Raw genomic sequence first — 72,089 nt, 5'->3', positions numbered from 1 at the left:
CATTTTTAACCATTTTGCTCTTCACCTGTATCCTTAATCTGTCCCAACCCAGCCACCAACCTACCGAGATCCTTTTCTCAATCAGGATATTATTATATAAGACACAAATGTCCTAGAAAATCTGACTGTCTCATAGTTTCAAATGTTAAAATTTACTCTGAATGTGACCATGTTTTTTTCCACAATTCATTTGTCATTTTTCTGTTTCTTTCTTTTTTTTTTAATTTTTTTTAAAATTTTTATTTTATTTAACTTTACAATATTGTATTGGTTTTGCCATATATCAAAATGAATCTGCCACAGGTATACATGTGTTCCCTATCCTGAACCCTCCTCCCTCCTCCCTCCCCATACCATCCTTCTGGGTCATCCCAGTGCACCAGCCCCAAGCATCCACTACTGTGCATTGAACCTGGACTGGTGACTCGTTTCATATATGATATTATACATATTTCAATGCCATTCTCCCAAATCATCCCACCCTCTCCCTCTCCCACAGAGTCCAAAAGACTGTTCTATACATCAGTGTCTCTTTTGCTGTCTCGTATATAGGGTTATTGTTACCATCTTTCTAAATTCCATATATATGTGTTAGTATACTGTATTGGTGTTTTGTTTCTTTCTTTTTTAAACTGAGAGTAATGTGGTTGATTTGACAAGGAACCATTTTTTTTTTTCCTTCTAAAATGCTACAAGGAATGTCCTAGTATAATTTCACTGAAATAACTTGTAAGCAACTTGACCTCACAGCTCCATCCTTGGCAAACTTAGATGGCATCACTATGGAGATAAATTCTCTCATAAAATTAAGCACTGATGGATATAGCAATGTTTCTGCATTTGAGTCAGAAGGTCGGGATTTAAATTTTGACTATGCTATTTCATAATTGTGTGATTTTAGGAAAATCACATAGCCACATTGAACCTCAATTTTCCCTTCTGTGAAATGGGGTGATTATCTCTCTATTCCCTTAGAGAATTACTGTCAGGATCAAATGAGATAAAGCACAAAAAAGCTGTTTTTTCTTTTTTTTTTTCTCTGCAAAATGTTGTTCAGATAACAAGGAGCGATTTACTCATCAGTGGCTGCTTTACTTTGGGGGTTCCCATGTACTTCCAAGCCCGAATGAGAAGCCTCATGCTGCACAGTGCATGCTCACCTAAATTTGAGGGGCCGGCCGACATTCTTGTTGACTACAGGGAGGCCATAATTGTCCTTTCATCCTGGTACAGCCTCTTTTCTCACTTGAAAGGCTAGTTTCAAAGGAGAGAAGGAAGTGGCCTCAGATGATAGATCTGCCTCCCTCCCCCACTCTCCCGTCTGAGCTGTAGATGGCCACAAGGGGCTTGTTCCTGCCCCTGGAAGCTCTTCCCTCGGCCACCATTGAGCCAACAGTGCTTATTTTAGCCTCTTTCTTGAATGCTCAGGGAAAGGGAAGGGCATAGCCTCCAGACCCTCCTCTCTGGTTGGATCTATTGTAGGCTTTTCTCCTACAACTCAGCATCTCTGTCTCAAGAACTAAGGGAACATCTATTTTCCTGAAACATACTAATATGTCAGCCACAGATGAAGATACTAGACAGCATACTAAAAAGCAGAGACATTACTTTGCCAACAAAGGTCTGTCTAATCAAAGCTATGATTTTTCCAGTAGTCATGTAGGGATGTGAGAGTTGGACTATAAAGAAAGCTGAGCACGGAAGAATTGAGGCTTTTGAACTGTGTTGTTAGGGAAACTGTTGAGAGTCCCTTGGACTGTAAGGAGATCCAACCACTCCATCCTAAAGGAGATCAGTCCTGGGTGTTCATTGGTAGGACTGATGCTAAAGCTTAAACTCCAGTACTTTGGCCACCTGATGCGCAGAGCTGACTCATTTGAAAAGACTCTGATGCTGGGAAAGATTGAAGGCAGGAAGAGAAGGGGACGACAGAGGATGAGATGGTTGGATGGCATCACCAATTTAATGGATGTGAGTTTGAATAAACTCTGGGAGTTGGTGATGGACAGGGAGGCCTGGCGTGCTTTGCAGTCCATGGGTTCACAAAGAATCGGACACAACTGAGCAACTGAACTGAACTGAACTGATGGAAGACAAGGGGGTAATGAACAGGAAAGGAAGGGGAAATGGCCATTGCAAGGGGCAGAAAGAACATTCCTTGGATCATGCATTTTCCTCCCACTTTCATGAGAAGGTCAACTGATGGAAGGCTGGCCAAGGTGGAGGGCCAAGGCCGGGAAAGCACAGTGGCACACATGGGAAACAGAGTAAGACAGCCTGACCTCTGCTCTCAGCCCTGCCACTTCTCAGCTGGGCGACTTCTCGGAATGTCAGGCTCCCAGGCCACACAGTGGGTGTGCTGCTGGTGGTGATGCGACTTTCCTAACATCACAGGTTGGTCAGACAATACCGTAATATAAGAGGTGTGGAAGCATCCTCCCATGCTTTTCTGTGCCACTATCATCCCATAACCCTGGACTGTATCTTAGTCCTTCCGTCAGAACTGACGGGCACTGAGGTGGATAAATCTGCCAGTGCAGACTCTTTTGTGAGTGATAGTTGCTCAGTCATGCCTGACTCTTTGCAACCCCATGGACTGTAACCTGACAAGCTCTTTTGTCCATGGAATTCTCCGGGCAAGATTACTGGAGTAGGTTGCCATTTCCATCTCCAGACTCTTTAGTATGTTGGTACAAATGGCTACTATTTCACAATTCTACTGAAACAAAGTTTTACATTTTCAACAACCTTGTGCTGTCTTGATACTTTCATTCCTAAACTAAAAGGAGGTTCTCCAGAATCCCTGCAAGACTGCATAGGATAATAGACAGGATACAGACCGAATGGGCTGACTCCCTGAATCTGACACCACAGGTCTAGAACAGACTGCAATGTTTTACATGTGGGATTTCAGAGCAAGAAGTGTGCTGAACAGAAAAAAAGATGCTACAAAAGGAAAAAAACAAAACAACAAAAACTAACATTTGAAAACTATGTTAGTAATGCAGTGGAAGTAAGGGAAGACCTCTCCAGAAATTTTTTCCAGAGCTGAGTATATCAAATATGAATGTGTTACAAGAAGACAGATGAGTGAGTGCATGTTTGAGACAGGGATGCATTCCAAACTGGAGGCAGGGAGACTCATGCGTTACTGAGGTGATCACGTGTTGCTCCCAGCATGCGCACTCTTCGCCTGGTCATGCGCTGCTCCCAGCACGCACGCTCTTCGCCTGGTCTCGCACTGCTCCCAGCATGCGCACTCTTCGCCTGGTCACGCGCTGCTCCCAGCACGCACGCTCTTCGCCTGGTCTCGCACTGCTCCTAGCACGCAGCGCTCTTCGCCTGGTCATGCGCTGCTCCCAGCACGCACGCTCTTCGCCTGGTCTCACACTGCTCCCAGCATGCGCACTCTTCGCCTGGTCACGCGCTGCTCCCAGCACGCACGCTCTTCGCCTGGTCTCGCACTGCTCCCAGCATGCGCACTCTTCGCCTGGTCACGCGCTGCTCCCAGCATGTGCACTCTTTGCCTGGTCATGCGCTGCTCCCAGCACGCACGCTCTTTGCCTGGTCATGCGCTGCTCCCAGCACGCACGCTCTTCGCCTGGTCTCGCACTGCTCCCAGCATGCAGTGCTCTTCGCCTGGTCACGCGCTGCTCCCAGCACGCGCACTCTTCGCCTGGTCACGCGCTGCTCCCAGCACGCACGCTCTTCGCCTGGTCACGCGCTGCTCCCAGCACGCACGCTCTTCGCCTGGTCACGCGCTGCTCCCAGCACGCACGCTCTTCGCCTGGTCACGCGCTGCTCCCAGCACGCACGCTCTTCGCCTGGTCACGCGCTGCTCCCAGCACGCACGCTCTTCGCCTGGTCACGCGCTGCTCCCAGCACGCACGCTCTTCGCCTGGTCTTGCGCTGCTCCCAGCACGCAGCGCTCTTCGCCTGGTCTCGCGCTGCTCCCAGCACGCAGCGCTCTTCGCCTGGTCAAGTGTTGCTCCCAGCAGGTGTGCTTTTCACCTGGTCACGTGCTGCTCCCAGCATGCCCGCTCTTCGCCTGGTCACTCCCTGCTCGCAGCATGCACGCACTCTTCGCCTGGTCACGTGCTGCTCCCGGCATGCCCATTCTTCGCCTGGTCACGTGTTGCTCCTAGCAGGTGTGCTTTTCGCCTGGTCACGTGCTGCTCCCAGCATGCCCGCTCTTCGCCTGGTCACGTGCTGCTCCCGGCATGCCCGCTCTTCGCCTGGTCACATGTTGCTCCCAGCACACGCACTCTTCGCCTGGTAACATGCTGCTCCCAGCATGCCCGCTCTTCGCCTGTTCCTCTGGCTCTTCCAGATGTCACTACTGCTGTCCTTTACACATGGGCTTCCAGCTCCCCGACAGGAGGTGATGGAAGGGAAATCTAAAGCACCAGCAGTTTCATTTCAGGCTGAAGGTTTCCTCCAGGAAAGCCCACTTTTCAGGTTTTCTCTTGTGAGAGCATCAGAGTATCCATGATTCCTTAGAAGACACAGGGGCCCGTCAACAATGCTATCCAGCTGGGTCAGAACACACCTTCACAGACGAGTTGTAGTAATAAAAATGGCAACCACAACAGTGGTGTGCTGGGACCTGTTCTAAGTACATAGAAGCATTTTCTCTTTTCCCACGTGCCTCTACAAGATAGATATCAGCACCTCTTTCTTATAAAGGAGAACAGTGAGGCTCAGAGCAGTTAAGTGTCTTGCCCAGAGTCAGAGAGCTGCTAAGTAGCACTGCTGACATTTGAGCTCAGTTTTTTTCTTTCTCTCCAAAAACTAAATTTTTATATTACACTAAGCTGATTTGCTCTGTAAATACCACCTTAGACCTTCAAACAACCTTGGGTGAACCCCTCTCTGGGAAAGGCAGTGTTACACAGATTTTAGATGATTGCATCTGTTCCCTCCAGGTATTTTCATTAATTCAAACAAGCACACGCATGCAGGAGTCCTTATATTTCTGTGATTCTGGTCAACATATTACAGATGATGTCTCCTTTGGCTCAGTCAATCAGAGACAGAAAAGGGGACAAGAAAGAAAGTGAATGCCTGAAGAAATGCATGGATTAGTGAGTGAGGAAGAAATTAAGTGAATGAGCGAGTGAATGAATGAATGAGGCATCCCACAAAACACTGAAATCCAGTTAAGTCAGTGAGTCATAAAGCTGCAGCTGGGATTTAGAACAGATATGAGATAATAATACAGAGTGGGAGGGAGCAGTTCTAGAAAGGAGGCATAGAAATTCTCATAGAAATATTTGCAAGCTAAGAACACAGGCCTGTATCACAGAACAGGGAGAGGACCACAGAGATCAGGCCTGGGGCTTCACTTGCAAGCGACAGATAAGCACACACAGGAAGGGCTTTCAGTGTTGCTAGAAAGAAGGAAGGAGGCGGGCAGCTCCAGCATCCTGCTTGGTGCCTTTGGCACAAGTCTGACTGCAGGCTTCGCTCCAACCTGTGTCTTCAGCAACAGGACTCAGGTGATGGGAGAACCACAGGTCCTGGGAAGATCAAAGACAGGGGCTTTTATGCCTCAATTAAGGTTCTGCTTGCAAACTTTCAAACAATGTAGCCTTTCTGTGCTGGGCTGGGCAGAGACACAAAGTAAGACAAGAGCTGCTCTTTTTGCAACAGGGAGCCCAGGAGCCTCTGTAATTAACAGTTCCTTGCTGCTAAAGGGAATACGCCCTTGGTACACAACGCAGCTTGTGTATGAGAACGGAAAGGTCTACTCACAGGAAACTGAGTGGGCTGTCTGCCCAGGACCGCCTGTCACAGCCTGATAAGGATTCAGGGCACACAAAGTTTGAGGTAAAGAATTAAGAGATAGAATTTCTCCCAGGAAAAGAGGGGAAGAGGACTAGGAATGAGGAAGCTGACAATCCGCTCTGTGTGGAAGGAGCATCACCGAGTCAGAAATCCTCCATTCCCCGTGTTCTGGCTTCTCCACTTTCTGTGTTGCCTTGGGAATTCATGGAGATCCTGAAATCCCACTTTCTTGTAAGAAGGGATTAACAAGACTGCTCTTGAGGACTGCTACATTCAATCTATATTCCTGTTCTGAGAAAGTTTATTTCAGTATGCTCTTCCAGGCTTATGCTGATTCGTTGATAAATTTCCTATGAAGCCCTGAGTAAAAAAATTGTTCTTCCAAACCAAGGAGTACTTAATTACATTTCCTTTTAACCCAGTAAGATGTCCTGAATGACTTTGGATGACCTAGAGGTGGAGTCATACTCCTAAAACCAAGAATTGGGTCTCATATTGACAGGGACGGTTTGGAACAAATAGATACAGTTTATAGATAGATAGAGTTTATAAGAATATTAAGCAGTTATACTAAGGAAAAATCCCATGAACAGAGGAGCCTGGTAGGCTACAGTCTATGGGGTCGCAAAGAGTCAGACACGACTGAGCATCTGAGTGTAGCATACCATGTAGTATACTAAGGAAGGATGTCACAGTAAGTGCTGGTGCAAAGGAAAGCCCTGGAGACCTTGTGCAGTTAAATTTCCAGCCTTTGTGCTGGAAAGAACCTGCACAAACAAGAGCGAGCAGAAGCTCAAGATGCAAAAGCAAAGGGCCAGTTTCTGGTGCTGAGGGAGAAGGCTGGACAGTTGCTATGTGTCACACATCTTCTCACAGTTAAGCCACTGCAGAAAAATTCAGACTCATCTGGAGAGTTGCAAAGCCTGCATTCTATCCACTGAATTCCCTACCCCTTCTCCCATAGTGTGGAAAGACTGCTCATTCAACTGGGGCCAGGAGACCAGGGTCAAAAGCAAGAAAAAAGGGGGTTGTGTGATAGCAACATCCTAACTCTACATGTATCTGCGTGTTTTCCCCCCGCCCCAATCAGATGCCTAGGTAAAAGAACATCACTGAGTTTGAGCAAAGAGAGACAGAGAGAATATGTAGGTATGTATGTATGTGTATATATATCCCAAAGAGAAATGTTCAATGCTCTCACTTCAAACAGCCCATTCATCCCCCCAGTGGCCAGTGAGAACTCCAGGAGTCCGAACGTTTCCTCTGTAAATAAAGGGATGGAAACCATGCACACGAACACCCGCCAGACAAAGTCTTCTTCCGTTTATTCTCGTGTGAACGAAGGCGAGCGCCGCAGAGGCAGGCACGTGTGAGTCGGTCCGGCCTCCCTGCAAAGCTGAGTTCCGTCCTCCAGTACAGAGCCAGGGGAGTCCAGCCTTTCAAAGCCCCGTTTTGAAAGCTACCGGCGACTTGAAAGGCGGCTCAGATGTAATCTGCTCGCCGTTGCCGGCTGCACAATCGACTCTGCGCCTGCCGGGCCGGGGGCCACCCCGACCCCGTGAGCTGGCTGCCCCCGCTGCCCTGCGCATCCCTACCGGGGCTCAAAGCCAGGGAGCCACGGTGTGGCCGGCCTGCGTGGCGGCGGTGAAACAGCCGGCACTAATGAGTTCCACCCAGAGTGGTTACTGCGGCAAGGTTGCCCATGGGACTTCCGGGCATCGGGCTGAGTTTTCAGTTCTTTAAAAAGCTCACTTACTTCAAAGTTTTACATTTGAAGCTGTTGAGAAAGCCTGATACATGCAAGGAAAGAAGGAACAGCAAGGTTTAAAAAAATAATAATTACACATACTCATACTCTGAAAAAATACTTCAAAAAGCGGGGGGGGGGAGTATTTTAAGCAACTGAGAAGAAAACCATGAAAGCATTAAGAGCAGCCCGAATCCACCCCCATACCTGACTCACTGCTTTATAGCTACAGTGAGAGAGGCTTAAGTGAAAGATGGAAGCTTTGGGCTCCCCAGGAATTGGTGGTGGTTCACTAGGAAGTGGTGTCGACTCTTGCAGGAATTGAGGCAAAGCCAATTCAGGGGAGCTAAGAGGGTGAAGTCACAGACAAGGATTACAGGGGCTTTTCGGCTTAATCCACGTCATTTCCCCCTTGCTAGTTCTGTAGCTCAGCAAGTAAATGTAAACATTTTCCATCCCCAAAGAAGTCTCTTCTGTTAAGTGCATTCCCTCTATGACTGTTTATTCATCAAACTTAGGTTTTATGTTTGGAGAAGGCATGGCACCCCACTCCAGTACTCTTGCCTGGAAAATCCCATGGACGGAGGAGCCTGGTAGGCTGCAGTCCATGGGATCGCGAAGAGTTGGACTCAACTGAGCGACTTCCCTTTCACTTTTCACTTTCATGCATTGGAGAAGGAGATGGCAACCCACTACAGTATTCTTGCCTGGAGAATCCCTGGGATGGGGGAGCCTGGTGGGCTGCCATCTATGGGGTCACACAGAGTCGGACACGACTGAAGTGACTTAGCAGCAGCAGCAGCAGGTTTTATGTTGCTTCCATCACAGACCAGGCAACAAAGCAAAAAAAGGTTAGGTTAACATGGCCTGGTGTGCCAGAGACCTGGATTCAAACACAGCCCCTGTGTTTTTCAACATGTTATTCTGACTGCAGATGTATAATTAAATATATAAATAAATAAACAAATGAAATAGAAGAAGAAACAGGTGCAAGTCGGCTGAAGTTTATTCCAGTCCAGTACTCTGAAACAGATGTCCTCAACTTCTGGGATCTGATAGCTGGTGATGTGAGGCGGAGCTAATCCAATCCAGTACTCTGAAACAGATGTCCTCAACTTCTGGGATCTGATAGCTGGTGATGTGAGGCGGAGCTGAGGTAATAATAATAGAACCAAAGTGCACAGTATATGAAACGCGCTGGAAGCATCCCCAAACCATCCTCTGCCCCTCACCTCCGATCCTTGGAAAACTGTCTTCCATGAACCCGCGTGTGTTATATGTGAACTTAGTCGCTCAGTCAAGTCCGCCTCTTTGCAACCCCATGGACTGTAGCCCGCCAGGCTCCTCTGTTCATGGGATTCTCCAGGCAAGAATACTGGAGTGGGTTGACATTTCTTTCTCCAGGAGATCTTCCCAACCTAGGGATTGAACCTGGGTCTTCCACATGGCAGACACATTTCTTTACTGTCTGCACCACTAGGGAAGCCCCATCTCATGTGTAACCTGGTGCCAAAAAGGTTGGGGACTGCTGCTCTAAAGAGATCGGGGCCTGAATGAAGGTATCTAACATGTAAACAATATCCGTCAGGTGCAAAGGCCATGCAAGACTCCATGGAAGGAGAAATAAGAAATCAAACAAAACCTCAGTCCCTTGGGCATTCGTTGTGCAGTAGAGTAGTATGTATGCCCGCATGTGGCAGAAGTAGCAACGAGAAGAAAAAACGGAAACAAAATTTGTACTGGAAGACGGGTGGGAATGATAGTAACACAGAGATGATGGTCAGTGCTTATGAAGCAGTAGCTAATAGGGATCAAGAACGTCAGCTCAGAATCCTTGTGCTGCTGTTTCCTCACTGTGTGACCTTGGGCACATCACTTAACCCCTCTGTTCCTTAGTATCATATTCAACAATAGAGTTATCATGACTCTTAAATGGTATGTGCAAAATGCATAGAACCGTGCTTGGTATATTTTAAGTGCTGAATAAATGTCCGCTGCTTTTTTTGTCAAGCCATGTTGTAGGCATTTTGCGTTTATAATCTCATTAAGTCTTCGCTGCAGTGCCATGAGGTGTGTAAACGTATCCCTGTTCTATCGACAAGGAAACTGGGGCTCTGAGCGTTTATGCCGCCTGTCCAGGGTTCACTCACCTCGGACACGAGGAACCAAGGTGTAGACTCTGCTCAGTCCAATTCAGGTTTTTCTCTTCAAAACTGTGTAATGTTGCCTCCCAGAACTCACACCAAAAATGCAAGTTTAAATTTGACGTAATAAAAAGCTTTTCAAACATGTCTCAAATATTCACTCTCTGCAGAGCATCTGCTAAGTATTGGGATGCAGAGAAAGCCAACCTAGTTCCAAGTTCCAAAGAGAGTATTAGTTCTATCCTATCCTTGTGCCAATTGAGGATTTAAAAAAAAAGTAGTCACCATTACCTGTCTCTGCTCTCCCCCTATCTACTCCTATGTTGTCTCTAAAATTGAAAACCTTGAAGTAAGTCAAAGGTGTTAGTAAAACAAGACCCTAAAGAAGGGTGACTACCTATCCAAGAGATTTTAGTTAACCTCCCATCCAATACAAAGATTGCCTTATAACATCCTCAGAGATTCTTGGAAACCTCCAGAGACAAGAGACTTGACTCTATTTGGGGGAATCCCTTTCCATGGGCACACAGTTCCAAGTCCCAAGAATTTCTTCTTCTATGAAATGGTAAATTTCACTCATAATTCCACTGGAACATAAAAAATAAGTCTTATCCATTTTATTTTATTTTATTTTTTTTAATTGCACCCATTCCTTCCCTCCACCTAAACTTTTTCTCTGAATTCAACATCTCTGTGAATTCTCTGATCCTTCCTCAGAGAATATGATTTTCAGGCATGTCAACATCCCAGTGACTCACTCAGTAAGGCTGAGTTTATCAGTATGCATCTTAAAGTAAAGATACCAGAGGGATAAGCCGGGGTCCTACCAGAGCCTTATAGCCAACCTTCTGTTTGGGCATTGAACTTTCACGAGCGCTGTCTGAGTTAGCTTTGGCTTTCCTCCACCTTCGTGAGAGAGGATTTGGTGCAGCAGCAATATTGTTAGTTCATCTGCATCTCTGCTGGGGACAGGAGAAGCAGGTAATTAATTGTTTCTCTTCGGCATTAGGCAGCAGGCTTTCTTTGGAAAAGTTGAGCATCCCTCAACCAGGAATGGCTTCTGCAATTAAAGCTATCCACCGCCAGGAGTTTGATTAATAGCTGGGAGGTTTCTCCTTTGCTGACAAATGAGAAAAAGAGGAATCAGATAGGGAGAAGCTGAATGCATTTGCTTAGCACATGGCTTGGCTAATGTTCTTTCCAAAGAAAGAACTGCAGCAATTTTCTAGGGACCAAAAGGGGGGAAAATCCCTTAAAAGTCTGCAAAGTAATGGATCCCAAAAGCAGCTGTGCCAGTTCCTTGGGCGGCAGAACAGAAAAGGCTGAAATTGGAGGTCTCTGGAGCTGGAGATGATTGCCGTTCACATGGCACAGGTGGGATAATAAGGCCCGGAGAAGGGGACCCAGGTTTCCCAAGGTCACACAACTTGCCGAGTACAGCAAGGCCAGCTGCTGCCAAACTTCACGTTTCCCAAAGTCATAGCGCTACTTCATTCCAGCAGAAGGGAAGATGAGAGAGTTGGGCCTTCCTATCGTGTAGAAAGCAACTGAAGACCTGAATCCAGAACCCGAAACCCCGGCCCAGTCCTCTCTCCCCTGTCACAGCTGCCTGTGGTGGGAGGTGTACTGAGCGACCTGGACTGAGATCTGTAAGAGAGACAACTGCCACTTCATGAATTCTCACTCTTCCTAGTTTTCCCCTCCAGGACTGTCCTAAGCAATTGAAATCTCCTGCCTCCTTGGAGATTAGAAGACAATGGCCCTCTGCTAGGAGCATGGAGCATTCTCTCCCTGCCCAGCATCCCGAATTCCCAGAACCTTTCCCTGAAGGGCCTGGAGGGGATGGGATGGTGAGTTGAGAAGAGCCAGCCAAGGAAGGAAATCTGAGGACTTTGGTGCTAAGCGATCAGCACCAAGACAGGCCAGCAAAGGCAGGGAAGAAGCAGAGGCTGGAAAAGCAGGTGGAGGGCACCCAGAAGTCTGAGGGCTGTTTCTGGGGCACAGCCAGAGCTGGGAGCTGGAAAAGGTACATATGGCATTATGTAGTCAAGGCAAGAGTTAATCACAAATTAGGACCATTGAGGGGTGGTCAGGAGGCTGAGCAGCTGGGGTCCACAAGGCCATTCCCAGTGAACTCTTGTGTGTACTGCATTGGGATGACTTTTGAAAGCCCCAGGCCTTGTTCTCACAGGTGTGCTTAAGATCGCTGACAGTAGGGTGTGTCAGAATCTGGTAGATGCAGAAACTGACCTCTCAATGGAAAGGAAAGCCATGCCATATCTCTAAGCTACAGGTAGACCCTGTGCCTGCATGTCTGCTCTTAAAACCGCATGACCTGGAGCAAGTCAATTGCTGAGCCTTATTTTCCTCATCTATAAAGTGTATTTTAGTGATGATTAAATCAGATGACCTACTTGCAGGACTTAATATAGTGCTTGACACACAATAAAAACCAAATAGTATTCATAGAACTTCATACTACATATAACAACAACAAACTAAAGCAGGTGAGAATGAGGAAATGCACTAGAATGCACTCCTATGCGGGAGAAGGCAATGGCACCCACTCCAGTGCTCTCACCTGGAGAATCCCATGGACGGAGGAGCCTGGCGGGCTGCTGTCTATGGGGTCGCATAGAGTCGGACACGACTGAAGCGACTTAGCAGCCGCAGCAGCAGCACTTCAATGCACCGGAATGCATTGTTTGTGGCATAGATTAAATGAGGAACTGCAGACTTTCAACTACAGGCCAAATCCAGCCTACCACCTATTTTGAGGAATCCGAGAACTAAGAATGGCTTTTAGTTTTGTTTTGTTTTCTTAATATTTATTTACTGTATATTTATTTACTAAGAGCTGTATCGGCTTTCAGTTGTGACACACGGGATCTTCGGCGCATTATGCGGGATATTTCGTTGGGGTGCGTAGGCTCCCCAGTTTTGGCGTGTAGGCTCAGTATTTGCACCACAGGCTTGATTGCTCCACAGCATGTGGGATCTTATTTCCCCCTACCAGGGATCGAACCCTGCATTGCAAGGCGGATTCTTATCCACTGGACCACCAGGGAGGTCCCTGGTCTTTACATTTTTAACTGAGGGGAAAAAAATCAAAAGAATAATACTGTTTCATGACACACTGAAAAGTCTTCAAAATTCAGATTTCTGTATCCATTAATAAAACCGTACTGCAATACACCTGTCCGTTCATGTGCATTGTGTCTGTAACTGCTTTTGAGCAGCAAAGGCAGCGCTGAAGAGTTGCAACCAAGATGATACAGCTCTTGAAGCCTAAAATATTTCCTGTTCAGTCCTTTACAGGGAAAAGTTTGCTGATCTCTGGATTAGATCCTCCACCCTTGCCTCTAGCCTGCCGTGTCTCTTGGGCTCCGTGCCGCCCTGGCTTCCAGGGTCTACAGGGAACTAGGATCCTACATGCCCTGAAGCCATCGAGCCCTGTGGTGGGGAAGAGGTGGGTGGGTGGCGGGTGCAAGCTGTGGATGTTTGCATGTGCTCTGTACCTCCCAGGCACAATGTCTGCGCCCTCTGACACAGTTTGGTGATAATTCTCCACGTGAATGTGGACTGATAGACGAGGGTCTTCAACTCCCCGCAGGGAGCTGAAATAACTGTTTTCCCCGGAGTGCTTCCCCCCATAACTCCCCTGTGCAGAAGCACGTGCTCTTTGCAAAGTCCTAACAATTCAAGTCATAATGGAAGGGAATCTCACCCATTTTATTGCCATAGTTACCGAGATTGCAAGTTTAGATGCTGTATTAGCAGTAAGTGCACGGTAATAATAGAAGTCAGGGAGGAGGGGACGAAAAGGATTCTGGCTCCTGTTTCTCCCTACAGCATCCTTCAGGGCAAATATACCAGAGACAGTTTGCATTAAATTGCAAAGTTGGCGATTTTCTTTAAAAAAAAAAAAAAAAATCCAAATAATTGCTTTAAAATCTCCTGTCTTCCCCTGACTGGTTAACCCTCACGCAGCTCACCTCATCCTGAAACAATGAAAAGGAGGTTAAAAGAAAACTAAGTGGCCAGGGTTACCATGGAAACCAAAGGGGAAGGCAAATGAAAGTCAATTTGAGGTTTAAACGCATATGAAGCAGATGTATGTGTGCAGACGTATTTGCATATAGATATCCATCTCCCCTCCTCTCTGCTCTCTGTAATGTGTTTTTCCTTCCGGGCCCACCTCATGGCCCTCTGTCTCCAGGGAGATTGTCCTGACAATTTCAAGCCCCAGTAATCTCTCTCTTCTGGAACTACATTTGAACCGTAGTCTAGACTCAGGAATCAACCTCTTCATATACAAAACCCTGGTCAGGAATTGTAAGAACCTTTGAGGTCGCTGAAGACTTCCTGCGGCCTCATCTCTGGGCCTCTCCTCTTGCTGTCCACGCCACCTGGAATGTCCTCGTCCACTCCTTTCACCTTATGAACATCTGTTATCCTCCCAGCCCCTGTGTAGATGGCAGTTGCTCCACCCTGCTCTTCTCTATCCCTTTGCCTCTTTTCAGTACCCCCCATACAAGGCTAGGGACCTTTTTTGGCCACACCTCTTGGCATGTGGGATCCTGGTTCCCCCGACCAGGGATCGAACCGTTGCCTGCTGCATTGGAAACCTGAAGTCTTAACCCCCACTGGATGGCCAGGGAAGCCCCTGGGACCTCTTTTCAGTGCTGGCATAGCCCCCATCAAGGCTCTAATTACATTTAGTTGTGATCACTACTTACTTGGTTACTGCCTTCATCCCACCCCTGCCCTCCAGACTGGGAAACACTGGAGGACAGTAACTGTGTTTTATTTTGTGTACTTTCCTTGCTCAATAGACATATATATGGTAAATGCATGAATAGTAGAATAAATCACATTGCACAACCCAGGTCAAAACATCCGTTTCCATATGCCAAGACCAGTTTCAGCTGTTATCATTGCTAATTGTGATTGTTATTTTTAAGTGCACACTGTACTCTCTCCCCCTGTTGATTCTAAGGGGAATCTTGACTCTTCAAGGAAGGTACAGAAAGACAAGATGGAGAGTTGAGATGGGAGAAACCATAGTGCATGAAAAGTGAGTAAAGGACCCTGGAACTTTAGCACAGATAAGAAGCTCAAAAGATGTAATTCACTGAGTTCAATTCTCAGAAGGGAGTCCTGGGACAGAACGTATTCCATGGGACTCCAGAGAGCAGATACAGGGTGGGCAACAAATAAAAGTTATGAAACAGAGTTTGCGTTTCATAGGAAAGAAAAGTTTTACAACTGCTCAAAAAAAAAAAAAAAAAAAGCTGTCATTTGAGGTAGTGCCTGGTAGTGCCTCCCAGCATGGGAGGCATCCAAGTGAACACTAATTACCTTATATATCAGAATATTAGGAAAAGAAAAATCCAGTGTATGGTCAATGAATTTAAAAAGAGAAAACTGGAGTGGTGGTGGCAAGAAGTGATGAGAAATACACAGAACTGAGTGGAAGAAGCTGAAAATGTAGCTGACAGGCCGAGCACAGAGGACTCAGTTGGGCATTGATGTTTGGCGTTAATTTTCCTACAAGAACAGGGAGCCATGCAGGGGTTCGATATGGAAAGTGACCTGATCATTCATAGGCTTTCTGAAGACCATTCTACCAGTTGTGAACAAGGCAGATGGAAGGGACAAGCTTTAAGGAAACCACACAGCTCTTGCAATAGCCCAGGAGATGGAGGCCTGGATGAAGGCAGGCGCGGCAGGGACAAGGAAGAGCAGGAACATGAGGGACACGCGTGAGAGCAGAAGAGACAGGCTGCATCAACCCGTCTGACTATAATTACACTTTTGGACTGGCTCTGCACTGGTTCCACTCACTCTCTGCCATCCCTACACCTGCCATCCTGGAAAAGAAACCTGCCTTCCTTGTTTGCAAAAGCAGGCTTGGACTGTCGACTGGGCTGCGAAGGTTGCAGTCACCTTGAGTGGATTCCCCACGCAGCTCAGCGAGAAGCAGAGCCTTCCCTCCGCTGCTCTGTCAGCTCCACTTTACATCAAAACTGCTTTGTATGTCACCACGTTATTAAAGTTGCGGATTGCAGTGCTGTGTCAGGCGATGTTGTGCTGAAACTGGGTCAGCGAGGGCTGCCTCTCTGGCAAGACGTGGGCTCCTGGAGTCCCCACCTGCCAGTCCTGGTGGCAATGGCTTCTTGGCTGCCTCTCCCTGGCCGGCTTTGAGACGAGGACGTAATAACCGCACAGCTTGGCCCTTCTATTCACAGCTCCAGTGATAAATAATTCCCAACACGGAGATTGAAGGGGCTCCTCTGTTCTCACGGCCATCGTTTGTGCTCCCGGGGATGGCGAGGTCCTGCTTTTTCAAGTCTCTTTTGAATCATTCTTTTTCAAGGCTAGAATAGCTATAAGAAGGGAAGAATCTGCTGTTTCAAAACCCAGGCATGCATGCTTCCCCTCTGCTGCTCCAGGCAGCTCAGGAACAAAAGGGGAAGAGAGGACCACAAAGAAACAGACAGTAGAAACCTGGTCAAGGAGAATGGGAGCACTTCAGGAAGAGACACAGAACTCCATGGTGGAGGAGTGGTCACACAGCATGGGGGACACAGGAATGAAGAGTAGGGGTCAGAGGCAGGAGGAAGTTCCCAATGGTACTGTCAAAAGACAGAGGGAGCTACTTCAATTCAATGTTTCCCAATTCAGCCCAGTGCAAATTTATCAAACACAAATTATGTAGCAGTTGTGGGATGAACAACACAGACAGAATAAAGCCCTGTTCTCACGGACTTTGTATTCTAGCAGGGGAAAAAGGGAAATACATGATAAATATAGTAAATAATTGTTGTTGTTTAGTTACTAAGTCTGGAGAAGGCAATGGCAACCCACTCCAGTACTCTTGCCTGGAAAATCCCATGGACAGAGGAGCCTGGTAGGCTGCTGTTCATGGGGTTGCAAGGAGTCGGACACGACTGAGTGACTTCACTTTCACTTTTCACTTTCATGCACTGGAGAAGGAAATGGCAACCCACTCCAGTGTTCTTGGCTGGAGAATCCCAGAGGGCTTCTGGTGGGCTGCCGTCTATGGGGTCACACAGAGTCGGACACGACTGAAGCCACTTAGCAGCAGCAGCAGCAGTCACTAAGTCATGTCCTACTCTGCGACCCCATGGACTGAATGTGCCAGACTCCTCTGTCCTTCATGATCTCCCAGTTTAGTTCAGTTCAGTTCAGTCACTCAGTTGTGTCTGACTCTTTGCAACCCTGTGGACTGTAGCACGCCAGGCCTCCCTGTCCATCACCAACTCCCAGAGCTTACTCAAACTCATGTCCATTGAGTCAGTGATGCCATCCAGCCATCTCATCCTCTGTCGTCCCCTTCTACTCCTGCCCTCAATCTTTCCCAGCATCAGGGTCTTTTCCAATGAGTCAGCTCTTTGTATCAGGTGGCCAAAGTATTGGAGCTTCAGCTTCGGCATCAGTCCTTCTAATGAATATCCAAGCTTGATTTCCTTTAAAATTGAGTGATTTCATCTCTTTTCAGTCCAAGGGACTCTGAAGAGTCTTCTCCAGCACCAAAATTCAAAAAAATCAATTCTTTAGCACTCAACCTTCTTTATGGTCAGACTCTCAAAACCATACATGACTATTGGAAAAACTGTATCTTTGACTATATAGACATTTGTTGGCAAAGTGATGTCTCTGCTTTTTAATACACTGTCTAGCTTTATCATAGCTTTCTTTCCAAGGAGCAAATGTCCTTTAATTTCATGGCTGCAGTCACTGTCTGTAGTGATTTTGGAGTCTAAGAAAAGGAAATCTAATAAATCATAAATAACTATCAAAATAATGCTTATTTTAATAATAAACAGTTTATTTAAAATAATAAATAATTAGGCAATATAAATTATATTGTATGTTAGAAGGTTTGAAATGAAGTGAAAGTGTCACTCAGTCATGTCTGACTCTTTGTGACCCTATGGGCTGTAACCTGCCAGGCTCCTCTGTCCATGGGATTCTCTAGGCAAGAATACTGGAGTGGGTTGCCATTTCCTACTCCCAGGGATCTTCACAGCTCAGGGATCTAACCAGTGTCTCCTGCATTGCAGGCAGACTCTTCACCGTCTGAGCTAGCAGGGAAGCATATGTATAATTACAGCGAGACAGGGGCAGAGAAGGGGGAAGAGGAATATCAAGGACCAAGGTTTGTAACTTTTAAAAGGGCACTTTAAGATAAGTGTCGTTGAGAAGGTGATATTTCAATGAAGAAATGAAGAGGATAAGAGAGCTGGCCAAGGGGACCATCTGGGGAAGCTGATCCCACACAGAGGGAAGAACCACCTCAAAAGCCCTCAGGCGGATACAGGACACAGCACAGAGGGCGCTGAAGCTGAAGCCACGTCCGGGACAAGAACAGTAGGAGACGAGGTTAGAGAAATTCTGTGGCAAGGGCAGAGAGAACCTTACAGGTCCATGTCAGGACTTTTTATCTTTCACCAAAAGTGATATGGAAAGGCACTGGCCAAGAAGACCGTGAGCTCTCAGCACAAGGTAGAACATCACCTAGAAAGAATATTCTAAAGCAGTGTTTCTCAGCCAGGAATCATTTTGCCTCCAAGGAGACCCTGGGCAACATTGGGGACATTTTTTGTTGCCACATTCAGGACAAGTCTACTACTAGCATAATGCTCAAACTACCGCACAATTGCTCTCATCTCACATGCTAGTAAAGTAATGCTTAAAATTCTCCAAGCCAGGCTTCAGCAATATGTGAACCGTGAACTTCCTGATGTTCAAGCTGGTTTTAGAAAAAGGCAGAGGAACCAGAGATCAAATTGCCAACATCCGCTGGATCATAGAAAAAGCAAGAGAGTTCCAGAAAAACATCTATTTCTGCTTTATTGACTATGCCAAAGCCTTTGATTGTGTGGATCACAATCAACTGTGGAAAATTCTGAAAGAGATGGGAATACCAGAACACCTGATCTGCCTCTTGAGAAATTTGTATGCAGGTCAGGAAGCAACAGTTAGAACTGGACATGAGACAACAGACTGGTTCCAAATAGGAAAAGGAGTTCATCAAGTCTGTATATTGTCACCCTGTTTATTATATGCAGAGTACATCATGAGAAATGCTGGACTGGAAGAAACACAAACTGGAATCAAAATTGTCAGGAGAAATATCAATAACCTCAGATATGCAGATGACACCACCCTTATGGCAGAAAGTGAAGAGGAACTCAAAAGCCTCTTGATGAAAGTGAAAGTGGAGAGTGAAAAATTTGGCTTAAAGCTCAACATTCAGAAAACGAAGATCATGGCATCTGGTCCCATCCCCTCATGGTAAATAGATGGGGAAACAGTGGAAACAGTGTCAGACTTTATTTTTCTGGGCTCCAACATCACTGCAGATGGTGACTGTAGCCATGAAATTAAAAGACGCTTACTCCTTGGAAGGAAAGTTATGTCCAACCTAGATAGCATATTGAAAAGCAGAGACATTACTTTGCCAACAAAGGTCCGTCTAGTCAGGGCTATGGTTTTTCCTGTGGTCATGTATGGATGTGAGAGTTGGACTGTGAAGAAGGCTGAGTGCCAAAGAATTGATGCTTTTGAATTGTGGTGTTGGAGAAGACTCTTGAGAGTCCCTTGGACTGCAAGGAGATACAACCAGTCCATTCTGAAGGAGATCAGCCCTGGGATTTCTTTGGAAAGAATGATTCGAAGCTGAAACTCCAGTACTTTGGCCACCTCATGCAAAGAGTTGACTCATTGGAAAAGACTCTGATGCTGGGAGGGATTGGGGGCAGGAGGAGAAGGGGACGACAGAGGATGAGATGGCTGGATGGCATCACTGACTCGATAGACGTGAGTCTGAGTGAACTCCAGGAGTTGGTGATGGACAGGGAGGCCTGGCGTGCTGCGATTCATGGGGTCACAAAGAGTCGGACATGACTGAGCGACTGATCTGATCTGATCTGAGCATCTAGCGGATAGAGGTCAGGATGCTCTTAAACATCCTACGATGCACGGCCCGCACCCCCTACAGCAAAGACTGCACGGTGCAAATGCCAAGAGTGCCAAATTTGAGGAGTTCTGCTCTGGAAGGGAGGTAAGATTCAACTGGCTGGCAGGCTCAATGTTCTCTAAGTAAAATGTGCCAGCACTTTTAGGAGAACTTAGCAGGGCCGGCTTCTCCATTAGACACATTAAGAGTAGCGCTTATGGTCCGGGATAATTTTTAGAGCACCTAAAAATTTTACTTAAAAGAAAAGAAGGTGATTTATCTTCAATTATACCCATGTTTGTATCAATACAGTCACAAAATAAGCTTTTTTTTTTTAATTGAAGAAGCGACCCTGATATGCCTAGGTCTCGGTGGTCATAATAGCCTCTTCTGACATTAGAATTAGAACATCTCTACCTTCCCAAATGTTCCATCTATCTGCTGTGTGTCTAGGCATAAAGAATGCAGTCTTGCTCTGTCTGTTTCCCACCCAGGTGGTTAGAGCTATAAACATAACATCATCAGGTTCAGTTATCTCAAGGAATCACAGAACGTTGTCAGAACTAGAAGGGTGTTTAGAACTCATCTGATCTGGCCACCCCATTTTACAAGGAAATTGAGGCAGACAGGGGAGATGAACTGACTATAATTACACAGATAATTTGTACCAGAGTCAGAACCTGGAGGATCATCTTTGAGTTCATATTATCAGTTTCCATTTGAGTCTCACATTTGGTTTACATCAGTTTCCTCAGATTAAAGCTCATATTCTTCACTGGGAAACAAACAAACAAGCAAAAAAATCAAACCCTTAATGCCATTCTTCGCAATTTCTTAACATTTTTTAGTTTTCAAGGCCCTTTAAAATACTATTTCACTTGATCTTTACAATAACTCTATGAGAAGCTGAGAGTTGTGTAGAGAGGAGGCAACTCTTATCATGCCTATTTTTGAGATGCAGAAACTGACTCAAGCGTCCATGTGGCATGTTCTGGATTAGACAGCCCACAAGGGAAGGAACCACAAGGGGTGGAACTTATATTCAAAGTTCTTGACCTCTTTTTCAAGACTGTCTTCTGAGTCATCAGTTGTTTTTTTTTTTAATTTTTTGATAGGTCACACGGGTGACTACATCTTACCTGGTAGTCTGTAAATACTTATTAAATGAAAAGCTGATCTGTTCTGTTTCATAGCTGAAATCATGCTTCCAGAAATATAACCTATGTAGTGAAGGTTTGATACATCATAGAAAGATAATGGTCTTATTCATAAAAGCTTCAGCATAGAATAGGAGGGGAGCTTCCCAGGTGACTCAGAGGTAAAGAACCAGCTTCCAAGGCAGGAGACATGGGTTTGATCACTGGGTTGCGGAGATCCCCTGGAGGAGGGAATGGCAAACCCACTCCAGTATTCATGGAAAATTCCATGAACGGAGGAGCCTGGTGGGCTGCAGTCCCTGAGATTGCAGAGTCAGACACCAACTGTCAGACACGAACTGAGCAATGAACACCAGCAAAATAGAGTGGAAGATGGGTAGCATTGTGATTTTAGTTCACTTTCATTTAAATAAATCCCATTATAGTTTAGTATTTTCCCCTGTGTCATTTTCATAAGTATAAGTGTGAAAAAATAAGTACAAGTATAAGGGAATAAAATGAAAGATGATAAGGTGTCAAAACTCCAAATTGTCTGGGAATTACTACTTCAAAGAGCCAAACAAACCAGATTACTCTGCTGACTTGTTTGTCTTCCTGCTCCGAATTGCTCTTATCTTCTAGGCTGGGGCCATTTAACCCTATTTCCAGGCTACAACCTACTGCACACTTGGGAATAAGCCTTGTGCCTGGCCTATAGAGACGAGAAAGGATACAGCCAGCAGTTCAGGGTCTTAGAAGTAAGGCAGCCAGCCTGTTGGGCAGTCTGACCTGGTCCTACACACTGGAGTTGAAGCCTTCACGTCCTTTGTATATAACCCTGCCTTATAGCCAATTCTAGACACTGGGTCTTTGTCTTCATTCATGTATTCATCACAAATGTAGAGTGAACACCTACCATCTGTCCATATCCATTCTCCCAGGTATTTACAAATACATATTGAGCACCTACTAGTTGGTAAGCATAGTGTCTGGTGGCTCAGACAGTAAAGAATCGGCCTGCAATGCAGGAGGCCCATGTTCAATCCCTGGGTCAAGAAGATATCCTGGAGAAGGAAGTGGCTACCCATTACAGTATTCTTGCCTGGAGAATCTCATGGATAGAAGAGCCTGGCAGGCTACAGTCCATGGAGTCTCAAAGAGTCAGACACAACTGAGTGACTAACACTTTCACTTTTTCACTTCTGGTGCTGAGAAACCAAGAAAAAAAGGCATAGTCTAGCTTTCTAGAATTTCAAAGTCTATAAAAATGTGTAAGAAGTATACCTATAAGTAAACTGACAGCTACAAAATAAGGTGATTAGAACTACAAACAGCATGAACAGAGTCCTCTGAGAATAGATGGTGGGGAATGACTGGGTCTATATAGCACAATGGGGTGCTTGGAGAAAGCTTTGCAAAAGACGCAAGGAAAAAAAAAAAGATGCACGGAAGACACTTTTTGGAGTGAAGTAAAAGAACATTCCAGGTGGAGGGAACAATAAAAGCCAAATCTGACACATGTAAGAGGCCATGTCACTTCTGAGAAAGGTAGAAGTGTTCTAATAACAATGAATCCCGGGGCTGAATGTTTATGATGGTAAAGACAATGGGTTGAGTATTTTATACACATGATTTTATTGAGTCCTCCCTTCAATTTTGAGATTTACCTGCTTCATAGATGAAGAGGTGCTTGTCAAAGTGGGTGACCTAAGACTGCATAGCTTGTAAGATGAACCAGTAATTGAGCATTGATATGTCAGTCTCCAAAGCTTCATTCTTAGACCCTGCGCTGTGCTGCTCCCCATTTTATCGATGGAGAGAAAGGGCCCTGGGGAGGTGAATGCCTTTTCTCAGAAGCACGATGGCTATGACAAGCTGAATTTACAGAACTGTCATTCTGTGCAGGAATTTATTAAAGATATCTCAATATAGAAACAGAAGTATTTCTCCCTACACGTTAGAGATGAGAACCCAACTACTCAGCCCGCAAAACCAGTGTTAGCCTTATGGCACAAACAGATACATCAATGCAGATTACCCCAAGTCCATTGCACTGTGTGAAGGGAAACCACCCACCCAGAAGAGTTTCAGGGAAAAATGAAAGGGAAAGGCAAATAATATGCTGATAGAACATGAATTTGAAGGTCTTTGGGGAAGAAATGGAGAAAATAAAGACAATGGATTTCAAGCTGAGGTAGTGGAAGCCCTTGAGAGTAGAAGGAAAATGTAGGCAGGAGTGAGATACAAAACAGAGAGCACAGGCGGGGCTGCTCCTGTGGAGAGAAGCGAACAGAACGTGCATCAGTCCAGGCGGCTTTGTGTGAAATCCACAGAGGAGAAATAGGGAGGGGTTTTGTGAGAAATTCATCGAGAAAAAGCAAAAAGTTGAGACCAAGCATCCCACGGCGATGGAGCGCACACCCCAGTAGAAGAAATGCACGACTTGAGGAAGTGACAGCCTGAGGGAAAAAAGGAGGAGCACAAAGGGGAAAAGCTAAGAGGCTTAGAAAGGAGACCTTGAAAATAGACTTGTACAGATACAGAGAAATCACAGCTCAGAGTAGGGGCCATGTAATACAAACAGGAAACAAGGCGCTCGGGCGCCGAGCAAAGAGCCGTGGAGATAAACTGAGCATAATAAAGGAGGCAACGTGGATTGAGAAAATATAAATGATTCATGAAAGGAGCGAGAGGCGGTAGCTAACATTTATGGATCATTTGTAATGTGCCCGGGATTTTGCATATGGTCTGTCACTTAATTCTCCTAACAGCCCTGTGTTGTCAGCATGGTTAGCGGTAGCGGTATAGTCCAGATCCAGCAGAGACTGCGTGTCTTGGCTGAGATCACACCTCTATTAGTACTACTGGTAGGACTGGAATTCTAGAACTGAGGTGTGTGTATGTCCAGAAACACCCTTTCTCCCATATTTCAACCTGCCTCCATCTGGATTGTTGGGTTAAAAACTGGTCAGTGGAGAAGAGCATCGCAAGCTTGGAAACTCTAGTTCACATAGTCTTTGATGTTAAAATACAACCAATGGTAATGTTAAGCTGTATCAAATGATTTACATACTCCCTGGAACACTGAGATCAGTCCATAAATATTGGTTTCTATGATTTTACTTGTGCTTCCAAGGTGATACTGGTGGTAAACAACCCACCTGCCAATGCAGGAGACATAAGAAATGTGGGTTCAATCCCTGGATTGGAAAGATCCCTTGGAGGAAGGCATGGCAACCCACTCCAGTATTCTTGCTTGAAGAATCCCATGGACAGAGGAGTCTGGTGTACAGTCCATGAGGTCTCAAAGAGTCAGACATGACTGAAGCAATTTAACACACACACATGATTTTACTCAGCCACAGCTGGTCCTGGCAAATTGATGTGATTTGTGTGTGTGCAAGAATAGTTAAGTATTTTAAAGTGTATAGAAAAAATGCTACCATTTCTGATCATTTGACTACTGAGAGCTGATTATAAGCGTCTCTACTCAATTACATGCTTAGTGACTTCATATTAGTATCTTGAAAACAGTCATGGTGGAAATATTTACACTGAAGAAATTGGCAATCACAGCATCAAGGCTTTCTCTTCCTCACCCCTGTCTCCAGAGAGCTGGTGGTTAAACTTTCATCAGCACACCAACGAATATTCTCCACCTGGGTGGGAAGAGGTGTTATCTCAGTTATACAATAGGAAAGGACAAACATATCGTTTTTATTTTTTTAAATGAATGCTGTCGTTGTTGTTTAGTAGCTCAGTAGAATGTCTGATTCTTTGTGACCCCATGAACTGCAGTACACCAGGCTCGAGTCCTTCACTATCTCCCAGAGTTGGCTCAAACTCATGTCCATTGTGTCGCTGATGCCATCCAACCATCTCATCCTCTGTCTCCTCATTATCCTCCTGCCCTCAATCTTTTTCAGCATCAGAGCCTTTTCCAGTGAATTGGCTAAGTGACATGCTAAATCACTTCAGTCATGTCTGATTCTGCAACCCCATTGATTGTCAGTCTCCAGGCTCTTCTGTCCATGGGATTCTCCAGACAAGAATATGGGAGTGGTTAGCCTTGCCCTCCTCCAGCTGATGTTCCCAACCCAGGGGTTGAACCCTTGTTTCTTATGTTTCCTGCATTGGCAGGCAGGTTCTTTACCCCTAGTGACACCTGTTGTTGTTGTTGTTCGGTTGCTCAGTTGTGTCCCACTCTTTGCGACCCCACGGACTGCCGCACACCAAGCTTCCCTATTCTTCACCATCTCCCCGAGCTTGCTCAAACTTATGTCCATTGAGTCAGCGATACCACCCAACCATCTCATCCTCTGTCTTCCTCTTTTCTTCCTGCCTTCAATCTTTCCCAGCATCAGGGTCTTAAGGGCCGGCTCTTCACATCACATGGCCAAATTATTGGAGCTTCAGCATCAGTCCTTCAGTGAATATTCCGGGTTGGTTTCCTTTAGGATTGACTTGTTTGGTCTCTTTGCAGTCCAAGGGACTCTTAAGAGTCTTCTCCAACACCACAGTTCAAAAGCATCAATTCGTTGGCACTCAGCCTTCTTCATGGTCCAACTCTCACATTCATACATGACTACTGGAAAAACCATAACTTTGACTAGATGGACCTTTGTTGGCAAAGTAATGTCTCTGCTTTTAAATATGCTGTCTAGTTTGGTCACAGTTTTCTTCCAAGAAGCAAGTGTCTTTTAATTTCATGGCTGCAGTCACCAACTGGAATGATTTTGGAGCCCAAGAATAAATAACGTCTGTCACTGTTTCTATTGTTTCCCATCTATGTGCTGTGAAGTAATGGGAATGGATGCCATGATTCATTGAATGTTGAGTTTTAAGCCAGCTTTTTCACTCTCCCCTTTCACTTTTATCAAGAGATTCTTTAGTTCCTCTTCGATTTCTTCCATAAGAGTGGTGTCGTCTGTTTATCTGAGGTTATTGATATTTCTCCCAGCAATGTTGATTTCAACTTATGATTCATCCAGCTTGGCATTTCTCATGATGTACTCTGCATATAAATTAAATAAGCAGGGTGACAATATACAGCCTGCTGTACTCCTTTCCCAATTTGGAACCAGCCCGTTTTTCTACTTCCGATTCTAACTGTTGCTTCTTGACCCACATACAGGTTTCTTAGGAGGCAAGTAAGGTGGTCTGGTATTCCCATATCTTTAATAATTTTCTACAGTTTATTGTGATCCACACAGTCAAAGGCTTTGGTGTAGTCAATAAAGCAAAAGTAGATATGTGGTCTCTGCTGAGTTTTCCAACTTTGCTGGCAAATTGAGTGCAGCACTTTAACAGCATCATCTTTTAGGATCTGAAATAGCTCAACTGGAATTCCATCACCTCCACTAGCTTTGTTTGTAGTGATGCTCTGTAGCACCACTGGGAAGCCCTTTAATGAATGTGCCTTTCCGCAAATCACACACACACAAATACACTTATAGAAACAAGGTGATTTTCTTGAAATAATAAAACAAAATTTGGAAGAAGATTTTTACTGTCTTAGGAAAAGTAAGGCATTGGAAGGTGGCTAGGTATGACATATGAAGTTGCATTTTAAAACTGGAATTGGACAACTGATATTCAGTGATATTTATGCTACTACCTTCTAGAATCGGAGAAGGCAATGGCACCCCACTCTAGTACTCTTGCCTGGAGAATCCCATGGATGGAGGAGCCTGGTAGGCTGCAGTCCATGGGGTCACACAGAGTCGGACATGACTGAGCGACTTCACTTTCACTTTTCAATTTCATGCATTGGAGAAGGAAATGGCAACCCACTCCAGTGTTCTTGCCTGGAGAATCCCAGGGATGGGGAAGCCTGGTGGGCTGCTGTCTATGGGGTCGCAGAGAGTCAGACACGACTGAAGTGACTTAGCAGCAACCTTCTGGAATAAACGCCTCAGGCTTTAAACTCTGGCTTGACCATTCACTAGCCATGGGATCCTAGGCCAGTTAATTAACTTCTGTGTTGCAATTTCATCTGTAAAGTGAGGATAGTGCTAATGCTTCTTGGAGGAAGTCAGCAGGACTCTGAGAAGCAACACAGGCCAAGTAATTCACACAGTGCCTGGGCTGTGGAGATCACTCACTAAATGCCGGCTTCCAGGATGACACCAAAACAGAAACTAGGCCGGGAAAATTGGTACAATGTATGTGCAAGCGAAAAATAGACACTGTAAGAGTTAGAGAAAATGGTACTTTTTGTTCCTGATTATTCTAGGGTAATAACTAAATTTGAGGGCTTCTCTGGTGGCTCAGACGGTAAAGAATCCACTTTCTATGTGGGTGACCTTGGTTCAATCCCTGGGTTGGGAAGATCCCCTGGAGGAGAGCAGGGCAATCCACTCCAGTATCCTTGCCTGGAGAATCCTCATGGACAGAGGAGCCTGGCAGGCCACGGTCCACGGGGTCACAGAGTCAGACACAACTGAGCAACTAAGCACAGAACAGCATGATAACTAAATTTTATCCTTCAGATGTGGGAATGTTTGACCCCAACATATAGGAGATGCTTCAGCTCCTCTTAGAGGAGGAGGAGACTGAAAATGTACTGTGAAGTTCTCAGTTTCCTTTCTGTGTTGTGAGGTGGGTGGATGGGTTCTGCCAGTGCTTCTCTGATAAGGATTATCAGAATCACCCTACGTGCTGTGTGCTCAGTTGCTAAGTCCGACTCTTTGTGACCCCATGGACTGTAGCCCGACAGGCTCCTCTGTCCATGGGATTCTCCAGGCAAGAGTACTGGAGTGAATTGCCATTGCCTTCTCCAGGGGTGTTCCCACGCAGGGATTGAACCCTTGTCTCTCATATCTCCTGCATTGGCAGCAGGTTCTTTACCCTAGTGCCACCTGCTGTGGTGGTGCTAGGGGTAAAGAGCCCAGGCCTGCTGCATCTCCTTCACTTGTAGGCGGATGGTTTACCACTGTGCCACCTCGGAAGCCGTATCCTCACCTTACTCGGAAACACTGAGCTGAGGAAGACAAGGTGACTGTTTCAAGGTCATGTAGGCACATAGTGGTAAAATTCAGGATTCACACCCGGGCTGGCCTGTCTCTAAATCTCAGGAGCCTTGAACCATATGATGGAAATCCAGACAAGCAGAGAAAAAGGTGACAAAGAAGTCATTTGCTGAGGAAGACCATGTAGATTAAAAAAGGAGAGAGGAAGGAAAAAAAACCAGAAACACACATACACAGAGGAGCCTGTTCCAGTGCTTATTACAGTCTAAGCTGGCTTCTCCCACTGTCCGCTGGCTAATATATTCTGCAGTGAGTTTCAGGGATCTGGGAGAGAATGACATGTCAGCTCATAGGAAGTAAATGATAGCGAGGGGATTACCCACAATCCTACCTTCCTCTTTGCAACCCTCCAAGGGACTAAGAGGCCTATATATACCTTTTCTTTTTTTCTGAAGTTTCTTTCCTTTTGTAACCACTGACCTAGATTGTGTCTTTTCCCTCTAGTGTTTGGCCAAATGCAACGGGAGCCATGACAAGACTGAGCCTTTGCAGTGGGATACAAAAATAATAATAAAAATAAAGTTGGGCATGTTACATTTACATTCAGAAGGCCTCCCATCTCTTACACTTGGGGCCGTTGCTCAAATTAAATTACCGCCTGCCTGTTGTCACTGGTGGTCTCTATGTATCTAGCGCTTGGCTGCTGAGCCGAGTGAGTAGGGCCTACGTTGGCAGGTCAGACCACAGGAGACATCACTGCTGCTGCCTTCTCCCCGAAAGAGCAGACTCTGTTTCTGGCCCTGACGGTTCCCTTCTGTGCTTTGTGAGATGGAGCTCGAAGGGGCCAAGGATTCTGTGGCTCCTAAACTTTTTGTTTCTTCTGTAACACGACCAGGATTGTCTTTGACATGCGTCAGAGCGGTTGAGGTTAGGACCTTCACGTTCTCTGGATTGGTCTTTGGCTTCCATCTTTTGCCTTTTACCCCATCTGCCACACCACCCCCTGAGTTGGCAGAACTAAAGCTCATGTCTGAGCTTATCCCTTCTTAGAGTACAGTCTCAACATTTCCCAGTATCTTAAGCAATTTCAGGTCCTTCAGATCTGGTCCCCTGCAACCTTTCCAGCTTTCTCTCTCTCTCTTTTTTTTTCAATCTATATTTTTATCACTAGAAATAATTATAATAATAGGTATCACATATTGATGGGCTTCCCTGGTGGCTCAGATGGTAAAATATCTGCCTGTAATGCAGGATACATGGGTTTGATTCCTGGGTTGAGACGATCCCCTGGAGAAGGGAATGGCTACCCACTCCAGTATTCTTGCCTGGAGAATCTCATGGACAGAGGAGCCTGTTGGGTTACAGTCCACGGGGTCACAAAGAGTCAGACGTGATGGAGGGACTAACAGTTTCACTTTCGTCACATATTGAAGACTTACTATGTGAGGGTGTGCTACTCACTTTCTCTTCATTATATCCGTCTATTTTATCCCATTGTAATTCTCTGCGGCAAGTAGCTTCACTGTCCTCATTTCCCAAGCCAGATGCTGAGACTTAGGAACAGAGGAGTTCTGTAACCTGCCCCGGGTCACAGAGCTTCTACGTGGTGGATTTAGGTCTGTCTGTCACAAAACCACCCACTTTTTTTTTTTTTTTCTTTTCCTCTGCTGTGATTTTATTTGCAAATATATTGGATTTATAGACTATTATGGGGAGAATTGACATCTTGAAAACACTGGATTTTTTTTTTAATTGGGGCATAATTCCTTTACAATGCCCTGTTATTTTCTGCTGTAGAGCAAAATGAATCAGTTATGCATATACATATACATCCGCTCCTTTTTGGATTTCCTTCCCATTTAGGTCACAACATTGGAAAAGACTCTGATGCTGGGAGGGATTGGGGGTAGGAGGAGAAGGGGACAACAGAGGATGAGATGGCTGGATGGCATCACTGTCTCGATGGACGTGAATCTGAGTGAACTCCGGGAGTTGGTGATGGACAGGGAGGCCTGGCGTGCTGCGATTCATGGGGTCGCAAAGAGTCGGACACGACTGAGTGACTGATTTGATCTGATCTGAGAAGCATTAAGTAGGATTTCCTGTGCTATACAGGAGGCCAAACCACCCACTCTTAATCACTAATCTGCATTATGTATATCATGCTGCAGTGTAACCCACAAGTTCACAACTCTCTCTCTCTCAACTAACTCAGCAACTCGGACAGTTGGAGAGTAGTGCTTTTGTTCACTGTTCTCACCCCTAGCTGTAACAGACCTGGCAGATACCAGAAAACATTTTCTAAACTGTATTACATTCTATCCTGTCTCCTAGTGGTGGATAGAGGCATGAAGAGAACTACTCTCTAGATCCAGACTAATTCAAATTGCTTTCCTGTGGTCTCTGGACTTGCCATGATCTGGGGCAGAGTTGTTAGATGCTCTGTGACTTACTTTCCTATGTGTGTAATGCGACTCGAGTGCAAAGTAAATGAGTAACTTCACTGCAGGCTGTTAAAGAATGCCAGGCATAGAGGAAGTTCTCCACAAAGGTAAGCCTTAGTTCTCCGTTGGCTGCCCACCGACCCACAGCACTCTGTGGGCACCTTTAGGAATACGCCCATCAGGCTCTGCTTCCCCTCTACTCTGCTAGACCTTGGCCCTTCTGGCTGTGGGTGTCATACTTTTATTTGGGTTTTTATATCACTCACCTTCAGGGCCTGGCAGGTAGTGTGAGTTCAGTAAAGGTTTTCGAATGAGTAAGCACAGAATTGTGGAATTACGTCTAGTCTGCCATCCCGGCTACAGGGGACTAGAAGGCTACCTGACAAAGATTCTCAGTAGCCTTCTCCAGTATTCACACCTGTCAGAACTACATTCAACGGTGTGCCGAAGCCACGTTCAACAGCGAGTTACTGAAACTGACCACATGGGTGACTGCAGGAACCAGGTGCTGGACACTGCTGAGTGCCCAACAGGCATCAGCCCAGTTCATGTGAACACGTTCTAGTAAGTAGCCCAGTGTACTGGAGACAGACTGGTGAACAACACAGACGAATAACATTCTTCATGGAGGTGGCAGAGGAGAGAACCTCTGCATCCATTGTTCGGCCTCTCCTACCACCTGGAGACCTCAGTCAGTGTCTTGGAGAAGGCCAAACAGGCAAGCTAGAAAAAGGTTCTGCAGGACGCTTCTCCCACAATGGTGTCTGTGTCCCTGGACAAAGTCTTTCTGTTCCAGGCCAGCCAAGAGACCCTTGAGCAAAGGGCAGGGTCTGGCTCCACGTGCCCTTCCGGACAAGACTTTATTTCTCACCCCAGTGCCTGTAAAGCACCAACTCTCAGCAATTTTTTCCGTATCACAGGTGAAAATGATGGACATAGTCTTATGCATAGGGAAGTAGATTTGGGCTCAATTTAAATATTTCTATTTATATATCTGTCAACAGAGTTGTCAAACAATGAAATGAGACACTTGGGGGAATAATCAACCCCATCATTGCAGTTTTGAGCATAATCTGAGCAACCATGAATAATAGATATTTGAGAAATGGATTTGAGAGCCCAGTCTTGGTGATCAGGCACATGTGATTCCAGCCTTACCACTTACTAGCTGTAATTCACGAGCCACACGACTTGGAAGAATCAGTTTCGCCTCCTTAACCCTCAGTTTCCTCTCTGCACAACGAGGATTATGAAACCACCTACGTCAGAGGGTCGTTGGGAACATCGAATGAACGTCATGGTACATTAAAACACCCAGCATAGTCCCTGGCATGTGGTAACTAGTCAGTCCCTGCTTTGTTAGTCTAAGTGGAATTAAGTTGCTTTTTTTTTTTTTAATCAGTGTGGTTCTAACAGAGACCTAGTGTATAGCACAGGGAACTCTCCTTACTGTTATGCGGCAGCCTGGATGGGAGGGGATTTTGAGTGAGAATGCATGCATGGATATGTATGGCTGAGTCTGTCTGCTGTCCACTATCACAGCATTGTTAACTGGCTATGCATGCTAAGTCGCTTCAGTCATATTTACTCTGGGACCCTGCAGACTATAGCCCTCCAGGCTCCTCTGTCCATGGGATCCTCCAGGCAAGAATATTGGAGTGGGTTGTCATGCCCCGCTCCAGGGGAATCTTCCCATCCTAGGGATCAAACCCACACCTCTTACATCTCTTGCATTGGCAGGTGGGTTCTTTACCACTAACACCACCTGGGAAGGTCCTACTCCAATACAATATTAAAAAAAAAAATTTTTTTAATAAAATGAGAAAAAATTAGTGTGTTTTTTATTCTTATTTTAGGGTAGAGGAAGGAATTTCTGCACTAGATAGATTGTTGCACAAAAGTTTTAGAGCAGAGAAGAAAGAAAGTGAAAGAGAGAGGAAGGAGGAGAGAAGGAAGGAAGAAAAAAAAATAAAGCTAAAACTTTTAACAAGACCCCCAAACATAAAACAGATTGAAGTAGAATCTCTTCAGTTAATCTGCCCTCACGTGTTCCACCCCCCTCTCCCTCCACCTCTGTCCTTTGAATGATCGTCAGTAGGGGCAGCATTCCTATCGTTTTATTTACAGCCCCCACAACAGCAGTGATGTCTCCTTCATGAACAGTCAACATGGTGCTGTGGGGTCAGGCAGCTCTGACTTAAATCTCGGCCACGCCTCTCACCGTTCCTGCGACATCAGAAGAGGAGGCCACAGATAGAGGCCAGAGAGCCCACACCCAAGTCTGCCATACTCATCATGCGCCTGTCACACAGAAGGGCTCTTCAGAAGAAAATTTCTTTGTTCTGGTGTTTCACAGTCTGTCTCTACCGCCCCACTGGCATCTCCTTGAGGGCATGAGTCAGCTGTCTCTTCTCTGTGTACCTTTCCACCCTCTGCTATAACACTTTGCAGTCAATGAATGTTTCTCTGGTTGCTGGCCTGATAGCTGCTCATTTCTAGGTGATGGGCTTCTTTTCAACTGGATTGTCTCCCAGAGAAGCAAAACTGCCTCGTCATGAATCTTCGACTCTTCATCATAAAAATAGGGGAAGGAAAGATTACATAACCGTGTTCTACAATTGAAAACAATTTCACAGCCAGTGACACACTCCCTTTCCAACGGTGACCTGCCCAATGTTGCAACATTCCAGAATGTCGTCTTGTTTCTTGAAAGGGAGGGTGGGGTCGTGCCAATTCCCGGAAAGTACTTAAAGCAAACCAAAGACCAGATTACATTACCTCGAGTCTAAATTTTAACTTCACAGTGTCACGCAGTAAGTTTATAGCAACATCAGGAGGAGAACCCGGGCCTTCTAAACTCCAGGAACCGCAATCCAGTGAACTTATCACTAAATTACTGGGGCTTTCAATCTGTTTGTATTCTCCCTGTCTCTTAACAAAAGCAGACACCAAAACTTAGTATTTTGAGTGATTAAGTTCCTTGCTCTTTGCTTGTATTAGCTCATTTAATACATTGTCCTTAACTGAGAGGTGGTTAATGAAGCTAATGGTTAATGCGTTTGCCATGGTCTGCTGCTGCTGATTAACTCTGGGCGTCTACACAATGAACTAGTCCTAATATTTCCTTTCCCCCACTTTGCTCTATAGCTGTGTTCTTCTACCTGCTGTTTCCCAGATTTAAGCTTTGCCTTCATGCTTTTCTCTTGTCTAAGAATTCCCCCTCTGTCATCTTCACCAGGCTCCACCTGCAGCGCTATTCTTTTAAAATTTCCAGCTCAAACAGCACCTCTTCTGTAAAGCCTTCCTTGACTGCTTCTGAGCAGAACAACCCGGTTCCAATGTTGGCATAACTCTGTGTGTACGTGCGAATCATCTATTGCTATTAATACACATCTCTTCACCAAAATGAATCTGAACGCCGCAGTGTTGGGAGCACGTCTTGGTGGTTTATTCCTGTTCCCTCATGCGTCCTGCAGTGTGCTAACAATCGTGTAGCTTCTCCATGAGTGTTAGATGGAAGGATGAGTAAAAGAGAAAACCTTCAAGGAGAAAAAGGAGAGCAAGAGCTTTACTTCAATTAATTAAACTGCCAACACATCTGAGAGGCAGGTATTGGTATCCTCATTTTCCTCCTGGGCAGGCAAGACAGATACTATAACAGCATCAGAGCAGAGATCTGTCTGATTCCCAACCTGGCATTCCCTTCTTTCTTTTAGAAGAGGAAAAGGCACATTCTTGGGAAATGCAGTTGGCATTATCACATGCAGAAGTGGTTAATGGAGATCAGAGAAAGAAGGGAAGGAAAAGAACAAAGGAAGAAAGCACATCAAAAATGAAGGGAAGTAGAATATTGTCAGTTCAAGGAAGAGAGGAGACACGATTTCCCAGGTAGAAACCAGCTTAGCACCAGTAAGAAGGTGCAAAGCAAGAAAGATTGTGGTGACATTTAGATAGGCTAGAATGACAGCACAATTGAACCCCAGATAATTGGACAAGTTTTCTTCAAAACTGTTTCGAGAGCCAGAAAAGAGTGAAGGGCAAAGACAGGGGCCTGCATCATGCAAATGAAAAAGAATGATTTAAAGGTGGATGTCATGGCTCAGGAAGGGGACGGCTTGACCTCACTGTTTGAGAAGGGAAGTGCCCGGGAGGTCTGGCAGCCTGACCATTACATCTTCGGTGGCTGTTTGTGGTGGCATATGGCTGAGGGATGATGGCAGCCCCACAGTGATAGAAGGATGATCACGGATGGCATTTTAAGAGAGAGAGAGGGAAGCAGAAAGGAGCCAAAGGCCTCCACAATTACCAGTTGCCAATTGTGAAATTTATGCAGAGTGTTTACTCTTAACTGGCAAGAATTCACAGATGGTGAGAGGCACCAGGGGTCAGACAGTGCCCCCACAGCTAACTGCTTAGGAACCTGTGAGATATCACTTTAAATGTCAAGTATGGGAAAGGAAAGGATAATTGCAAGCATTATAGTGTGAGAAAGGGCTTGGGTTTAGACACACTGTAGTTTGCTCCTTAAGATAATTCAATAGCCAAGTACCCACATTGCTAAAATTTAGAAGAATCTTACAAAGATGACATGGATTAATTTAAAAGACTTTTAAATGTGTAGGCAAGTCAGTGGCTCAACGGTAAAGAATCCACCTACCAATGCAGAAGACATAGGTTCGATCCCCAGGTGGGGAAGATCGCCTGGAGAAGGAAATGGCAACTCACTCCAGTATTCTTGCATGGAGAATCCCATGGACAGAGGAGCCTTGCAGGCTGCCTCCCAGGGTGGGTCACAAAAGAGTCGGACACAACTTAGCAACTAAACAACAACAACAGGTAAGCTGCATTTGGGGGGTTACACAATTGGGCAGAAAAGGATCCTTTCTTTCAAAAAGTTTTGCATCCAGAATGATACCGCTCCCATGTACTAGTATTTCCCCAAAATGACTGAGTGACTGAACTGAACTGAAAATGTCTTGAATCTTCTGTTCGTCTTGATTCTCATATCTGTCATAGAAGTGAGTCCATAAACCGTCCACTCCCCAAAGAAACAGAGACCAAGACACAAAGAGATCAGTGACTGTTAGGCAAGAGTGGAGGAGGCACTCTGCCGTCCCATTGTCTTAACCCCTGTTTCCTTAATCGTCCTCTGACCCTCAGCCCGATTGATAGCTGAATCTTTTCCAGAAAAGAGGGAGAGCGGGCAAAAACATACATGCATAAATAAAGCTGCTTAATGACTGTGTCCCATTTTTATACAGCGTCAGGAGTTTTGAAATGCCAGAATCACATGTTAAGGACGCTGGAACATCTGCATGATGGAGTTACACCCCTAATCACAGAATAGAGTTGCTGGAGAGGACATTTACTCCAACCCCTGCATTTTCTAGATAAGGAAATAGTCCTGGAGAAGTGAGCACTCTGGGATGTTAGAGAGCTGGCCTGACTCTCAGCGGCCGTTTGGTTCATTGCTTTCCAATAGGCAATCTTTTTCCTGGCACTTGAAATGTTTTTCCCCACATCTGCATATCTCTTGTATTACTCATTCTGTTCTGTTTTCTTTTTCCCCTAAAAAGGCCCACATTATAAACTTACATATATATGTTAAGAGATCACATTCCTTACTGTTTACCAATCTTATTACAAATAGAAAATAGCCATGAAAATATATGCATAATCACTGAAGTGAATACATTCATTGGTTATCTACATAAAACCATATATATATTTTTTTTTTTTCATCAACATATCATGCTTTGGTAAATGCTGATTCAGCCTATGTGTCCCATTTCACAGGCAAGAAATTCGAGTCCAGAGAGGAGTTTTGACCTAAGCATCTACTGTCTCTGTTCACTTATCTGATCTCAGAATGTAGTATTCTTGTAACCAGCAAAAACATCCCCTGTTTCTTGTGGTGTTCGGATCTCAGACCTGGACAAGACACTGAGACTACAGTCAGTCCAACCAAAGATGATGTGTAGAAGGTATTCAGCGGGATGAGGCCGTGAGCTGAACAGTCAGAGATTTATCTTAGGCATTTAATCTCAAAACTGCTCCTCTCAAGGAAGTTTTTATAGCAAGTATTTCCCTCTGGAGAGCAGTAGACCCCTCCAGAAATTCAGGATCGCAAGGGTAAAGGTCAAATCTATTGAATATCAACCTTCAATGCCCACTGCTCCCCTGCCCCCACCAATACCAGAAAGAGGATTCTGGGAAGGTTGATAATGGCCCAGCAAGTTTTTTTCCCAGGAGATCCTGGTGTTTCAAAGAGAAAATCTTTTTTTGGAATCTGAGAGTTAATGGCAAGCTGAACAGTCAGTTTGCAAAAGTGGAGCTGACAAGTTTTATTTTGATTTATTTGCAATGGAAAGTCAGAAAAATAAAATTAGCAGGAGATGCCTCAGAGTTCAGGGCAGACCATTACATTTTTCTGGTATAAGTTTATGCTAGGATTTGGCTACCTTGGAGCATGAAGAAAGGAAATTGGCAACACACAAGGAGGAACTAGGAGAATGAAAAACTTGCTGAAGTCACAATGTCTAAATGGATATTATGAGTTCAAAATCAAACAGGCCAGGCTAGTGTCCCAGTGAGTCTGGTCTGGGGGAATTGAGAAGAAGCAAATATACAGTGTGAAAGAAAGAGAAATTTTCTGACCAACAGGGATGTTTTCTTTTCTTTAACAAGAAGGATCACATGTTTCATTCTGTTGACCTTGCCTTGGCTGTTATGAATCTTAGCAATAAATCTCAAGGACAAAACTAGTAATCATACTAAATGTAGGGTATTATCCTCCATTTTCTATTGTAACTATGATTCTCAAATCTGTCAGTGCATTAAAAATCACTGGGGGAATATTTCAAAATGCAGATTCCTTAGGCTCAACCTCTGATACTAAATCAGAATTTCCATCAATAAGGATGATAAACAAAGCTAGAAAAATAGTTAGAAATATATAATTAAAGGCCTCAAGTGATTCTTAAGCCAAGCACTGTTTTAAAAGTCAGAGTCAGTAAGCTTTATCATCTTGATATTTGCATTTTTAATAGTTCTGTTGCAAGCGTCTCAATTGTAAGCTACCAAAGTCCTTGGTGAAAACATACTGAGTGCAAGTGAAGGGCAGGGGAAGAGGCTAGAAGAGAGAACAGATGAGAAAGAGAGAAGCCCGGAGACACGAGAAGACATGTTGGATTGAGTAGCTTAATCTAACTTTAGTATCTTGGAACAGACAAGTCTTGTCTAACCTTTGGAGAGAGACTTCTGTTACTCATCTAAGAAATAAAGCTTGCCTGGGGACTTTGTAGAGAAGTTCAGAGTCTCTGAAACTTTTTCATATAGTCCTCCGTTATTGGAAACTTCTTGTTTCCATATAATGGCTCCTAAGAGGCATTATATGGAAATAGGAAGTTTCCTATTTCATTCCTTTTTGAGGAAGTGGAAATACCAAGAAAGAGTCTAAGGAGGAAGATGCAACTAAGTCCCACAGAGAAGGTGGGCCATGGACTGCAGGCCCCAGCTGGCTCTGGGAAGTGGTAGTTGGCCTTAGTCACTCAGTCGTGTCTGACTCTTTGGGACCCCATGGACTGTAACCTGCCATGCTCCTCTGTCCGTGGGATTCTCCAGGCAAGAATACTGGAGTGGGTTGCCATGCCCTCCTCCAGGGGATCTTCCTGACCCAGGGATCAAACCCGGGTCTCCTGCACTGCAGGCAGATTCTTTACTGCCTGAACTACAGGGAAGTCCCAGTGGAGGCACAGTGTTCCAGGGAGGAGTGGATAAAAACTAGGCTGGGTTATTTCAGGTCAGTCCTGTCTTAACGTGGCTCATGGGAGATGGGATGCTGTTAGTGTGAGACAAGAGCTCAAATTGGCAACTGACTGGTTTTGATTTAATTACATAGCAAGATAGTTTCTTAAGAGCATACATCACCAGCCTTTCTCCTAAACATGGGTTTAATTTTCAACAAAACACTTCTCGCGTAAACAACATGTCGTTTCTAAACCCTTATTGCCATTCCCAGAACTGCTTGCAGCCTTTCAGAAACCCATTATTTTATAATTATAATCAAGACTATTAGGACAGGACAATTTGTGCCAAAAGCACATTTACACTCAGAATTGTCACTTAGCACTGTCACCAGGAGATATCATATCTATTTCTGTGGAAATCAAGGAGAGTAGCTGGCACTGCCTTATAAACTTACAGTTTCTAGATGGCATGGGAGGTACTGACCTTGTCTAAATTATTCTCCAATCAGCCCTCTGAATACCCCTGGTGTAATAGCTGTTACTTGATTGAAAGAACGCGGCCCTGGGAATCAGGCCAACTTGGATTCGCATCCTAATTTTCCTCCTTCCCACTGGATGATTCACTTTGGATCTCAGTTTCTTCATCTGAAAAATGGCAAAACTATCAGGACTTGCCCATTTAGTTTTAACAGTTAAGTGAATTAGTACACAGACTGGAACAGTCCCAGGAATATACCAAAAGTTTAAGTTTCCAAATATTAGTTATTATTGGGATTAATGCATAGAAGCTGTGTGACCTTGGACATGTCACTCACCCTCTCTGGGCATGCCTTTCCTCTTTGTCACAGTGAGGAAACTGGTACCTAAGTCACAGAGTGGCGGAAGCAGTCAGATATGAGTACATGATGCTCATCATAAATATTTGGTTCCTTTTGGTCAGCTGTTTATTCCACATGCTTCACTATGAGCTGAAAGCCTCCGTGAGTTCCATAAAGGAACCCAGGGCGTGTGATCTTATTCCAGCCATCTGGAAGGCCTTTAGCTTTGGAATTTCCCCATAACTTCTGTGCTCAGTCACAGGTCCATGATTTCCATCAGGAAGTCAGACTGACTAGAAAAATGATACAGCAACCTAAATGGGTTGTTTACAGGAAAGGCATGGTCCGGTGGACCTGATTAGTCCATTTTTTTAAGTCTGTCATTATGTGTATCCTTTTTATTTTTAAAATTAGTCCAATAGCTTTATTGAAAGAGGAGGGCAGAGCCTCTCTCCCCTCTGTGGTCCTAGCACGGTTGGCCTCAGGCTCTGAGCATCCAGGCATCCTGTAGCCCAAGAGGCATCACGTGTGTCTTTAATTTACTTTTTGACAGGGTCCTATGGCCGCAGTAGTAACACGGATGAGTGACAATAGTAATAATCCTTTTTGGTCAACACTAATCAAAATTGTGATGATGAGATAGGAGGTTTTATGCACTTCTGTGGGAGGAGGGTGTACTTTGCATAGGACAGTGTTGAATACAATACTGGCGATGGAGTGAAGTCGTCTTAGATCCTAACCTCAGAACTGCCCTTCATTAACAGGTGACCTTGGGCACTTTATAGAATGAAGTGTCAGTCTCCTCATCTATCAGCTGGAAATAATTAGTATTTTTCTAATTAATTGATATGACAAAGTAAATGCGATAGTATCTAAAAGGCCCTTGCACAGAATAATTGCTCAGTTGGAGGTAACTATTGTTATTTTTATTAGCATCGTCATAATAGCTTTTGAACTGTGGTGTTGGAGAAGACTCTTGAGAGTCCCTTGGACTGCAAAGAGATCCAACCTGTCCATCCTTAAAGGAGATCAGTCCTGGGTGTTCATTGGAAGGACTGATGTTGAAGCTAAAGCTCCAATACTTTGGCCACCTGATGCACAGAGCTGACTCATTTGAAAAGACCCTGATGCTGGGAAAGATTGAGGGCAGGAGGAGAAGGGGACGACAGAGGAAGAGATGGTTGGATGACATCACCGACTCAATGGATATGGGTTTGGGTGAACTCCAGGAGTTGGTGATGGACAGGGAGGCCTGGCGTGCTGCAGTCCATGGGGTCGCAAAGAGTCAGACATGACTGAGTGATTGAACTGAACTGAATAGCCCAGTAAAGTCTGCCAAGAAGATAGCATCACTCCCATTTTATGTATGGAAATCTGAGCTTTCAGACACTTGAATGAATTGCCCAGAATCACACAACAAGTAAATGACGAGCCCGGCCCAGATCTTGGTTTCTACTTCCCCAGGAAGTTCACCATCCACTGAATCAGGATTCTGTTCTGATGAACAGGGTCTGGCTTTTGCCTCCTTTTAAATCCTAGCAGTGATATCTGATAATTCAGTGTGTTTTTCAGAATGAGGACCCTGCCATCTCTTTCCATTCTCCCTCCCTGAAGGTTGAATCCCTGAGTATGAGCCTCCTAGAGACTTTGAAAGTTCCAGGTTTCTAAGTCAGCTTCAGGCCAGGCTTGGAATCTTTATCACTTAAAAACAAATTTTGTTTATGTATTTATTTTTGGTGGTGCCGGGTCTAAGTTGCTGCCTGCAGGCTCTCTCTTGTTGCAGTGAATGGGGGCTACGCTCCAGTTCTGGTGCACGGGCTTCTCATCCTGGCGGCTCTCTTGTTGTGGCTCATGGCTGTGGGGCCTGTGGGCCCAGGAGTTGTGGCACACGGGCTGAGTTGCCCCGCAGCATATGGAATCTTCCTAGACCAGGGATTGAACCCATGTCCCCTGAATTAGCTGATGGATTCTTAACACCTGGACCACCAGGAAAGTCCTCTTTCTCATTCTTAAGATAGCCCCTTCAAGCGGGTAAATTTAGAGCTGTGCCCCATCTCCCTTGCCCTCTCTATTTTATCTCTGTAGTCATCCTAGAGTATCAGAGAGGTTTACCCTTCCTATTCAAGGAAACAAAGTGAAATTAGAGAGTTTAAGAAACTCTTCCAAAATAATATCATAAAGGTGCAGCAGGACCAGGATTCAAACCCATCTGTATGCATCTGTTAGACTAGTAACCACATAAAGAAGCCCAGTTTTTTTTTTTTCTTTAAACCTGCCCCGCCCCCCATGTTTAGCAATAATGGCTAGAATATTCCCTTGGAAGAAAATGAAAGCCAAATTTTCTGGACACTTATGATTTTCATAGCATCTGTATTCTTCATTTAGCAAAATAGACTATTGACATACTAGTTACTAGGCTGAAATTTCTAAGCCCAAATTATCAGTTATTTGCGCCTCTCATTAAACAACCTAAAAGAAGTGAGACTCATGGTGCCGCTAGGAAAATTAGTCCAAGGGGCATGCTTTGTTGCTCCTCCTCCTCCTGACAGTCCAACTGAAATCCTGTGCTAGGGTGCATTGCTAAAGTTGATGTACTCAGACTATACCAGCTCAATCTCCTTATTGCATTGATTTCCAGTGACACATCCCTGCCATTTAATGAAGGGACAGAAGGGAATAGCCTTATTTGAAACCTTGTAGCAGAGAGGCTCTCTGAACACAGCTTGGTGGGGAAGTGCTATAAATACAGAAGCAGTTGCACCTATCTGGAAGGCCATTTGAAAAGACCTATATACATTAAAGTTCTGAAAGCCTCATGGAGAAGAATTCATTCCATCAGGAAAGATAGACAAAGTGGGAAAGGCTTAGTCCATCATGGTTGGAGGAAGTGTTTGATTTCAAGCACTGCCTCACGTCTCTCACACAGCTCATTTTTCAGCCCATTGCACACCCTTTGGTTTAACCATCATATCTGGATTCTGGTGTTGAGCCCTGGCCAACCAGTGGAACCGCAAGTGAGCTAATTCTAATCGGAGTTTCTTTTTTACTTGGTCTCCATCCGTGGGATTGTCAGAACCCAAGCCTCCTTCTGGACTCTGTTACTTTTTCGGAAATCACCACCAGGTTCCTGGAAGGTCCCACCTGAACACAGAGGTGTCCTAAGAATAGACTGAAAGGTCTGTTGTGTTTAAACCCAAGCTCTGCCGTTTTCTACCTGTGGGACTTGAGTTAGTTACAGAGCCTTCATCTCCTAATGGGTGACAATGCTGATATTATTAGTACCCATCTAATAGACATGGTAGGGACAGACAGAGTAGGGACCCAAAATTTGATGTCATAGATAAAACAACAGAATAGGGCTTAAAAATATCCACAAAGAATAATTATTATTAGAGAAGTTCTCTATTCCCCTTCTGCAAAGTCTTTGGAATATTTGGAGTTAAGGAGCCAAGTGGAGGAGGTGATTGAGAACATCCGTGCGGGGTAGGGAGTGGAATTCTGGAGCCCCAGAGACTGCATGGGCAACAGAGAACTGTGCTCTGGGATCTGGCAACCTTGAGTGGGAAGAACAGAGGCCATCATCTGCTGCAGAGATGATCCTTTGCTCATTCATCAGTTCTTCAAATAAGAAGGTGTAATACGTCTGTTATGTGACTGCCATTGAGCTCAGGGCTAGGGAAGCAAAAGATCAAGAGATACACTGTTCATCCCAGTCATTCTTGCAAGGGTTCCTGGGAGTTCCTGGAAGACTTCCCCCAACAACCACCACCCCAGAACCTGCTGGTGATGTCTAGAGAGGGTATAGAGTCCAGAAGGAAGCAGGGGTTCTGAGAACCCTGTGGGTGGAGGCTGAGACAGAGGAAAGCTGCCTAGTTACACTTCCAGTCCTCCTGTGGTCTCACAGGTTGGGAAAACACCAATCGGTAAGATGGTATAACTGAGGAGACCACTCACTCAGTGTTTCTCCCTGTGGCCTTTTCATCGAGTCCCAGGGGATTGCTCTTGTTTGATTGCTAAGCCATGCCTGACTCTTTTGCGACCCCATGGACTGGAGACCAAGAAGCTCCTCTGTCCATGGGATTTTCCAGGCAAGAATACTGGAGTGGGTTGCCGTTCCCTTCTCCAGGGGATCTTCCCAAGCCAGGGACTGAACCCCCGTCTCCCACATTGTCGGCAGTTTCTTTACCACTGAGCCACCATGGAAGCCCCCTGGAGGTGTACACCCCTAGAAAGTGCTGTTTGTATTGAACAAGTACTATTTTTAATATAAGAGTTTTGCAAAGTAATAGTCTACCCTCTTTTTATATTTGAATTAACTGGACTCTCAGGGAAGTAAATCTAAGGTCTAGAAGGTGAGTGGGGACTGGGAGTTTTGGCTTTCTCCAAAGCTATGCTATCCCAAACAACAGAGGCAGTCTCTTTGGAGTCAGGACAGGGAACCACCATGCTAAAGTTTACTCTAAGTGTTTTTTTTTTTTTCCTCTTCTGTTCTTCATCAAGATTTTCTAGTTCCAGCTAACTACACTTGTCCACATATAGTATTTTTTTTTAATCTCCCTCATTCCCTTTATGGAAAGAAAGTTATTATAAATAAATCACTCAGTATATATATATATAATGTATGTATGCATATGTATTTACCTAATGATTCATGGTTTCAGTGAAAAACCCTTGACTACTGTCAACCACAAAGAGAAGTTCAGGAGTTTCACTTCCTGTTTTGTGAGCTTAAAGCATGAAGCAGTGGAAAGTAAGCTGCCCAGTGTCGGCTGAAAGCCCAGTTCAGGCCCTGCCACTTTACTCTGTGGCCTAATAAATATACTTCCTTGAACTTCTGGTTTTACACCAGTAAAATGGTGAAACTACTTCTTTATCTGCTACCCCACTTGCATCATAAGAAATTCAAATGTGGTTATAATTGTGCAAATATATCCTAAGATATAGGATATTATACAAATTTGAGACATTAGTATTAATTTTTCTTTTCTTTCTATTCCACCCTTCATCTCTCTTTAATCCAGAGAATTTAAATGGCTGGAAAGAACCTGTCCTAAGACTAAATTTCCTCTTTCTTTCCCTTATGTTTCTGTCATATCATTTCTTTCCTTTCTTGCCTACTTCACCTGAAGTTTTCACAATTCAAAGTAGGGAGAGAGGAATGGTAGGAATAAGGCCAGTGACAGACTTGTATGCAGGAAATATTCCACTTGGGTTTTGATTTTCCTCCTTGGAGTCATATATGTGCTTGAAGTAATACACAGATACAAAATGCACACTTAAATATGAACATACACACTTACATATAGCCTAGACACACATAAAAACCCACGCCTTCAAGCATACTGAGAATCTAACACAGACATCTGTATATGAGAAATCACATGCCAGCACCAGAGTGAGGACCTAAGTCAAACAGCTGAGACATCAACATCAGTACAAATACTCCCCTTACAATGTAATCACACTTTCTTCCACGCAGATATGATCACACAAACATGAACAGGAACACGTAGAGGCATGTGGTCAAACACATGTGCCCACTTTCACTGGCACATGAGACCTATACACACACTCAGGCATGCTCAGCAACTTCAACCGTGCTCCGACCAAAATACCCTCTGGAACACTCAGTCACAAACACATTCCTCATGTGGCCATATATTTCAGTTTTGACAACTGTATTTTCCACACGTCCTCTTTGCCCTTTCTTTGCACCACGCTGATGAAGCTGGATGAGTGTGCTTTTCTAAGAATTCACCTTAACATGACCCACAGTAACCTCGGGGACATTATTTTCTCAAAAATGACATCAGCTCTTTCCTAAATATGGTCATGGAGAGACACCCAACAGGAAAGAACAAGGCAGGCTCCCCACCTCAAACCATTTCAAAATACCTTGAAAAATTCAATCGTCTATCAAATAAAACCCACTTGCTGCACAAGAAAAATTTTGCTGCAATTCTCATTATGTGGTCACCCCAGCTCTATCAGCCCACATGTTTCTGGGGTCATTGAGAAAAACTGACCTCCAAAGGTCACCCCACCTCTTACCCTGCCTCTAACCTGAATTTCTCATTATGAGGCCAGGAAGTTGGACCTATTTCCCTCTATTACCATAAGTGCCACTTTCAACCAAATCATTTTGATACTGCCTTCAGGACAGTCATAACGTACTAGGTAGTAACTTCAGAATGACATCAAGTGACAAAATGATAGACTGTATTTTACATATTTCCTCAAAAGATAGTAGTTAAATATGGATATGTCCAGCATGTCTCTAAGAGTTTTATTTATGGTATGGGTTGATAGAGAAGACGTGGAAAATGAGAACTGGATTTATAAAGACAAAAATATATCAGGACCTAATAGTTAATAAATAGAACATGCTAAAGGATAACCAGGACATTTGTGAATTGACATAAAGTGGAGGGGAATCTGAATCAGGAGTCTTCTGGGTCAGAAAGTAGAATTTAAACTGTATCCAATAGAAAAAGGAAAAGTGAGCCAAGACCTAGATCAATCAAAACGACCAAAAACACCTTGTTTTAACATGGCTAAAACATATAACCTGAGGCGGTTTCTACTCGAAGGACTCAGGAGAAGAAGTCTGTCCTTTTTTACTCTCACAGAGGCCCAGTCTCTTAGCTCTAATTCAGTTTGATGGGGTAAGAGTTTAGTTGACTTTCCCTGCCCTGGACTCCTTAGCTGAGTTGGTTGAAACATCCCCCGGGAAGTTCTGTATTTTAGCACAGTATTTATTCCCTCTACACTGTAAGCTCCACGAGGCTGGCAGTCCTATAGGGCTCGCGTACCACTGAATCACCAGTCTTTAGCACAATGCTTGGTACATGGCGGCATTTACTTGTTAACTGAACACGCCCTGCATCCATCTGGGAAAGAAGCACATCAGGGGATTCTCCTCCTCAGGTGGAGGTTGTCGCTTCTTGCGGGTTGGTTTCTGCATCTGCTGTTCCTTCTGGACTCTGGGGTTTACCAGCCAGCAAGGCTTTTCTGAGTCTTCTCCAGAAGACATGCCGCCCCAGGACACTGTCCTCCCACTCCAGGTAGGTGTTCCTGCTCAGAAGGCGATAGAGCTCCACCTGCTGCCGCAGGAGAGACTTCTCCAGCTTCTGCAGGACGATGAAGATGATGCCAGCACGGCTGCTCAGAAACTGCCAGGTCTGGGCAATCTCATACTCGAAGATACACCATCGGCTCTGGATGAAGTGCTGGGACACCACGACAATAACCTTACGGCTTTTGTGGAAACCCTCCTGGATGATATTGGCGGCGATGGCCACCCCAGGAATAAAGTCCCTGTAGTGAAGGCAGAGCTGAAAGGGGGGCACGCCCTCCTCCAAGTTCTTTACCAGTTCATTCCGCACCCAGTCTTCATCCTGGCTCGAGTAGATGACAAAGGCATCATAGGTGCTCTCGCCCCTGCCATACTTTTTGCAGCCAGCAAGAAGCATCAGGTGGAAATAGAACTTGTAGACTAGGACCCCTACCACAGACACCAGGAGCACAGTGACCACCGACACACTGATGATCGTCTTGCTCAGCTGACAAGTGGCGTTCCTGAAACTAAGCACTGGCATGTCCTCCATATCTAAAGGCTCTGCACACATCATTTGCTCAGCTCCCACCAAGAGCTGCCTCTGGTCCTTGACCCACTGCAGGAAACTCTGATGTTCACAAACACAAGCAAATGCATTCTGAGTAAGATTTAGCCAAGTGAGGCTCCTTGGCAAATTCTGTAGTTCTTGCTCCTTAGAGGCCATGATACGGTTGAAACTGCAGTCTAGGATCCGGAGCGAGTGGAGTGGTTCATAAAGAAATGTATCCAGTGACAAGAGTTTGTTGTGACTCATATTCAGCACCTGAAGGCTAGAGAGGGAGTGAAATGCTGTCTGGGCTACCTGTTCCAGTTGACACTTAGAGAGGTCCAAGACGGTTAAGTTAGTCAGTTCTGTGAAGATGTCAGGGAGCAAGTTGTTCTGAAAAGAGTTGCCTGCCATTTTCAAGGTTTGCAGACTGACTAAGCCAGTAAAGATGCCATGGAAGACAATGCGGATGTTGGTATAAGAAATATCAAGGTAGCGGAGGTTTCTGAGTGATAGGAATGCTGAAAAAGCATTGATCTGTTTCAGAGTGGAATGCTGAAAATCCAGGTGTTCTAGTTGCTCTAAGCCCATGAAGTTTGAACCTAAGGTAATGACATCATTGAAGCTCAGATCTAAATGCTTCAGGTTGGTTGTCCCAAAATCAGTGTGAGAACAGCAACCCTTGAAACTCAAGTGATTTCTTTTGAGATCTAGATACTGAAGGCTTGGTAGCTGAAACTCAGTAAAAGTGCTTATATCTTTGTTGTCTGTGAAAACAAACTTTTTGAGAGAACTGAGCTTCAATGCAGGAAACTTGTCAAAGTCACAGTTAATAATTTCTAAGTGTTGCCATCTAAAATCTTTAAGAAGGGCTTGTAGACTTCCTAAAGATATACTCAACAGAGAAATCACAGAAACATTTGCCAAACAATTAAATAAGTCTGTATCGTCCCCTGAGAATTTGTCCAAGTACGCTATCCGGAATTGTTCAATGGTCAGGTTGCACAGTCCCTCCAGGAAAGATCTGTCAAATCTTTGCAACTTCCTTTCATTTTTAAATTCTCCCAAAACCAGCCGGTTGGTTTTTAAACCAGCCAGACCTTGAATACAGGTTTTCATGACATGTGAACTGTTAAAATTACTTCGCAGAGTCAATCCATTGAGCTTAATTTCTTTAAAGGTACCTGGTTCAATAAAGTCTAAAGGGTTCAAGGACAAATCTAAAGAGAGGTTGAGTAGGGGCATTTGATGTAGAACTTTCACATCTTCATAATAAATATTTTGGATTTTGTTGTTAGAAAGATCCAAGTGCTCCAGGTTGGGCAGGTTAGAAAAATATTCAGGTAACTTGAAGGAATGGATAAAATTGTGAGCCACATTAAGCTCTTTCAAGTTTTTGAGATGTCCAATGGGGAAGTCATTTAGAGAGACTAGGTTTGTCTCCACGGCCACCAGCTTCTGTAAACTTGATAGCCCAGAAAAGGCTCCCCAGGCTAAACTCTGGATAGGGTTTCCCGTCAGTATCAAGGTGGAGAGGTGGTTTAGGCCCTGAAATGTGTCGTCTTCAATAATCTTAATTTCACATCTACAAGAAAAAGAGATACAGATTATATAATATTTCTGCTGAATAGGAAACCAAAATGAAATATCAACCCAGTCATCTAGGTCTCCACACAGATATAACAATGCTATATAATGGTGCATAAGCAAAAATATCCAGCAAGGCAGATGAAACAAAGAAGTCCGGCAAATTTGGTACTGTCACACTAGCCCATGACAATCTTTTGTATCACACGAGGCACACATGCTAAGCAGAGGCAGTCCATCCAACAGAGGAAAATCAGTTAAAGATGAATGACTGGGGCCCCTGAAGACTGAACCTCAGATCAACTTTAGCCATTTCCTGAAACACATAATTGTGATTATATATCCAACTGGTAAGTTGAGATAGATAGTTGTTAATTGCTAGGCATGATAAATGACCACTGAATGCCAATTTCAAAGATATAGAAATTATACCTAAATGTCACAGATATCCTTACTATTCAAGAAAAATTCCCCATGTAATAAGGGGACTCAAAGAGAAAGAATGTGCCTGCCAATGCAGGAGAGCTGGGTTTAATCCCTGGGTCAGAAAGAGCCCCTGCAGAAGGAAGTACCAAACCACTCCAGTTTTCTTGCCTGGGAAATCCCATGGATGGAGGAGCCTGCCAGTCCGTGGGGTCATAAAAACTTGCACATGACTTAGTGACCAAACAACAACAATATCACTTTAGAGAAGCAGAGGATGAAGGTGAAGGGAACATACAACTTGGAAGCAGGATGTGGATATGAATCTCTGGCCTGTTGTCAACAAGCCATGTGAATATATACTTAAACTCTCAAAGCCTCTGTTTGCTCATCTACAAAAAGAAAAAAAAAAAATGTATCAGTAGATTTCCATAGGGACAAAAGGCTGGCTGGTCTATCACGAAAACATCCATTGAAAATAAGTAGAGTTATTGACGGTACCTGAAGACACTGTGAAGTGAGGTGAAAAGGCAGAGCGTCTATTGCACCATAATCTGTCCTTATCTTGATCTAGCATCTCCTCCTACTAACCAGGAGAGGGAACTAGCCTCTCTCTAGGAACATATTTAAAGCTTCTGAGGGCAGTTCCTTGGGTACATGGTGGGTCGAAGATCAATTTTAAGGGACGCTGATGAGAAACCATTTTTCTTTAAAATTAAAGAATATTGGTCTGGCTACCTCAATTTGGTACAGTTCTTGACAAAATTCTTACTCAGAAAACTGAAATTTAGAAATGAATGGAATGCTATAATAGTATTTTATACTTATAAGGTCTACTTTGCAAGGTTTTTAATATATATAACATGTTACTCTCAGTATCACAGTTAACCCTGTGGTGTAAGGTTCATCATTTATGTGTCACAGACATGAAACTGAGACTCAGGTCAAATGTAGAGACAAGCCTCCAGCCACATGGCAGTAAATGTTGGAGGAGGACTCAGCTCAAGTATTCTGACTTCCATGGGGCTCCATGTCACTGCCTTCAAAATGCTTGGTTCCTACCTTTGTTGTAGTTTATCAATATCCAAGTTAGAGTATAAAACATCAGATGATCACTCTTCTACAGAAATATCTACTATCTTCGTATCCTTTATTAAGAGTTTCTATAATAAAATGTCACATATGTTTCTCCACTTTTCACAAACTCTTATAGAGATTATAGTCTATTATGCATTACTTTTCTAAATAAGGTCCCTAATGATGTAAATATTTTAGGAACAAGACTCAGTTCTCCCCAAAATGATGATAATAACTTCGCCTGTTCTAATGAATGATACACTTCGTTGTATCAGAAAAGAAAATACTAGTCACTGTTCATTCTTACAGCAGATGTTTTCCTTTGATCATGCATCTTTCTCTTTCTTGTATCTTCTTAATTCCCTATCCTGTACCTCACTTTCAATATTCTAGACATTATCTGAATCCAACTCCATTCAAGAACTCTGTCTTAATTACTCACTGCATATGTATGTTAGTCACTCATTCATGTCCAGCTCTTTGCGACCCCATGGATTATGGCCCACCAGGCTCCTCTGATCAGGGGGATTCTCCAGGCAAGAATACTGGAGTGGGTTGCCCCGCCCCCCCATAGGGAATATTCCCAAGCAAGGGATTGAACCCAGGTCTCCTGCATTGCAGGTGGATTCTGTGCCCACTGAGCCATCAGGGAAGCCCAGTGGCTCTCTGCATAGAAGTCTCCTTTTCTGTACAACACAATGTATTTTCTCTAGTTTTCAAATAACTTGTCACCTACTCTTATATATTATTATCTTTATCTCAGGTTCAAAATCCAAAATCAGAATCAAGTAACATGTATTGAATGCCTACTATATGCCCAGCACCATGCTCAGGTTTAACATATTAATTCTTTTAAGTGGATATGCCCTCCTGAATAGCTAGGGTTGTGTGTTACATACCAACATATTCTTGTTTCCTAGCAGAGTGAACAACATATAGCAGCAAGTAGTTAATAAATTTTTGCTGATGAAAGAATTTGAGTCAGTTTACTCCCCTGACTTAAGAGAAAATCAGAGATAGAATTTTCCTTAGAAACTGTCTCATCCAACTGCTTTCACAAATAAAAAAGCTGAGACCTGAAGAAGGGAGATAGCTTGCCCAAAGTTATGTAATAAGTAAGATGTCTGTTGAGTGAATAATTAAGTGAATGAAAAGGAGACCTCATGAATCAGGCTTTCTGACTTGAGAATGAAATGACAATACCATGAACATTTCTCCTTGTACAGTGGTAGAACTCATGCATTACCTGGATAAATCCAGCACTTGCAGTTCTGGGAAGCTGGAGAAGTTATGGCTGCCTAAATGTCTCAGGTAGTTAAAGCTCAGGTCCAGCATCTTGGTTGATATGGGGATGTTGTCGGGGATTTTGTAGAGATTCAGCTCCATGCACTGGTAACTAATGTTAGGAACAACCTGAAATGATTAGATATTAGATGCGGTGTCTTCCTGCATGCACCTTAGCAGACTTCCAAGCAACTCTCCTCTCCTAGACTACAGCCTTGGAGGCTACTGGGACGAGCAAAGAGACCAGTCAACCTTCTTTCAAACATCCATCCATCCAATCATAAGTCACCTGATCATCTGTTCATCCATCCACTTATCCCTTCATTTATCCACTCACTTCATTCTTATAAAAGGTCTTACTCTAGATTAGAAAAGGAAAAGCACCTACCCGATGTTTAACCTCTACTCTCTCAATGGCAGCATTCAGCAAGAAGCAATGGAGTCTCGTGGTGAAGATCTGAAGCACTAGAGTCCAAAAGCCCTAGATATCACCCTAGCTCTTCCCTGTGATTTGCAGGAAGGCATTGTGTTGTTGCTATTGTTTTTCTAAATATACCTCTCATGTATACACGTTTAAAGAGACTTCCAGTCAAGTCTTCTGCACTTCCTTGGTCATAGCCCAATTTTTGCCAATTTTACTCTTCCCTTGGATCACTCATAGCTCAGTTGGTTAAGAATCAGCCTGCAATGCAGGAGACCCCAGTTCAATTCCTGGGTCAGGAAGGTCCGCTGGAGAAGGGATAGGCTACCCACTTCAGTATTCTTGGGCTTCCCTTGTGGCTCAGCTGGTAAAGAACCTGCCTGCAACGCGGGAGACCTGGGTTCGATCCCTGGATTGGGAAGATCCCCTGGAGAAGGGAAAGGCTACCAACTCCAGTATTCTGGCCTGGAGAATTCTGGGTCACAAAGAATTGGACACAACTGAACAAATTTCACTTTCACTTGGATCACTGACCTTTGAGCAGATGAGGTAGAAATGAGGACAAATATTTGACGTGTACAGACTCCGGTGGTGGAACCTAACACTTGATACTGCCTTGGTTCCTAAGCTGATATCTATCACATATTCCCAAATTCTTTGTAAGCCTTGTTCTCCAACTTCCCATTTAGTTTCCTTATTCTCTGATTCTTCAACAAAATTCTCTGCTTAAGCCAGCTAATTTTGGTTTTCAGTTTAAAACGCATAGAATCTGTTAAAAGGATTAATGAGATAAGGTTTTTAAAGAGATTATCTCAAAGCCTATTACAGTGTAAGTGATCAATACATTGTTAACATGTATTATTATTGGCTATTATTAATTCTCCACTGTATGAGGCTTAGGTCTTATATGTTACATACTTGAATTTAATCTGCAAATAAACCTTTTAAAGAATAAGAATTCAGCAAGATGAAGTAATATGTGTAAAGTCTCACAGGCCACAGTGCAGCTCTTTACTTTATTCGCTTGATCCTGAAATGTTATTCCTCAGAGCATCTGCACAGCCCATACTGTCTAATAGGGAGTGGGGCCAGGGTCATCCCTTAGCTCCTTTTATTCTCCTTCAGGGGAGACATCACTATCTAACATGATGCCTTCTGTGTGATTGTCACATACGTACTGCTTGTTTCCCTCTCTAGATTGTAAACTTTGAGAATCTAGCTCTCTGTTATGTCTCCAGCACTCAGAAAGATGCCCAGAAAATGGTTAGTGCTCAATAAATATTTGTTGAACAAATGAATGGATAACTGATTCCATGGAGGTTTATTCAAATCCCAACTGAAGACATTTGCTATCAAGTGCTGTGGTTACCACAAAGACCAATGTGATATGGCTCCAGACTCCCATCAGCTCCCCATCTAGAGTAAGGGTTATGGTAGGACAACTCATTCCTGAAAAGGGTCTTAAACCAGGCTTGGAAAATGTTCCCTTTGGTTCAGAAAAGGTAGATATCAATCCTGGATTCTGAGACTATAGATTGTATAGAAGGCTTCCAAGAAAAGGAAAATTTCAAGGCAAATCTGGAAGGATAAGTGAGATTTGGATATGTGGAAAGAGGAAGAAGGAGGGAAGAGTGTGAGTACCGAGAGGTGGAAAACTAGCTCCACTTAGATGGAGTGTGGCAGGGGTATGAAACCTAATCAGATGGGGAGCCAGAGCCAGGTCGGGGGGGCCCTATACTCTGTCCTACGGCGATACTTGTGAGTCGTTTAACATCTACAAATTGAGCAACCACATGCGCTAGGCACTGGGACACAGTGACAAGTAAAACCAGCAATGATCTTGCCCTTTTACAAATACCATGTCAACATAAAGACAAATAATGAGCAATAAATATATGTATTCACACACTATATGTATTTTATATATGCATATGTATGGCTTCCCTGGTGGCTCAGTTCATAAAGAAACCGCCTGTACTGCATGAGATCCAGGTTCGATCTCTGGCTGGGAGAGATCCGTTGGAGAAGGAAATGGCAAGTCCCTCCAATATTCTTGCCTGGAAAATCCCATAGATAGAGACAGGGGACTGCAGTTTATGGGGTTGCAAAGAGTCGGACACAACTGAGTGCACACACACACACTCACACGTGTGTGTATACACACACACACACACACACAGTGGTGTACTATGAGAAAAAAGTAAAGCAGCAGGACTTCCCTGGGGGTCCCGTGACTGGACTTTGTGTTCCCAATGCAAGGGGCCTGGATTCAACCCCTGGTCAGAGAACTAGATCCCAGGTATTGCAATTAAGAGTTTGCAAACCACAACTAAAAAATCCTGAATGCCACAAATAAGACCCAGTGCAGCCAAATAAACAAATAAATATTTTTTAAACGAATAAAAATAAGTAGCATAGGACATTAAAGGCAAATACAGGGAGTGAGGAGCTTTATATGAGGCAAGCAAGCAAGCCTTCCCAGAGGAGGTAACATTTAAGTAGAAATTTGAATGAAGTGAGGGACTAAGCTATGAACATATCTAGGGCTGTATTGTCCAATTGGGTAACCACAAGCCACACACAGCTATTGAACATGAGAAATGTGGATAGTTTAATATAATAAATGTAAAAGAAATGGTATAATATGTGCTAAAACTCAAGGACATAGTACCAAAAAGAAAAAAAACATAAAATATCTTAATTGTCTAGTATATATTGCATTTTGAAATAGTATTTTTAATAAACAAAGTCAAATAAAAATACTACTAAAATTAAATTCACGTACTTTTAATTTATTTAATATGGCTACTAGAACATAGTTTAAAACATCGTTTTAAATTTAGCTAGTTAAAATTATGTTAATGTGGTTAAATAAAAATTTAGTTGAATTTAGTTAAATGTATTATTTAAATTTAAATAACTTCATGTGACCCATTGAACAGCACTCATCTAGGGGGAAAGGCATTCATTCTAGCTAGAGGAAATCGCAAGTGCAAAGGGCACCATGGTAGGAAAAGGTCCCTGACAGTGATGGAGAATTATTAAAAGCTCTAAAGGACAGTAATATCTTAGAGTTGAATCTCGAAAAACAACAACAAACAAACAGCAGATGAATATGAGCAGATTAGATTAAAGGAAGCAGGCTGTGGGGTCAGGAGACTGGTCACTGTCCAAGGATCAAGGCCAGGGGAACTGGGGATCTGCCCTAGGGTACACTGAGGTGATGGACAGAGGGAACAAGTTTTGGAAAATGAGAGCATCTGGGGCATGGGAAAGGGGAGGAGGCAGGAGAAGCTGTGATTTTATCCCGCGATGACCATAATTGGAGGATCTATATGCACTGATTGAACAGCAGGAGAGACATAGAGAGGAGGACAGTGAGCCGTGTGTGGGCAGGGAGTGGCGGGGACAGGGGACTTGAGATGACACGATTTCCCCCATGTCCTCACTGTCCGGGCTCTGACTATGCTTTTCTTGAGTTTCTGCCACACCCTAAACCCCAGGACATTTCTGTGGCTGTTTGCTGCTGCCGTGGGTTTCCAAAGCAATAGTCAAGTCCATGCAGGAGGAAAAAACAGGAGACCCTTTCTGAATGAGATTACAAACCAGCTGGCTGGTGTTTCGCAAAGAAAGCATTGCATTAGCTGACATTTTGCATCTTTCCCTGTCTCCTGTTCTTCTCTATTACTCTGTCTCGGTCTTTATCTCTCTGTCTCTCCTTTTCTTTGCCAACTCTTTTTCTTTTCATTTTTTGGACAGAACTAGACTAGATTTAGAAATCCAAAATCTACATAGAAAGTTCTTTCTATTAAGAGACAAAAAACAAACAAACAAACGAATCTTCCTGATACTGAAAGGGGCAAAGCAACAGCTCGAAACAGTGTACAAACCACAGCGGAAAGGAATGACAGGAAGCAGGCTTCTTAAAACTTTCTATTAAAGTCTATGGTTCTTTTATTGATGTAGAAACTAGTCTCAGAGAGGTTTAAGGACTTCTTCAAAGTCACATAGCCCAGATGTGGAACAATAGGGATTCTAAGCACGTGGCCTAAAGTTCCCATGTAATTCCTAAGTGGGGCACATGCCTCGGGCTGCCTGTTAATGCCCTGTAACCATGAATCATTTGATTCCTGCGGTTTCTTACTTTAAAGTAATTTGATCTGTTTGCAAATGAACCTAACCAGGGCCCAGCACAGGGAAACTGAGCAGAGAGCAGTTTTTCAGAAGCAAGGCCAAGCTCAGGGAAGCCACGTACCTGTACGCAAGGGTCCCAACTCTCGGTTCTCAGGCAGGAGAGGATGGCCGTGGCTGGGATCAGAGCCGCAGCCAGGCGGGCACGCGCCATCATCCTGGCATTTTCTGTGACCAGAAGTGGCTCTGTGAAAGCATGACCCTCTGTCTGTGCCGGCCAGGGCAGCCTCCGAGGCACTGTAGTGTCGTCTCTCCCCGGCTTGGTGCCCCAGGGCACTGCCCCTATTCAAAGCAGTGCTGGGTTACGGGAGGAGAGGAAGTGAGAGGGGCAGCCTTAGCTTTCTGGACTTTCGTTTCTCTGATATTTATCTCCTCTGCCACCCGAGGGGAAGTTAGAGGAAGAAGAAGAAAACGTCTGCAGACCAGGGGCTGAAGTAACAACAAGAGGAAGCTGGCTTTTATCCCAGGAAGTCATCTGACCTCAGGGTTAGTGAATTTAGGAAAGCAATCAGACTGGTCAAACAGCCTGTGTGACTACCCAGGAACTGTGGCTTTCTGCTTTCGTTTTGTAGTGGAAACTTACTGTTAAATGTTCATTTCCTATGTTCCAGCCATAACAAAATACCCTGGACTAGGTGACTTAAACATTCATTTTCTCACGAAGTTCTGGAGGCTAGACGTCTGTGCTCAAGGGATCAGCAGGCTTAATTTTTCATGCTGTCCCCTTGGCTTATAGATGGCTGTCTTCTCCCTGTGCCTTCACGTCATCTTCTCTCTGCATGTGCTGGGTCTTAATTTCCTTTTCTTATAAGCACACAAGTCATAATGGGTTAGAGCCACCCTAATCTATAACCTCATGATCTCAGTTCAGTTCAGTCGCTTAATCGTGTCTGACCCTTTGCGACCCCATGGACTGCGGCACACCAGGCCTCCCTGTCCATCACCAACTCCCGGAGTCTACCCAAACTCATGTCCATTGAGTGGGTGATGCCATCCAACCATCTCATCCTCTGTCATCCCCTTTTCCTCCCGCCTTCAATCTTTCCCAGCATCAGGGTCTGTTCCAGTGAGTCAGTTCTTCACATCAGGTAGCCAAAGTTTTAGAGTTTCAGCTTCAACATCAGTCCTTCCAATGAACACCCAGGACTGATTTCCTTTAGGATGGACTGTTTGGATCTCCTTGCAGTCCAAGGGACTCTCAAGAGTCTTCTCCAACACCACAGTTCAAAAGCATCAATTCTTCAGCGCTCAGCTTTCTTTATAGTCCAACTCTCAACATCCATACATGACTACTGGAAAAACCATGGCTTTGACTAGACAGACCTTTGTTGGCAAAGTAATATCTCTGCTTTTTAATATGCTGTCTAGGTTGGTCATAGCTTTTCTTCCAAGGAGCAAGCATCTTTTAATTTCGTGCCTGCAGTCACCATCTGCAGTGATTTTGGAGACCCCGCAAAATAAAGTCTCTCACTATTTCCATTGTTCCCCCATGTATTTGCCTTGAAGTGATGAGACCATGACCTCATTTTACCTTAATTATCATTTAAAAAACCCAAATTTGACTGTTCCTGGTGGTCCGGTTGTTAAGAATTTGCCTGATAGAGCAAGGGACATGGGTTCAATCCCTGCTCCAGGAAGATTCCACATGCCATGGGGTAACTGAGCCTGCAAGCTACAACTGCTGCACCCCACATGCCCTGAAGCCTGTGCTCCTCAGCAAGAGAAGCCACCATGGCTACAGAGTAGCCCTGGCTCACCACAACTAGAGAAACCCCACTCACGCAGCCCAGACCCATTGCAGCGAAAGTAAATGCATAAACAAAGGCCCAACCTCAGAATTCTGAGGTGCTGAGGTCAAGGTTCCAATCTTTGAATTTTGACAGGGCATAAAATGCAGCCCAGGCACTGTCCAATTTTGTGAAATCTTGTGAAGAAACCCAAATTTATGAAACATTGAAAATAAAGCTGTATTAAGGTGATTATTAAGTATTAAGGTGATTAAAAATATGAATAAGTGAAGTGAAAGTCACTCTGTCGTGTCCGACTCTTTGCAACCCCATGGACTATATAGTCCATGAAATTCTGCAGGCCAGAATACTGGCGTGGGTAGTCTTTCCCTTCTCCAGGGGATCTTCCCAACCTAGGGATCAAACCAGGTCTCCCGCCTTGCAGGCGGATTCTTTACCAGCTGAGCCACAAAGGAAGCCCAAGAAATATGAATGAAGTGAGGATAATAATATGTACCTCAAAGTATTCTTATAGGATTAAATAAGGTGGGTTGGGTTGAAGAATCAAATAAATATACCAAAATTCAAATCTACACTAGGGTGATCTGTGCCATGTAACATCGTTGGTCAAGTCACTTAAACTAATGAGACTCAATTTCCAGTCTGTAAAATGGGATAATAATTCTAATCACAACAGAAACTCACATTTATGAAATTCATAAAAAGAAGGCCTTGTGATAGTCCAAAAAATGGAAGCTGCTATGCATTAGATTTTTTAAAAACTAGAAATAATCACATTTGTCTTACATGATGGAATTAAATTAGTTTACAGGAAATGCCTAGTCTAGTGCATGGTTCATCAGGATATTCCATAAATTGATAATTATTAAGGTGTTAAAAATATGAATAAAATAATAATAATATGTACCTTGAAGTGTTGTTATGGGATTAAATAAAGCAGAATTTGTAAAGCTTTGAGGACAGTGTCTAGAGTATAGGAAGTACAGTGTAAGTTTCTGTTAAACAAAAACGTAGTTTATATGCATATGATACCACTCTAATGGCAGAAAGTGAAGAGGAACTAAACAGCCTCTTGATGGGGGTGAAAGAGGAGAGTTGAAAAAGCTGGCTTGAAGCTCAACATTTAAAAAACTAAAATTATGGCATCTGGTCCCATCTCTTTATGGCAAATAGAAGGGGAAAAATTGGAAGCAGTGACAGATTTTATTTTTTTGGGCTCCAAAATCACTGCAGCCATGAAATTTAAAAATGTTTGCTCCTTGGAAGGAAAGCTGTGACAAACCTAGACTGTGTTTTAAGAAGCAGAGACATCACGTTGGTGACAAAAGTTCATATAATCAAAGCCATGGTTTTTCCAGTAGTCATGTATGGATATGAGAGTTGGGCCATAAAGAAGGCTGAGTGTCAGAAAGTTGGTGCTTTGAATTGCGGTGCTGGAGAAGACTCTTGTGAGTCCCTTGGACAGCAAAGAGATCAAGCCAGTCAATCTTAAAGGAAATCAACCCTGAATATTCACTGGAAGGACTGATGCTGAAGCTGAAGCTCCAATACTTTGGCCACCTGATGCACAGAACTAACTCATTGGAAAAGTCCATGATGCTGGGACTTTTGAAAGACTGAAGGCAAAAGGAGAAGGGGGAGGCAGAGGATGAGATAATTAGATAGCATCACTGACCCAATGGACATGAATCTTGGCAACCTCCAGGAGATAGTGAAGGACAGGGGAGCCTGGTATGCTGCAGTCCATGGGGTTGCAAAGAGTCAGACATGACTTAGATGTTAAACAACAACAACAAATTACTATTATTGTATCCTACATATTAATAGTTCTACCCAAGATATCACCAAAGCACTTCAAATCCATCTAAAATCAAGCTGTGAGGGAGCATGTCATAAGGGACAGAGAACAAACTCGCAGACTTCTTCAACATTGCTGCTGTAAAACTCAGCTAAAAATAGTGCCCCTGTCAGAATGTCATTTTATGGATTAATAAAGCTTCTCTAACAGCTCAGCTAGTAATGAATCTGCCTGCAACGCAGGAGATGCAGGAGATGTGGGTTCTGTCACTGGGTTGGGAAGATCCCCTGAAGTAGAAAATGGAAACTCATTCCAGTATTCTTGCCTAAAGATTCCCATGCACAGAGGAGCCTATTGGGCTATAGTCTAAAGGATTGCAGAGAGTCAGACATAACTAACCACACACACACACACACACACGCACACACACACACACACAATGATCTTAAAGCAGTGCTGGGCACAGAATATGTGCTTAATAAATTTTAGTTCCCTCGAGAGTTAACATTTTCATTCCATAGTCATCCAAGATGAAACTATTTTTGACTCCCTCATTTCTCTATATTGACTATATTACATTTTCGTATTTTCTAGATTCTTGATGCTCTGGCATCGGGGACCTTGCTGATGGGTATTGGCTGATCTAGTCAGTTCTTAGAGATACCAAATGATTTTCCGTGGAGCATAACTTTCATATGCAAACTAACCAAACCAGAGCCCATACTCTGAAACTCTTCCTCTATCTGGCTTTTATACTCTAGAAGGCAATGTTCTTCTGCCTTAATCGTCACAGGGCTAGGTACCAGAGACACCCAGAAAACTAGAGAAAGCCCTGGTATGCAAGAGTGTGCTGAACTTACTCAAACTAGCCAATCTTAAGCCTGCTTACCCTGCCTTTTCTTACCTCTCCCCCAGAAGCCACAATTAAGGCCATTGCCCATGCCTTCCCCTCGCCCCTTCTGCCTCCTGGTAGACTTGGTGCTTCCCCATGTGGCTCTGCAGGGTGTCTCCTGCCCCCTCCTCTTGGAAAATGTGAGTAACAAGCTATCTTTTCAATGGCAGTTGTCTCCTGATCTGTCTGTCTCACAACACCTGCATAATAGTCAAAATAACATTTTGAAACAAAATGTTCTACCAAGTCCTAGAGGATTTATCTGTAAAATAATTCTAAAACATCAGTCTTCATTTCTATTAGCATGGCCAGGGAACACATCTCTTGGCCTAGAGTACTGCAATGTGCTCTTCAAGGGTCTCCCAGAGTCCAGATATACTTCTTCCAAAGTTTCAACTTTTCCAACCCATCCTTTATCCCCAAATCAAAACATGATTGAAAGTAAATGAAAATGAAAGTAAAACTATCTCATGCCATGTCAGTAAAATTCTGAGATTGTGTATTGCCTCAACCTCAAGCATTTTGGTGTACCCCCAACTACATGTGCGTGCGCACGCTCACACACACTCAGTCACCTGTGGTCCTGCTCCACAGCACCAATTATGTTCTATGCTGTGGAAGGGAACACAAATCTGTTGATCAGGGGGTTATCTGTGCCGCAAATTTAGTATCCTGTAAAATCCGTTTCATGTTGATTACAACAAAGTAACAAGAGTAGACATTACTTTGCCAACAAAGATCCGTCTAGTCAAGGCTATGGTTTTTCCAGTGGTCATGTATGGATGTGAGAGTTGGACTGTGAAGAAGGCTGAGTACCGAAGAATTGATGCTTTTGAACTGTGGTGTTGGAGAAGACTCTTGAGAGTCCCTTGGACTGCAAGGAGATCCAACCAGTCCATCCTAAAGGAGATCAGTCCTGGGTGTTCATTGGTAGGACTGATGCTGAAGCTGAAACTCCAATACTTTGGCCACCTGATGCGAAGAGCTGACTCATTTGAAAAGACCCTAATGGTGGGAGGGATTGGGGCAGGAGGAGAAGGGGATGACAGAGGATGAGATGGTTGGATGGCATCACCAACTCAATGGACATGGGTTTGTGTAGACTTTGGAAGTTGGTGATGGACACAGAGGCCTGGCGTGCTGCAGTTCATGGGGTCACAAAGAGTCAGACATGACTGAGCGACTGAACTAACTAACAAGAGTAGACAATTACAACTTAACCCATCTCAGAGAAGAAAGCCCCTCGTAGTTTGGCAAGCCTAAGTTCCAAATTTGATTCCACCCAACAAGTCTAGGTTTCACATGTTAACACCCCTCTAATCATAATATATCTCACAATTCACAATATACTGCAATGATTATTGGCAGAACCTTTTTTCTTTCCTGGTGGCAAATAAGGTAATGATACATCTAATAATCAGTGATACTTTATATTCAATAAGGAACAGTTTTTCAATAAGAAGACGAAAAAGAAAAAGCAGCAACACACACAAACACAGGCTCTGTTCGAGTAAATAAAGAAAACAAATGGTTAGACAGAGATTAAAGAGATTGTTTCTTAAGTGCTCCTTAGAGCACGTGCTAGACTAATGGGCACTTTGCATCTGCGAGCAGAACTAGAGCACTCAGTGTCTCCCACTTCTTTTTGCCCCATGGTGACTCCCTTTTAGCCTTGGACACCCATTACCAGTCCTGTGCCGATTAGCGCACTGTGGAGGCATGTTTCTAGGGTCTGTAGGATGGAAAACACTGACCTTAAGCAGAAGCATGAAGCAGACTCTCCTGGCACCCAGCGACCCACATCCTGTCTCTACTGCTGGATCGTCACATTAAGTACATCTGAGTAGTGTACTTCCCAGTATTTCCGTCCCCAAGACCCCTCCTATCAGGGGTGAGTGAGTGTGCCTCATGAGGGCTGTCAAGGAAAACAGCCTGAAGAGTCCCTTCTCCTCCTCAGCTTGAGATATCCATAGCATTTCCTATGTTATTTTAAAAGTTACATTGAATTTTCTTTCTCTGTATTGTCTGCCTCTATCAGTAGTCTGTAAGCTCCATGAAGGTAGAGGCTTTGTCCAGTGTTCATATATATTCAGTGCATGAGTATATACTCAATAAGCAGTTAATAAATGAATTAAATGAACAGTATATTTGAATTTGTTTTTAATTTGCAGCTGGCATTTTAGAGAACTTGTCATCTTTCCATACTGAGTAATGGGATTCTCTTACAATATGTTCAGTGATTATTCTGGGGCTTTATCTTACTATTCTCATACTTTAAATACTTATTCTTTATACTTTCATTATTGTTATACTTTCCTACCTCCTGATATTCCCTGAGGGTACATGTGCCCCAGCTCAAGCAACACAGAGTAAGAGTCACGGCAAGTGGATTGAGAAAAAGTCCTCATTGCAGGAAACACCAGCTTTGTGTGGAGTGAAAAAATCTTTTTCTCTTTTAGTCATGAACCTGAGGCAGAGGCTGGTTGACTGTGGCCGAGAGAGTCTTTTGACTTTGCTCTGTCTCTGTACTTGCCCAAATCACTCAGCAAATCTCTGCCTGTCCATTCAGATTCTGGAAAAGTGTGGTATAATATGTAATATAGAAGAGACTATATTTTTAAAAATTTAATCATTCTAGTTGCCTTCTAGCATCATCATTTCTTAATATGTGACTTACCTTTAATGTCACAGAATCTTCTTAACTATGTAACAGAAATAACACTGTGTAACATAAATAATACTATGGTCTAACCATTAACATTATTTGAGAGTTAAATGAGATAATATATGTGGATATACTGATAAATATTACAGTTTTACATAAATGTTGACCACTCAATCATTTACCAAATACGTAGTATTGCTTAACATCTGCCAGGCACTGGTGTAGGCACTGAAGGTACATCAGTGAACAAAACAGACAGCCCTGCATGGAGCTCATGTTCTAATGAGGAGAGAGCCAAGAACAAGGATAAATAAGAATGTTGCATAGTATGTTGGAAGACCCATGAGTGGAAAATTAAAAGACTAAGCAGTGTAATTCAGTGAAGAGTTGCAAGTGGCACTGAAGTTGCAAAAAGAGCAGCTAGTGTGGCCCTCACTGAGAAAGTGACATTCTGATCCATTTCCTGAAGGAGTTGCTAGCCATGCAGGTATCTGGGAGAACATTCCAGTTAGAATAGTGGTTCTCAAACAAGCTTGTAGATAATATAGAGAATAGATTGGTCGTAACAAGAGACTGATGATTGCAAGAGGTGCAGGGGGTAAGAAGGGCACAAATTTCCAGTTATAAAATAAATAAGGATGTGATGTACAGCATGACGACTGCAGTTAAAAATACCATATTGCATTTTTGAAAGTTGCTAACAGAATCAGTCTTAAAAGTCCTCATAAGAAAAAAGAATTGTAAGTCTGTATGGTTATGAATGTTAACTAGACTTAGTGTGATGATAATTTCACAATATATACAAATATTGAATCATTATGTTGTATACCTGAAAATGATATAATGTTATATGTCACTTATACCTCATTTAAAAAAAAAAAGAAAAAAATAGTGATTCTCAGCTGGGGGCAATTTTGCCTCTGGGGGCACCTGGCAATGTCTGAAGACATTTTTGGCTGTCACAACCTGGGAACAGTAAGAGCTGCTACTGGGACCCTAAGCTGATGCAATCATGATATATTTGTAGGTCACATTATAATGTGTCATTGCAGACAGCACATGCTTAACCCAGGAAACATATCTTTGAAAGGAAAAGGGTAAGGACATGAGTAAAATATATATCATTTGCCATCTAGCTGGTTGACTCCACAAGTAGCTCTCTTTTCTCTTATTTCACACACTAGAAGAATCCAGAAGTCTGGAGATGATCAAGGAAAGGATGAACAAATATGCAACCTGGGTGAATAAATGCATACAGAGCTCTGTAAAACATCCAGTGGGTGTTCTCCTAGCAGTTCAAGATAAGACCCAAGCCATACCGAGTAGACAGGTGGAGCGAGGTTCAGAGCAACATTCTTAGTGCCCTTGCTTTATCCTTAGCCTTTGAGAGAACCCTACTTATAAGCTGTCCCTTCCGCTGCAAAAAGCAGGACACGATGCCTAAAACCTTGCTCTCATAGACCCTTGCAGACCCTGGGTCCTTAACTCTTCTCTTCCTTCCAAAACCCAGGCATTGTGTCCGTTACAGACTTTATTATGGGTTGTTAGTGCTCTTCCTGTTTGGCCTGGTGTTGTTGATGGGTATGGGAAAGGGAAAAACATTCAGATCCTAAGGAGAAGAGCATGGGACAATAAGGCCTTTGTGGATTTACCACCAAGTAGGAAGTAGGGGGAGGGGGGGAAACACCTAAAATAAAAGAAACTCCAAGAATGAATACTTAAATGATTGAGATGAAATTCTTTTCAATGAATTATTTTATATTTTATGCTTATATAAGTATTTGTCTTCCTTCCTGCTTTGAGTCAAAATAGGGAAAAACATTTCCTAGTGCCTTGGTCTTAGAAGGTTGAGGCTCCAGGGAACAGGAAAATGAAGAGAGAAAGTGAGAAAGAGAGAAAATAAAAAGGTTTGATGTGACATTGTGGAAAAGAATTGTGCTTGGGGTGACTTAAACCATGTTTAGAATATTAAACATAAATATGCTTCTATTTTGACTCTGCCCTTTTGATCCACACCAAAGAAACCATGCCATTTTCATCTTTGACCCCTCTAGAGCTCAGCAAAAGGAAATGCTCAGAGGAAATACCCATCAAATGTGCCCTGAAAGACTCAATAGAGGGGAAAAAAAAATCCCAATGAATTGACTTGGAACAGTAACTAAAATTCATGGACTATGCATTTGATCGGGAGTCTTTGCTTCTAATGCTTAATCACCTCTTTGCTGTGTGATGTCAACCAAGTCATTCAATTTCGATAAGCCTTAGTTTCTTTTTCTGTAAAATGCATACTGTAGAGAAAATGAGATAATGTCGGCTAAGACCATGCAAATTTCAGATTTACTATTTTGATGATAGTACTTGAAGATTTCTCACTGTGGAAAAGTAACAGCCAGTGCTCCTTTCTGATCACATTTTTTTCTGGGTTAATTTCTTAATATCTTACATCTTTGCATTAGTCTGAGTTTCTACAACTTCAGGAGATACAGCGTACACGGCCGATGGAACTCCTGTAACTTTGCATGCTGTTGTGGTTCAGTCACTAAGTCATGTCCGACTCTTTGTGACCCCGTGGACTGCAGCATGCCAGGCTGTTGGGGTTTCATTCCCAAAATATGTTTCCTCCACTGAAAGAGCACGTGTCACCTTTACCAGGGCTACTGGAACTGAGTGTGAAAAGGAAGTGCTGACTCAGCATGTTTGGGGGAATAAATCTTGTTTTCCAAGGCTTCCAACTCAGCTCAGAGTGGATGCTGGCAGAAAGCTGAAGGCAGCATACCCCACCACCTCTTCATGGCCATAAACTGCTTCGTAAGCTTAAAAGGAAACTCCATTAATCCCTTCCACTGTGTAACATTTTGGATAATTAACGCGATGGGAAAATATTCCTAAACCCAGGAACTGTGTTAACAGGTGAGGCTTGGCAGGGTTTTGGCCACAGCTCCTTTTGATAGCAGCCCCTCCATGATGGGGACAGTGACTTGGTGGCCCTTCTCTGCACTTTCTTACCACCTTAAATAGATGTGTTCTCCCTCTGTGTTTTGCTTCTGTAGCTCCTTGGCCAGGCCAGGTGATCCCAGCCTGTTCAGCGAGGCAGGAGAAGTCTGCTCTCTGCACTGCTACAAAAGCCTGACGCCCTGTCCTGGCCTTGTAACACCCTGGTCAGGAGAGGTCCTAAGCACTCTCTCCCGGGGGTCTGCCCCACAGCTAAGTTAGGAGGGTAACCTAATGGAGTGATTGCTCTTCCTTTCACATGCAGAAATGTTATTTAAATATTGGGTTTTCTTTCACAGATATTGATTATTTCCAATTCTTATATAAAACTGTACTTGATTTCACTAAGAAAAAAAAAAAGTGGATCTCCACATGGTTCTCTGTTCCCGTCTATAGCTTTCTCTATTCCCAGCCCCATACATTCATGCATAGCAGTTAAAGTGACCTCGTTTTCCTCTGATATTTTTTTAGAAATATTATTCCTGACCTCATGCATACTTACTTGTTTTGAAAGATATTTTATCATAGCTCGTAACTTCTCAAAGCCAGAAACCCTCCAGGACAAGAACCTTACTTTGCGCATATATGTATTCTATACAGAACTTTACCCTGTAGTAAAAATCAGCTAACAAGAGGAAGGAAGGAAGAGAGACAGGAAGAAATAGAGGGAAATAATAAACTGACTTGATAGCAGAATAAATTTTAAAGAGATTGGAAAAATGTCTATAAACATAATTCCCCAAACAAAACGAAATGATTTGATGCTACCAAAAACACAACATGAAGCTCAAAAGCAATGCAATTAAAAGAAAAATCCTTCTCTAAGAACTGAGATGAATCCTCTCTCCATTTCCTGCTAGTCAGGTGCTCTGGGTCTGCACGCGCCGGGCTTCACAATGAAGCCCATGGTCCAGCTGCCTTGGGACCTCTCCAAAGGCATTTGCTTAATTTCCACCAACCACAAGCCTTTACTTCTGCCTCTCTCCTGGTCCAGCTGGACAATACACGCTAGAGGACTGGCTCTTCTAAAACCTCGCTCCTACTCTTGGTAGGTGGTTTCCACGGAGGTCCTTCAATCCCATCTATCTCCTTCACCTTTAAATGTGCTGGAAAGTGGGTTTGAAATTAGACCCAGAGCCATATGGCAAAGCTAAGGGGCAGCATATGGCTGCAGATTGCTCATTGCTGATCTATAGCATCTTTAAGCTCACCTTCCATCTCTCTTGACTCAGGAGACAGTGATAGGGTCAGAGTTCTGTATTTTGAATTGCTCTGTCCTTCATGTGGGAAAATGAGAGTCATAAACACAGCGTCTATGTTAAAACCTGTTTTAGTTTCTTGGTTATGGTGTAGGTAGAGTTGTTGTTCAGTTGCTCAGTCATGGCCAACTCTTTGTGGCCCCATGGACTGCAGCATGCCAGGCTTCCCTGTCCTTCACCATCTCCTGGATATTTCTCAAACTGCAAAGAGGTATCTGTACTTTTAATTGCAACCAATGGGAAGTAAACTGTTAGGGATAGTTTGTAAGCTGAACAATAGAAATGTGACTTTAAGTCAAACCCAGGGCTTCCCAAGTGGTGCTAGTGGTAAAGAACCCACCTGCCAATGCAGGAGACGTGAGAGACACGAGTTCAATCGCTGGGTCGGGAAGATACCCTAGAGGAGGTCATGGCAACCCACTCCAGTATTCTTGCCTGGAGAATCCCGTGGACAGAGGAGCCTGGTGGGCTACAGTCCATGGGGTCGCAAAGAGTTGGATGCGACTAAAGCAACTTAGTGCAAAGTATGCACACAAGTCAAACCTAACCAGATCTTACCTGAAAATTTAGGTCATGTCATGAATCAGGCCCCCATAAACAAGACATATATTGCTACAGAGTTATTACAATGAGCTGATAAGAGGAAAGTTCTGTGGTCTAAGCAGGGAAGCATGTTTTCTAACAATGTGAAAAACCTGAAAAGAGGGGATGCAAAAGAAAAGTGGGGAGTCAACTGCAAGGAATCCGAGAGAAAGAATAAGCGTGCAGAAGGAAGTAAATAATTCAGGAGCTAAGTGTGCAAATGCTGGTCTACGGCAGGTCTCCCTTACCTCATTTCACAACCAGTACTATCATTACTGCAAGGACAGAGAACACTACTAACTGAGCAAATTCCAGAAAGCTTGACTTGACTAGGTCATTTGGTAGTAGTTTGTCTCTTTTGTGAAGTCAAATTTTCAAAAAGGAAAGCTCTGGTTTCCATGAATAAGTCCATTTTTTTCCCTTTGTTAAAACTTAGCTGTACAAATGCACGTCTTAAATACTTAAATCTGGCAGAGTTGGAACTCAAAACTAGATTTCTTTCCAAATTCCAACTGCACAATCATACTATATTATCAAACAAATGGGCTTCCTAGGTGGCTCAGCGGTAAAGAATTCAATCCGCCTGCCAGTGCAAGAGAAGTGGATTCAATCCCTGGGTCAGGAAGATCCCCTGGAGAAGGGAATGGCAACCCACTCCACTATTCTTGTCTGGGAAATCCCATGGACAGAAGAGCCATGGGGTCACAGAGTAGGACATGGCTGAGCGATTGAGCATACACATTTATTGAAGACTAATCTTTTCCTACTAGTGTCCTTATTGAAAATCAGTTGATCACAGACCCATGGACTTATCTCTGAACTTCGAATTCTATTATCACATTGATAAAAGAGTAAAATACCAATACCACACTGTCTTGATTACTACTGCCTTGCAGTAAGTTTTGAAATTAAAAGTATCATTCTTATAACTGTGCTCCTCTTTTCCAAATTGTTTTGGCTCTCCTTTGATCTCTTTAAATTCCATGCAAATTCTTGAATCAGCTCATCTGTTTCTACAAAGAAGCCAGCTGGAATATTGACAGAGACTGTATGAATCTGTAAATTTGGGGAGCATTATCATCTTATCTATTTTAAATCTTCTAATTCATCTAACAATCTAGTGATTGTTTCATTTCAGTTATTGTACTTTCCAACTCTAGAATTTCCATTTTGGCTCATTTTTATAATTCTCTGGCCTACAGCTTAGCCTATGTCTCTAATGAATCTAACAATATCTTCCCAATTGTCATTCATCATAGACTTCCCCAGTGGCTCAGGGTGTGAAAGAATCGTCTGCAATGCAGAAGTCACAGGAGACACTGGTCCAAACCCTGGGTCAGGAAGATCCCCTGGAGGAGGAAATGGCAACCTACTCCAGTATTCTCGCCTGAGAAATCCCATGGACTTAGGAGCCTGATGGGCTACAGTTGACAGGTTTTGTAAAGAGTCGGATATGACTGAGCGACTGACCCCACACACACACACATATAGTCTCCACTGCTTTTGAGAGAGCTCTTAAGCTTGAAATTCCTCACTCTCTTGTAAATAAAGTCAGATCCTTTGGAAAGAGATTACAACCTACCTGTTTTAAGGCCTGCGTCTTCCTCTAGGCTAAATCTCTCAGCCACAACTCTGAAGTGGGTGTGGGGAGTGAGGGGGTGGGGGAGGTGGGGGGTCGCGGGGGTGGGAGGGTGGACAATGCCATTCTTCTCTCTGAGTGACCCCTCCTGCTTTAGGAGCTGAGTGCTCATTGGATAGGGAGTAGCATCGGTCTTCTTGAGTTGGAGAAGGAAACAGCAACCCACTCCAGTACACTTGCCTGGAAAATTCCATGGATGGAGGAACCTGGTAGGCTACAGTCCATGAGATCGCAAAGAGTCGGACACGACTGAGCAGCTTCACTGGTTCTTGACTTGCCTCACTCAGCATGGAACCACTATTTTACAACCTGGGACATGAGAGATTGAGTTTTCAGTATTCTCAGGGGTGCCTGCCCAAGGCAGAGCCTCCATCCCATTACTGGGGGCTGAGCAGAAGAAGGGAGCATTCACCCCTTAGCTACACTCCCACGGAACTTAGCCTCAGCAACAAGTAGCTGGGATAGGATGAAAAATGCTGACATACAGCTCTCTCTGAGAAGATGGCACCTCAAATGGGAGGCAGGGGGAGAAGGAGTCCTGTGTTCTTGACAGCATAAGTCTAGAGTCCAGTTTCTGCCTCACTGAGCTGGGAGTGAACTGAGCGAGTCTTGGAATTTTTTTTTTTATTATTAATTAATTTATTTTTGGCTGTGCTGGGTCTTCGTTGCGGCACGTGGGCATTCTCTGGTTGTGGAGAGTGCGGGTTGCTCTTCACTGCGGTGCTTGGGCTCCTCATTGCGGTGGCTCCTCCTGTTGCAGATCCTGGGCTCTAGGCGCACTGGCTTCAGCAGTTCCATCACAAGGGCTTGGTTGCCCAGTGGCATGTGGGATCTTCCTGGCCCAGGGATTGAACCCATGTCCCCTGCATTAACAGGCAGTTTCTTAACCACTGGACCACCAGGGGAGTCCCGCGTCTTGCTTTTGTTATTCTCAATTCTCATTGTTCCTACCAGATTTTAGTAAGTCTTCTTGCATATGTGTTTCTTCATTCGCTACATGCCATTTCCAGAGACTTTGAATGTTTTTATTTTTTTCAGTGATTTTCACCAGTTTATGGGGCATATGTCTACAGAGCTCCTCATGTTGTCATTGCAACAGTGGAACTCAAAAGAGTTCATAACCTTTCTACCAATATTAATATACTAAAAATAAGGCCTGTAGTCATAGGACAGGCATTGAGTAAGAACAGTGAAGAAGGAGGGTAAAGAAGGGAAAAGGGAAGAACAATAAGAAAAGCATACAGTGGAGGAAGAAATGACATCAAGAAAAGAGAGAAAAACAGAAGGGGGAAAAAAAAACCCTGCAAAATAGCTATATTTGACCCAACTGGGTCATAATGAACTTGAATGCAGAACAACTGATGCAAAGTAGATATCCTTCACTCTGGCCCTTCATCATACTGACTTACCTTCCCACATCATCTGACTATTTCAGGTGTTCATATATCAAGTTTCCTAAAAGTGGTCTTGGATTCATACAAAAATTATGCTCTTCCCCCTTCTGTCTCAAAATATATAAATCCTCTCTGTCTTGAAGGTTCAGCTCAAATGCCACCTCCTCCAAAAAGTACCCTCTCATTTACCCACAGCCTGTTCTCTCCATTCTCCATTTTTTAAAATAATTTATTTGTAGCTCTTTTGTGAAATTATGATTTTTACCTCTCCTCCAGAGTTCATTAGTTCTGCCTAGCCCCAGAACTAATTCCCTGAGATACCCTCAGAGGTTTTCCCAGTGTGTTTCTTTTTTCTTACTTTCAGTTCAGTCCAGTTCAGTTGCTCAGTCATGTCCGACTCTTTACGACCCCATGAATTGCAGCACACCAGGCCTCCCTGTCCATCACCAACTCCCAGAATTCACCCAAACTCATGTCCATCGAGTCCGTGATGCCATCCAGCCATCTCATCCTCTGTCGCCCCATTCTCCTCCTGCCCCCAATCCCTCCCAGCATCAGGGTCTTTTCCAATGAGTCAACTCTTCGCATGAGGTGGCCAAAGTATTGGAGTTTCAGCTTTAGCATCAGTCCTACCAATGAACACCCAGGACTGGTCTCCTTTAGGATGGACTGGTTGGATCTCCTTGCAGTCCAAGGGACTCTCAAGAGTCTTCTCCAACACCATAGTTCAAAAGCATCAATTCATCGGTGCTCCGCTTTCTTCACAGTCCAACTCTCACATCCATACATGACCACTGGAAAAACCATAGCCTTGACTAGACAGACCTTTGTTGGCAAAGTAATGTCTCTACTTTTCAATAAGCTATCTAGGTTGGTCATAACTTTCCTTCCAAGGAGTAAGCGTCTTTTAATTTCATGGCTACAATCAGCATCTGCAGTGATTTTGGAGCCCCCAAAAATAAAGTCTGACACTCTTTCCACTGGTTCCCCATCTTTTTCCCATGAAGTGATGGGACCAGATGCCATGATCTTAGTTTTCTGAATGTTGAGCTTTAAGCCGACTTTTTCACTCTCCTCTTTCACTTTCATCAAGAGGCTTTTTAGGTCCTCTTCACTTTCTGCCATAAGGGTGGTGTCATCTGCATATCTGAGGTTATTGATATTTCTCCCAGCAATCTTGATTCCAGCTTGTGCTTCTTCCATCCCAGCGTTTCTCATGATGTATTCTGCATATAAGTTAAGTAAGCAGGGTGACAATATACAGCCTTGACGTACTCCTTTTCCTATTTGGAACCAGTCTGTTGTTCCATGTCCAGTTCTAACTGTTGCTTCCTGACCTGCATGTAGGTTTCTCAAGAGGCAGGTCAGGTGGTCTGGTATTCCCATCTCTTTCAGAATTGTCCACAGTTTATTGTGATCCACACAGTCAAAGGCTTTGGCATAGTCAATAAAGCAGAAATAGATGTTTTTCTGGAACTCTTGCTTTTTCGATGATCCAGTGGATGTTGGCAATTTGATCTCTGGTTCCTTTGCCTTTTCTAAAACCAACTTGAACATCTGGAAGTTCATGGTTCACGTATTGCTGAAGCCTGGCTTGGAGAATTTTGAGCATTACTTTACTAGCGTGTGAGATGAGTGCAATTGTGCGGTAGTTTGAGCATTCTTTGGCATTGCCTTTCTTTGGGATTGGACTGAAAACTGACCTTTTCCAGTCCTGTGGCCACTGCTGAGTTTTCCCAGGGTAAACTTAC

The 72,089-nt window shown here is 43.9% G+C and overlaps 1 protein-coding gene across 1 annotated transcript; it reads right to left on the bottom strand.

Moving 5' to 3' along the window:
• Window positions 1–44,985: 44,985 nt before the first annotated feature.
• On the bottom strand, window positions 44,986–55,997 carry TLR4 (toll like receptor 4). The gene is given in 3 exon segments (NM_174198.6): window positions 44,986–47,972; window positions 50,721–50,887; window positions 55,435–55,997. Coding segments are annotated over 3 exon segments (2,526 nt in total). The 5' UTR covers window positions 55,528–55,997; the 3' UTR covers window positions 44,986–45,706.
• Between the last annotated feature and the right edge of the window lie 16,092 nt (window positions 55,998–72,089).

This window comes from Bos taurus, chromosome 8 (assembly GCF_002263795.3).
Source record: "Bos taurus isolate L1 Dominette 01449 registration number 42190680 breed Hereford chromosome 8, ARS-UCD2.0, whole genome shotgun sequence".
In the NCBI taxonomy this organism is placed as follows: domain Eukaryota; kingdom Metazoa; phylum Chordata; class Mammalia; order Artiodactyla; family Bovidae; genus Bos; species Bos taurus.
The sequence above is the reverse complement of the archived record's forward strand: the minus strand, read 5'-3'. Positions and strand labels throughout refer to the sequence as shown.